This window comes from Tiliqua scincoides, chromosome 1 (genome assembly GCF_035046505.1).
Source record: "Tiliqua scincoides isolate rTilSci1 chromosome 1, rTilSci1.hap2, whole genome shotgun sequence".
NCBI lineage: Eukaryota > Metazoa > Chordata > Lepidosauria > Squamata > Scincidae > Tiliqua > Tiliqua scincoides.
In genome coordinates this window covers 280,927,907-280,995,061 of record NC_089821.1, presented here as the reverse complement: position 1 = coordinate 280,995,061, position 67,155 = coordinate 280,927,907, and the positions used below count along the sequence as shown (strand labels likewise).

The window sequence follows — 67,155 nt, the reverse complement described above, 5'->3', positions numbered from 1 at the left end:
GGAGCTGCATGCCTGAGGTTGGGATGAAGCCCGATTGTCCCCGGAAGTCTCTCCACGGTCCTTCTCTGCCTGCCTCTGCTTCTCCAGGTCGGCCACCAAGGCTTCAAGGGAGCAGATGGGTTCCCTGAGACCCTGGAGCACCTTGCACCAAGGACACACCCTTGACTTATGCCCCAGAGGCAAATAATCATACATGTGGCACTCAATGCAGAAAACTGGATAGCCCCCACCCTGCTGCTGGCTGTCTGACTGCATAGCTTTTTTGTTGTTGTTTTTATTTAGGGGTACTATAAAAAACCCTTCACTGGTTAGCAGCCCTCTTCTCAAGGGAAGAGAAAGAGCAGTGTCTGGGGCCCTGGCCTCCTCGCCCTGCTGCTGAACTCGCACTGAGGCTAAACCCACGGTGCCTTACCTGGCACTTAGTTCCCAGAGGCACTTGGGTTCCCAGAGGCCATGCGCGTCTGCAGAGAGGCTCACGCAATGGCAGGCCCTAGCTTTATACTCCTAGCTGGCTCCTCCTCCCTCCCTCCCTCCTTGCTGATTGAAAGGGGGGCTGGTCTTCCCACGTGAACTTACAAAAGCTCAGGAAGACAAAAGGCTGCTGATGGGCGTAATCTACTCTGCAGACTCCTGAATGGAGTGCTTGGATTAGCCTAATGGGGCTCTTATCAGCTCCTAAAGGTGGTGATGCTAAATTTCTAAAATGGACTATGCTAGGTTGCCTGGGTGGTTGGGAACTGGCCCTTCCTAGGTTCTTTCCCTCCTATTTATTGCTCTCTAGATCCTGTGTCCCAATTTACTGAACTGTTTAGGTTATGTTCTAATTTGGATTAAGTTTAACTTGGGTCTCAGAAGCTAAGCAGGGTCAGGCCTGGTTAGTAATTGGATGGGAGACTGCTCCAGGTGCTGTAGGTTTATACCATAGTCTTTTGAGACTGAAGGTTGCCAATCATAGTTTGGGGGATGCCCTGGAGGGTGGAACGTGTGGAGAAGCCAGCATACCTTGGCCCCTGGACTTAATTGCAGGACCACTGGGATTGATAGGCTCCTCTCTGGGATGGGGCATGACATAGAGCAAATGGGTACCAGAATGGATAGAATGGGATTAGACTGTAAGGGAGCTTCAGCAACCGGTATGGAGAAGATGAGGTAAACCAAGGGTGGATGGCCCAAGAAAGAAGGCAGGCCAAGGGGTTGATGGCACAAGAAGAAAAACAATGGACAATTGATCAGGGGGACCACTGTGACACCTAGGGGTGGAGTGTAATAGAAATGCACAAGATACCTTGAGATAGGATGTGGTGTGAGCAGTGGTCCCTTAAAAGGTTCAGGACTGGGCATTCAGCAGAGGGTGTGCTGCAAAGCTGCAGCCACTTGAAGGCAATAGGGCCCTCAGGCATAAAAGCACCTGATGAAGGGAGAATTTGGTGTGCATAGTAGAAAGAGAAAAACTGGATTGAGGAACTAATGGGAGACTGGATTGATGGACTGAGGAGTAGTCGTCTCTGGGCCTTGGATGTCAGGGTTTTCAGATCTCCCCAGGTTATGGGATGGGCCTCCTGCCTGGGTTTCTTGGCTGGCCGTCTGCGCTTGGGTTGCTCCTGCAACTCCAGTGTTGCCTGGAAGCTGGGGATCGGATTCTCTGGGGCCTGATGCCACAACATCTCTTGCAGGCTTTACACAGCGCACTGGAACCCACAGCGTTCCTGCTGGAGTAAGCACAGCAGCATAACCCCACCCCCAGGTTACTAACCTAGGGCCCTTCCATTCTGGGTCTGGCAGCTGTCTGTAGTAGACCATGGGCCTGGGGAGTGGTTTTTTGACTCCCACGTGCCTTTCATGGGGAGTGAAGCCTTCTGCATTTAGTGTTAGAAAATTCAAAGTATACAATAAAATATACAGTATCTCTTGAACATGTATTGGCCCAAACAAACGATGTCTCATGTCCCCCGTTTTTAATTGTTTAGATAAAAGAGTTTAAAGCAATCGATGGGCCCTTTTGACGATAGCTTGGCCCTGGGAGTTCCAAGGGATGCCATGTTTTAAAACAATGTTCCATGTGGTACAAAAGGACAAAAGCTCCTGTGAAGTATAGGCTGGAGCATTGTCTGTTTTTACCACAAGTGGCTTTCTCATCACTGCTATTGCATGTAAGAGGTGGGCTATTACGTGTTTGGCAGTTTCTTTTTTATAAGAGGAAGCCCACAGGTGACCTGAATAAGTATCAATACACACATGCAAATATGAATATGGCTTAAATTCAGGGACATGAGCAACATCCATCTGCCACAGTTGGTTTGCCTGCGTTCCACAGGGATTTACTGCGTGTGGAAACGATGTAGGGGCTTGAGAATAATGTGGGCAAGTGTGAACAATGGTTTGCGCTTGTGAAAGAGGGATAGAAAATTGTTTGACTAACATCTTAGCAGATTGATGAAAAGAAGTGTGACTGGCTCTATAGCCAGTCAGAAAACAAAGAGTTTACCCTATGGTCAGAAAACAAAGAGTTAACTGCTAGGGAAGGGAGGTCTTTAAGGGCGTGCTCAGCTCTGTTGTTGCCTTCAGACAAAAATCCCAGGAGGGTTGTGTGGCTATGAATGTGAGCTGCAAAGTAAGGGTGAGTTCAGTTTTGCAACAGCTTTTGCAAGGTAAGAAAAAGGCTTAATAAATGGTGGTCTATTTGCGATGTGAGATACGCCAGGGGAAGATGTTCCAACAAATTATAAACATACTGGGTGTCTACAATTAAATTAAAGGGCTGATCACTCATTACTTTAAATGCTAAAATGAAAGCTGCTAATTCAGCTCTCTGCAAATGTTTGCAAACTAGTAAAGAGGGTTTTCCATTGGCCTTCTTCCTGGTATGTAACTACCCCCCTGCATGGAGACCCATCAGTAAAAACATTGTGTGCTCTGGTGGCATGGCTACACTGGCAGGAGAGGAGTTGGGTTTGGGTTGTAAAAAAAAAATTGCAGAAGAGTCACTAGCAACAGCCCCTGGAAAAGGCATCATGTTGGGCTGGACAGTTGCTCTCTCTCTAAATAGGAGACCACTTCAAAAGGTGCTTCTTTGCCCTGGTAGCACCACCATCCCAGGATTAGAATTTTATTTATTTATTAAATTTAAAATTTATCCCCCCACAATGGGGGTGCTCCGTCTTTGGCAGATAATAACACACCTCAGATATACATGCAACTGACTAAAAAATTCCGGTTTGTGATTGCTTTAGAACACAGGCTAAATTCTCTCAGTGAGAGGGTGTCTTTGTGAACAGTGTGCTTATTGTTGGCATAAAATCAGGACTGGTTTTACAGTTGCAGGGGGAGTGATTTATCTGTGAGCATATTGCTGCACAGTAATCCTCTGCATTTAGATGTAATAGCAGGGCTGGCATCAGGATGCTGGCCAAATCCAACACTGGCCAAGGCCTCGGACCACCAGAAGGGTGATGGCTGACTCTGGAGGCCCACCTACCCAGTACTTGCAGTGGTGGCACGACTCACAGCTAAGAGAATAAGGGCGCAATCCTAACTCTGTCCTAGGCTGGTGCAAGTCCCTTGTACTGGCCCAGGAGGGTCACAAATGTGTTGCAAAGCACGTTTGTGCCTCCTCGGGAATGGGTTGGGCTGGCGCAGAGGCATGCACCAGCCCACGGAGGCTGCATCCAGCCTCTGTGCGACTTGGGAAGAGAGGGTTGTGTTGGCTGAGCTCAGCTGATGCAGGGGTCTGGGGAGGGCGGGGAGGAGGCAGGAAGGAGACAGGCATTCCAGGGCGGGGGTGGGTGGTGGTCAGTCCCAGGGGCGGCCTGGCAGGGAACAGGTGATGGGGCTGGGACTCAGCTGTTATGCCTGATCCCAACCGTTCCCCAAGCAGCGCAGAGTGGCTCCACGCTGCTTCGTTCTCCTTGGACTTGTGCCACCTCCTGAGGTGGCTCAAGTCTGAGGAGACCCATTTGGGCCATAGTGGCTTACCTGGGAGTAAGTGCAAGAGTTTCCCCTTGCCTCCGGCTGAGCCACTTCTAGCCCTAAACTTGCACTGGATACAGCACAGGCCTCCTGGCCTGCCCGTTCCAGCGCAAGGTAGGATTGCCTGCACTGTTGCCACTGCTCTCTCCTGCTCTTCCTCTGCAAATAGGGGCTTTTTTTCCAGAGGCCTTAGCAGTGACACAGACACTTCTAAAGGAAGCTCCCATTCATGGTTGGGGAAAGTGGGAAGAGACAAATACCGGGCTAATCTCTTGGTCAAGAGAGATGCACTGTCCCGCCTTGCGTGGCAGGTGCTTAACCCATTCGTGAGTGTCTCCTACAACCTGGGGCTGCTGAAAGAAGCTCTTTATTGGTGGGAAAGGGCCTGAATAGCACTCTAGTTGGGAGTGACCCAGAGTGCTTTGTGCCAGTTGTGCCAGTAGATGCCATCTTTTGAATAACAAATGGTACATTCCATTGTTGCTAATAAATATGGTGCTTGCTAGCACAGCCTCTGCAAAGCACTCTAAGCTGCTGCCACAGCCCAGGAAACCCCCCCCCCCAGTAGGGCTTGGGCCCCCCAGAAATAAGGGATGTGCCAATTCACCTTGGTGGGACTCGAGTCTAGCCCTGCCCCCTGCCATCTTTGACTTGTGCACAAGTCTTAAAGGGCAACTTTCAGGACTCGGTGGGAGCTTTTCTGGGACGCTGTTGGACTCGAGTTTCAAGTCTTTTCGATACACGAGTCAGGCGTGATTCCACAGAAAAACTGGAGCTGTTGGTGGTGTGTGTCGGAGTTCTCATTTCACACTCCCTGAATGTCCCCATCCCATCTGTAAAGAAAAGCTCTGCTGTTCTGTGAGTGAGTACAGAAAGCTGCGATCAGTTCCTTACGAAACCCAACAACCACCCCTCTCCCATTCACATCACAGCTCCTGATTCTGCCCTTCAGAGGAGCAGTGAGCAGCATGCTCTGGATGGACCAGTAAGGAGGGGGGAGGCTTCCCAGCTCAGCTAGGCGAGAGGGGACAGGCGGTGCAAGCGAGTGTGGGGACAGAAGCGGCAAGTGGGCAAGGGACAGATGCACATGCACAGGCAGTCTCAAGGCAGGCAGGCAGACTGGACTGATACCAGAAGTGATGATCATTGGCAAGGTGTGCACTCTCGCTGCGCCTGAATGCAAAGTGAACCATGAGTTTGGAAGACATTCTTCTACTGCAAGGAAATGCCTCCTCCCCTCTGCTTTGCCCGCCTCCTTAGTCCCCTCCCTGGGCTTATCCAGCCAGTTCCTGTTGCAAGAAGAACGCCTCCCCTCCCTCGTCCAAAGAAAAAAAATCTGGCAACTTGGCCAATCGATCCCAATGGATTGTCCATCTCCACTTATTCCAGAGTAAAGCTCCCAAGTCCCCAAGTCACTTCCGGTTTCCAAACATGCATAACTTGAGTGCGCACAAGTCAACAAAAACGCATGTTTGGGGAATTAAGTCCAGGGTTGTCCAAGTCTGTGTCCCATCCCTGCCAGAAAGTCACTTGGCTGAGGGTCCTGCAACCAGTGTGACAGCATGACCAGTTTGACAGTCTCCTAGATCAGGGGTCGGCAACCTTAAACACTCAAAGAGCCAATTGGACCTGTTTTCAGGAGGAAAAAAACCCTCAGGAGCCACAAAACCCTTTTGACATCTAAAATGAAAATAACCCTACATATATAGTTTTTTTTTCTTACCTTTATGCTCTTATAGGTCCCATTTTTATAATGTAGCCCCCTCTTGTAGCTTTTAGTTAGTTTTGTCATACATTCTTGTCCTGTGTTTTCAGACGCCTGGTCCTCTATGGTGTTTTGCCTGATTCCAAGGCCATTCTCTGCCTGGAGAATTATGCCCACTTTAAGCAAATGAGCTCCTTCTTTCCCCCAACAAATGACCCTGGTTCTGCCCTGCAGTCCTGCTGGACCCCACCTCCAGGGTAGCTCCCCTGTTCAGCCTGCAGAGGTCCTCTCTCCTGCCAGCAGCCTCCCACCACCACAGCAGACCCTTGGTCCTCAGCAGGTCTTGGGCACAGCAGTCACACACCAAACTCCAGTGTCTCCAGCAGTCCATTAGTCACAAAATCAGTCAGAGTAGAGTCTGGTAAAGACCAGTCTGGTAAAGACCAGAAGTGATTGTGAGGAGCTCCAGAAGGATCTCTCCAGACTGGCAGAATGGGCAGCAAAATGGCAGATGCGCTTCAATGTCAGTAAGTGTAAAGTCATGCACATTGGGGCAAAAAATCAAAACTTTAGATATAGGCTGATGGGTTCTGAGCTGTCTGTGACAGATCAGGAGAGAGATCTTGGGGTGGTGGTGGACAGGTCGATGAAAGTGTCGACCCAATGTGCGGCGGCAGTGAAGAAGGCCAATTCTATGCTTGGGATCATTAGGAAGGGTATTGAGAACAAAACGGCTAATATTATAATGCCGTTGTACAAATCGATGGTAAGGCCACACCTGGAGTATTGTGTCCAGTTCTGGTCGCCGCATCTCAAAAAAGACATAGTGGAAATGGAAAAGGTGCAAAAGAGAGCGACTAAGATGATTACGGGGCTGGGGCACCTTCCTTATGAGGAAAGGCTACGGCGTTTGGGCCTCTTCAGCCTAGAAAAGAGACGCTTGAGGGGGGACATGATTGAGACATACAAAATTATGCAGGGGATGGACAGAGTGGATAGGGAGATGCTCTTTACACTCTCACATAATACCAGAACCAGGGGGCATCCACTAAAATTGAGTGTTGGGCGGGTTAGGACAGACAAAAGAAAATATTTCTTTACTCAGCGCGTGGTCAGTCCGTGGAACTCCTTGCCACAGGATGTGGTGCTGGCGTCTAGCCTAGACGCCTTTAAAAGGGGATTGGACGAGTTTCTGGAGGAAAAATCCATTATGGGGTACAAGCCATGATGTGTATGCGCAACCTCCTGATTTTAGGAATGGGTTAAGTCAGAATGCCAGATGTAGGGGAGAGCACCAGGACGAGGTCTCTTGTTATCTGGTGTGCTCCCTGGGGCATTTGGTGGGCCGCTGTGAGATACAGGAAGCTGGACTAGATGGGCCTATGGCCTGATCCAGTGGGGCTGTTCTTATGTTCTTATGTTCTTAGAGTATCCAGGGCAGAGTCCAAAGTCAATAAACCAAGTCACAGTCCAAGGTCAGATTCCAAAGTAAGTCAGAGTATCCAAGTCAATAAGCCCAGTCAGTCTCCTCTCCTACCTTCAACCTGCACTCCTTCTACAACCCCCCTTCCTGCCTCAGGTGCTCTTTATATCCCTGAGGGCCCTGAGGGCCCTATTGCCTTCAAGTGGCTGCAGCTGTGCAGCACATTCTGCTGAATGCCCAGGCCTTACCCTTATGCCACTGCTGACATCACATCTACCTCCTCACCAGATCTTCCAGGATTCCAATACAAATGGCAGTTATGACATCTGGCTTATCTTACATGGATACTAAAGAACTCCCCCCACCTTCCAGAGGCACCCTGCTGGAAGGAAAAAAGGACACAGACTCCAGAGGTGGGGAAGAGAAGAAGCCAGAGCTGGGGGGGGGGGAAGGTGGGGGGGGGCAGCCACAGGCCAGCTTCTGCCCTGCCTGCCTGCCCTCCCTCACTTAGGCTGCAACCCTCTCCACACTATCCTGGGAGTAAGCCCTATTGACTACAATGGGACTTCTGAGCAGACAAGTTGGTTGGAGCTCTCAGGTTGCAGTCCTCTCCACACTTTCCTGGGAGGAAGCCTCACTGACTACTTGTGAGTAGACCTGCATAGGAGGGGGCTGAGGCTGCAGCCCTCCACACCCTCCTGGGAGGAAGCCCCACTGACTACAGCAGGGCTTACTTGTGAGTAGACCTGCACAGGAGGAGGCTGAGACTACAGCCCTCCACACCTTCCTGGGAGGAAGCCCCACTGACTACAGCGGGGCTTACTTGTGAGTAGACCTGCACAGGAGGGGGCTGAAGCTACAGCCCTCCACACCTTCCTGGGAGTAGCCCAGGGACTACATCGGGGCTTGCTTGTGAACAGACCTGCTGGGCGTGTGCTTCCACTCACCCATCCTTGCGCTTGGCCTTGAGCAGGCTCCAAGGCTGCAATCCCAGGCACCCTTTCCAGGGAGTAAGCCTCATCTGATGTAATGGGGCTTACAACTGAGTAGACAGACATGGGAGCAGGATCCAAGGCTGCCATCCCAGGCACCCTTTCCTGGGAGTAAGCTTCATCCACTGTAATGGGGCTTACAACTGAGTAGACACACATAGGAGCGGGCTCCAAGGCTGCAATCCCAGGCACCCTTTCCTCAGAGTAAGCTTCATCCGCTGTAATTGGGCTTACAACTGAGTAGACACACATAGGAGCAGGCTCCAAAGCTGCCATCCCAGGCACCCTCTCATGGGAGTAAGCTTCATCCACTGTAATGGGGCTTACAACTGAGTAGACACGCATAGGAGCGGGCTCCAAGGCTGCAATCCCAGGCACCCTTTCCTCAGAGTAAGCTTCATCCGCTGTAATTGGGCTTACAACTGAGTAGACACACATAGGAGCAGGCTCCAAAGCTGCCATCCCAGGCACCCTTTCCTGGGAGTAAGCTTCATCCACTGTAATGGGGCTTACAACTGAGTAGACACGCATAGGAGCGGGCTCCAAGGCTGCAATCCCAGGCACCCTTTCCTCAGAGTAAGCTTCATCCGCTGTAATGGGGCTTACTACTGAATAGACACATAGGATGTCTCCTCTGTTGTGGAGGAAAAGCCTCTCCTTGCACTGAGTGGGGACCTGCTCAGGGAAAGGCAGGCTGCAAGGGCTCCCAATGGCTGAGGAGGAGGGCATCCTGCTGGAGAGTTGGGGAAGGGAAAAACAGGGAGCTTAAGCCTGCAGAGCAGGCAAAATTGAAAAGGGAAACCAATGTGGGGCAGGTGGGGGTGAAGGGAGAGGAGGGCAGTGAGCTCAGGGAAGCAGCCTGCCCTCCCAACACAGGTGCCTCCTGTCACCCCCTTTGCCACTTTCACCCAGAGGAGCGCAGCAGATGGCTGAAAGAGCCGCCTGAGACCGCTTGGCAACAAGGCTGCTCTTCTGTGATTAGACTTGCTGAGAGGGTGTGGTTTTGTGGGTTCCTTCTCCAATCTTTGCTGACAATGAGTGATCTGGGAGGAACTTACAGGAATTCAAGCTGAAAGAAAAAACGAAAGTTAAACAGATGGGTGACTCTTATGCTGAAAGGAGAAACTAAAGTTAAAAAAAGCTTCTGGTTTCATCAGGTCATGCTGTGTTTGGTGCTCAGATAATTAACTTCTTATGTCGCAACTTCATATGGGAACAGGAACTTTGCAGATGATTCTGTGAGTAGTATTCCTTCTTTTTAGGAATGGGTTAAGTCAGAATGCCAGATGTAGGGGAGAGCACCAGGACGAGGTCTCTTGTTATCTGGTGTGCTCCCTGGGGCATTTGGTGGGCCGCTGTGAGATACAGGAAGCTGGACTAGATGGGCCTATGGCCTGATCCAGTGGGGCTGTTCTTATGTTCTTATGTTCTTATGTTCTTAGTTCATGATGTAAACCCTTCAGAAAGCTGGTATCCATTGATACTACAAATATCAGGGCTTTTTTTTCTAATGGAACATGGGGGGGGGGACAGAGTTCCGGCACCTTTTTGCAGGGGCCCCTCCCCTTCGGAGGCATTCCAGAAGGGGGGAGCAAAACAGAGGCATTTGCTGGGTGGGTGCTGGGCGGGCACCTGGCCCCTGCCTGACCACACAATGACCCCCTCCTGCCCCCATCTCCAAGCTCTCGCCTGAGCCCAGCCTGCTTCCCCTCCCCCAGCGCTCTGCTTCCCTGCGCAGCTTCCAAGCCGGTGGAGGGCGCGGGGGACACTCGCTGACCCTGAGGAGGACGACGACAGCCAGCCAGCCAGGGAGACAGGCTGCGGCACCCACAGGACGCTCAGGTACTGGCTTGGCGGCAGCGACGGAGGAGGAGGGGAAGGAAGCTGGCTGGTGCAGCCCCCCGTGCCAATCTGCAGCACGAGCCTAGGTGTGTCTACTCAGAAGCAAGTCTCATTGTGCTCAGTGGGGCTTGCTCCTGGGAAAGGGTGCATAGCCTTGCAGCCTGAGAGCCCAAGCCTATGCATGTCTACTCAGAAGTAAGGTCCATTGTGTTCAATGGGGCTTACTCCCAGGAAAGTGTCATAGCCTTGCAGCCTGAGTAGACAGGCAGAGGACGGGATCTGAGGCTGCAGTCCTCTCCACACCTTCCTGGGAGGAAGCCCCACTGCCTCTACTGGGACTGACTTCTGAGTAGACAGGCAGAGGAAGGTCTCTGAGGCTGCAGTTCTCTCCACACTTTCCTGGGAGTGAGCCCCACTGCCTCTACTGGGACTGACTTCTGAGTAGACAGGCACAGGATTGGGCCCTGAGGCTGCCATCCTATCCACAGTAAGCCCCATTCACTAAAGTGGACTTCTGAGTAGACATGCATAGGATTGGGCTCTTAGGCTGCAATCCTAGGCACTTTCCTGGGAGTAAGCTCCATTGACTAGAACAAGACTTACTTCAGAGTAGACATACCTAGGATTGGGCTCTTAATCCTGGCAGAGATATATATCTGCACCTGTTTTCACATGCTAAGGGCAGGTGAAAAGGGATTCTACATGTGTACAACATGCTGTCCAGCCTTGCCAGAGATCCTCCTCATCCTTCCCCCACAAGCATGCCCTCCACCAGCCAGCGTTTGCAGCTCCTCTCCAGCAATACACAGCAGCTACTCAGGGCAGCAGAGAACATACAACTGCATGCCAAGCGCCTTCCCAAAGACACAGAGTATTCTGATACCTGAATTAAACCATATTTAATAGCTTGTTTGCAAACGTAGCTGTTTCTGTGTGCACCTAAGGACCCCTCTCGTGTAAGAATTCCTTTTTTATTCTTACTCCCACAGTTGCTTAGAATAATTTTACTACATGGAACTCATGTAAGCCATTTTTTGGAATCCTCTCCTCGAAGTAGTGCCACACTACATACTACACGCTACAAGTGCACCTGTACAGTATTTTTCCCCATGTGTAGAAAAAGTAGCTAGGGGGAAGGGGATGTGGAGATTGACAGCCCAATCCTATGCATGTCTACTCAGAAGTAAGTTCATCTTTAGGGGGGAAGCACAAAAATTTTTTTATTTCTCCAATAAAAAATGGTTTACAAACAAACAAATAAATAAAAGATTGACAAGTTGTGAGTTCCTGCACTTTTTTTTTTTTACACAAAAAAAGCACTGACAAATATTAAAGGTAAAAGGGATCCTTTGATCTAGCATGTGGGCTGCTTGACCTCCAGGTGGCTCTGTCTTCACCCAGCATACCCCATTCAGCAGCACCTTTTCCAATAGTTCCCATGGACAGTTGGTGCTGATCAGTGGTGTTCCTGGGGGTCCGGGTGCCCAGGGCACCCCCCCCCCCAGTTTTCAGGCCCCTGACCCGGAAGTAATTGTGGTGACATCATCATCACCGCAATTACTTCTGTGTGGCTACCTCCTCCGTTCCCACTTTGAAAACAAGGAGGAACGAAGGAGGCAGCAGAGGCCCTGATGAAGCCTTCCGTGCTGCTTGTAAGTGGCACGGAGGTCTCCTTTGGAGCGGTTTGGGACTGCTGGAAGCTTGTCTGTCTTGGGCACTGCTTCCAGCAGCCCCAGACCTCTCCAAAGGATACCTCCACACCACTTACAAGAGGCACGGAAGGCTCTGTTGGGGCCCAGAAAGCGGTTTGCTCCCCTGCCCTCCTCCTTTATAGGAGGACAGAAAATGGGTGCCCTAGAGCGTCAGCGTGACGGGAGTGCGACTCTCATCATGCTGCCTCTGTAGGGTGCCATCTCCCCTCCACTGGAGGAAACAGGCGCTCTAGAGCGTCAGTGTGACAGGAGTACGACTCCTGTCGCGCTGCCTCTCTAGGGTGCTCCTTTCCTCTTCTTCTATAAAGGAGGAGGGTGGGGGGCAGCACAGTCTGGTGCCGAGTGACTGCTGGAGAGGCAGCTTCTTGCTGCCTCTCCACAGTGACCCTGGCCGCCCCTCCTCCCTCGGGAGGAGACTTTTTTTAAAAGGGAGAGAAGCTGGCGGAGCTGCCAGCTTCTTTCCTTTTAAAGAAAAAGGCAAATAGGCAGCGGGGGGAGAGGCTGAGGAGGTGCCCTGGAAGGTCGGCATCCGGGGCTTTTGCCCCATTTGCCAGGTACGCACTGGTGCTGATGCTGAAGGAGGAGGTAGAAAGGATTCCAGGATCTGGGACAAAGCATCTACCCATTTCTGGCTGATCTCCAGAGACAGAGAGCCCAATCCTATCAAAATTTCTAGTGCTGATGTAGCCCTGCCAACGGGTTGTGCTGCGTCCTGAAGCAGAGGAGGAGTCACTGAGGCCTCCTCAAGGTAAGGGAACGTTTGCTCCCTTACCCTGGAGCTGCATTGTGTCTGCTTTGGTACTGGAAAGTTGGATAGGACTGGGCCCTAAATCACCACCACACTTAATACTAAGCTAGCTTTTTCTTTTTCTGGTTTTGTTTTCACATAGATTTTATGTTTGCAGTGTCCTATTGAGTTTATCTGGTCTCCTTCATTTCCCCAAACCATGCCTCATTATCCACTAGGGGTTCTAGAACCCCTAGTGGATAAAAAAAAATCAGTGGACATCAAATCAGTGGAAAAATAGCTTTAAAGACCCATTTCCAGGTTTCTTGCTCCTCCATTGCTCCTAATGGAATAATTTCATTTCATTAGATTGCATTACTCACCCCATCTAGTGGTAAATAGAAAATAGAAGAACGCTTCTTAGAAGAACATAATAGAATAGGTAGTGGTAAATAGAAAATAGTGGTAAATAGAAAGATCCATCTGAAATGTTGTGGTTCTTGAAAGATAGAACCTTTCTTCAATTGTAAAAATCCCTGTGGGGGTTTAGAACAGCCTGCCTTTGTAAACCGACTTCAATAAAGTCTGAGGAGAAATCTGACGACCAAGAAAGGTGGTATAGAAATACCTGTACTATTATTATTATTATTATTATTATTATTATTATTATTATTATTATTATTATTATTATTATTATTAAATGTGGTATAGCATCTATACTGATGCATTCTGGGGCAAGAATAGAGGAGCAAGAAACTCTGGAGTAGGTCTTTAAAGCTATCTTTAACCCCAGTAAGCTTGCAACTGGTGCAATTTAACAGCATGAAGGTAGAAAATGGCATTTTGGTGCTTTTCTTTGTTACAGGGCTTTTAAATGTGGACCCCAGTATCAGTGGTGAGTCAAATCTGTGGATACCAAACCGGTGAATACTGAGGCACCACCTGTATTACTACTTTTGGATTGAGTCCCCTCAATCCAGTCCCCTGCCTGAGTCCCCTGCAGGCAGGACTGTTAACCCAGTAGAAAAAAAACACTGTACACCACTCTGAGCCCATGTGATAGAGCAGCAATTTTCAACCTTTTTCAGCTCACGACACACTGATAAGGAATTAAAACAGTTGAGGCACACCACCAGTCTTTAAATTGCATTAAATTATTACATTACAATTAATAAGTACAATTAATTTAATTAATTGGGATTTTAGGGGTCCCTGCTATGCCAATCCCAGCTGCTAACTAAAGATGGGGATAGAAGGGCAGGAAAGGGGGGGGGGAAGAAGGGAAAGAGTTCTAGAAGCAAGATAGTTACCTGTCCTGTAGCCCTAATGGGGAGCTGTGGCCAATGGCCCAGTAGGTCAAGGGAGCTGGAAACATTTGGGAACCACTGCTACACGGTTAAAACATTGATCAATATTGCTGCACCAATGAGTCCCCTTGCCTGTGAACCTTGAGTTCCCTGACACAGGCCAGGAGAGGTAAGTAAAGAAAATTTGCACTTACGTCTCCCTAGGCTGCCCTGTCCCCAGTGGGTCTCCTCTATTCTAGTTCCTTGGCTAATGTATGTCTGAAGACCCTTCTGGGGGTAGGTCTGAGCTGGGAAGGGGGATAGGATATGGTATGTGCTGCTGACAAGATCCACCCCCCCCCCATCTTGCTCCTGACCTGGCTTGATCCCTGCTCTGATTCGCTCCCACCTCCAACTTACCAGTGATTGAGGAGGTTCTGTGGCCTGTTGCCACCAGCGTGGGGCTTACCCACCACTGCACTCCTGGTAGCTAGTCACAGAATAATGGAGTGGCTGCAGCAACCTTGGCATTACACTGGTGGACTTCGAGTGTCAGGAAACCAGATGTCCAAAGTTCACACCATCCATTTGAGGGACCTGGATTCCTAGTGAAGTAGTCCATGATGCATTGCTGAACTAGTTGACGTGTGCAGGCAGAGTTGGCTTGAATGGTGTTGCCTGGCATAACTGTATACACAGTTCATGGATTGTATAAATGCGAGGGTATCATGCAGGAGGACAATATAAGAAAATAATTCAAGGGAAAAAAATCACTTCTAACACCTGAGCCTGAGGAAAATCCAGAGCAGGCAATGCTGTGCAGTTGGGGGTTGTTGAAGTACTGCACTTTTGCGGGGAGACCAGCTCACATAGATTTTTTGAAACTACAGTTACTCCTGTTCTTAAAGCAAGCTCTGTCCTCTAAATGTAGGCTGTGGTGTCTCAAATTAAACAGCCAGCCCCTCCCCCAGCAAATCTTAGATGGGGTGAAACAGAGCTCTAGGTGGGGAGTTGTATCACCGGCCCTGAACACAGCTCTGCTTTCCTTCCCTGGTCTTTATAAAATCCCAGATGACTTATTTTTTCTTAATAGAGTGGGGTATAAATTGCATGAATAAATAAGCCAATGTAAAGAGCCAGGGCAAATCATATTGCTAGTTCATGAGGAGACATGGAACTGGAGGTCCATAATATCTGTATCTCTTCTCCAGCTAGATACAGACAATGGCCACGAGCAATCCTGCTGGAACAGAAGAGATGGAGGTGGAACAAGACCCCAGAGGTATAGTATCAAGAGTTCTGGAATGGTTCTGCCAGGGCTTCCGGCCTTTATGCTCAAGGGAGCTGGATCAGCTGCCAGTGGCTGGACTAGGAGCTCTTTTCCAGCCTGCCTCAAGCAGCAAGAGACTTAGCCTGGGTGGGAGGAAGTACAGAAAGGATCCAGCTCCTTTGTGTGGATGAGACTTTTAAGAGCATTTGTTTCCCCTCAAGGCAGCACTGAGCACCTGGAGGGCATGGGAAGGTGAGAACCCTCCACTATTTATAGGGGTGCCTCATAGGTACACCCCAGGATCCCTTACAATCTCACATATGGGCCTGTGTGACTCAAGATGTTCTGAACTACCGTGTTTCCCTGAAAATAAGACGCTGTCTTATATTAAATTGGCTCAAATAAACATACTAGGTCTTATTTTGGGGGTAAGGTCTTATTTTTTTTTTAATGTACAACAATCCACAGTCATTCATGTACAAAAGTATACCGTACAAAAATATCCCCTCAGCACCCAGGAGGATCCCTGCCTGCCTGCCTACTCAGAAGTCAGTCCCTTTATAGTTAATGGGACTTACTCCCTGGAAGGTGTGGAGAGGGTGTTCCCTAAGTGCCCAGGAGGATCCCTGCCTGCCTGTCTACTCAGAGTGCAGCATTCCTGTTGTCATGTTGTCAAACAGTCATGTTGTCCACCCGCCCCAACCGAGGACCCCTCCCGCCCCCCCGCCCCGTCCTGGCCCTGATCGCAACTAGGTCTTATTTTCGGAGTAGGTCATATTTCAGCAATTCTCATAAAACACACTAGGTCTTATTTTCGGGGTAGGTCTTATTTTCAGGGAAACACGGTATCTAATACTAATAACCATGCATATGTGAATATGTCAGAGGAATATTTTAATCTAAGCAGTTATGAACAGTAAAGAAGGGAACATTTATATACACTTACAGTGCAATTATGTATATACTTGTTCAGAAGCAAGTCCAACTGTCTTCCGTGGGGCTTACTCTCAGTTACTGTGTGTATAGCAGCGATTTGCAACCTTTGCTATCTCACAGCACACTGACAAGGCACTAACATTTTCAGGGTATACCACCAGTTTTTTTTGACAATTGACAAGGCACACCGCACTACTGATGGGTGGCTCACATCCCCTAATGGCCCTACTAATAGGGGTGTCGTTAGGGGGCAGACTGCGCTGGGTGACTCCCTATGATAATTATATATCAACTAATATATCATATTATATCATATATAATATGAAATTATATATCAACTAATAACATGTCCTTCAAGCATAACAATAACTTGGTTCCTCTTACTGTAAATGAATCAGTGCAACAAAAAGGATTGTGTTTGCACCTCTCTCTCTCACACACAAAAAATGTGCTGGGAACAGTCTGGTTTGATGGTGATTTGCTCTCTTTTATGTGCTCTTTCCTGTGTTGGTTATTTTGTATGGTTTTTAAAATCATATTTTATTTGTTGCCTTTTTATCGCCACCTTGAGCATCTTAGATTTTAAGAGGAAAGGCGGAAAATAAATCAATAATACTGGTGGATGGGTGAAGACACAGACATTTGTGAGGTCGCATTTTCTGCCTGGCCCTGCTGCCTCCTGGTTGCCGCCACTCCTTTGCAGAATTCCTGTGTTGTCCACAGGCTCACCGAAGTTGGGGACTTCTGGCTTAGTAGCAGAGCAAATGCTTTGAATGCAGATGGCCTCGTGTTCTATACCCGGCACCTGCAGTTGAAGGATTTCAGTCAGCGGTGCTGAGAGAACCAAGAGAGCAGCTGCCAGCCCATATGAATGGTGCTGGGTGAGATGGACCGGTGATCTGCTTCAGTACAAGGCAGTGACATGTGGTCATTCACAGGGACTCTGTTCGAAAGGGGCTGTGGTTCAGGTTCCAGGTAGAATCCCTGGTCCTTTTCTTCCTTCCAAAGGGCCTGGTAGCAGGCCTGGGACAGCCACAGGCATATGGCTGTCTGGGCTGGGTGGACCAATGGTCTGACTTGGTGTCCAGGCATCTTCACAAATGCAAAGAAACTGATCTTGCGTCTCTGTTGTCGGTAAGTTCTTGTTAACTGGAACAATGTTCTAACTTTGACAAGGTGCTGAGGGAGAAGACCCACGCCCTGCTTGTGAGAGGCCTCGCAAGCGCCGGAGGTTAGATGACAAGTACAAGGCTTTTAACGAGGATGAGAAAGTGCTCCTGAAGAAATGTGAGTGTGATGGGAAAGGTGACTGCAGCCTAAGGGGTGAAGGGCAGGGCAAGAATAGAGCTTGTGCTGGAGGGTCTTGAGGGTAACATGGTAACATTCCTAGGGGAGCAGTGTGTGTTTCTCAGGTGGTCCAAACCTGCCTGGTAAGAACATGATTAAAATAGGAACCTGAATAAATTAGGATCAGCCCTGAATGAGGAAGTTGCAGCTAGGAAATTTCCAGAGTCTATCAACTGCTATTGAAAGATGATGGTCGGAATCAGTGGAGACCACCTAGGCAGAGGTGCCTTATTGCCCAGATTGGGTGGGGGCCTGGGGCTAACAGGTCAACTTTATTATCACTCAGATCCCATGCTGTGTTATCTCTGGTGCTTCCTCTCAGGAATGCTGCTGGTCTTAATTTGGAATAGCTTGCTCTGAGGGCACAAGATTAAAGAAATGGAACAGAAACTCATTTAAGGAGCGACATGCAGTCAATGGCTGTTAAAACTAATATGATGAGAAATCTTTAATGATGTGCTCAAAAGCATCTGCTGGAAGAGGAAGAAAGTCTTTCTTGTCCCTTTTCTGTGCCACCTGCTCCTTGGGAGATGTTCTACTGCATAATGGGACAGCTGGTCAGAAAAGAAAGAGCCATTGGCTGCCACTTTCTGGTATTGTGCTCTTGCAGTACAAATACTCTGTGGATTAAGTACCACAGGCAAAATTATGCAGATCAGACAAGTTGGAGTTTTGTTTTTGCTCAGTGTATTATTTTCAAAATCCTGATTTTAAAATCATTTGGAATTTGTTTGGCAAGGACAGGAAGAAATCCAGAGATGGGTATTGAAAAAGAGGATACTATAGAGCAGCTGGACTAGATGGGCCTATGGCCTGATCCAGTGGGGCTGTTCTTATGTTCTTATGTAAAGTGGGGCGTTGCAACACCCCAACTAGGGAAGCTCTGTTGCTGCCCCCTTAAGGGGTGGGGTGACAGTGACGACATGATTGCCAGGATTTTGTTGCCACTGGCGGGGAAAAAAATTTTTTTTAGACTTTTTTATACAGGGGTAGGTTGTTGTGGCTCTCTGGAGGGTCCAGGGAGCCAGTGGCCCCTTCCCCAGGACTCCTCGCACCTCCAAACTGCTCTAAACTGCGCTCCCAACCCACTTCTGGTTTCATGCTGAACATAACAGCCCAGTTGGATCAGGGCAAAGGCCCATCTGGTTCAGCTTCCTGTATCTTGCAGCAGCCCACCAGATGCCTTAGGGAGCACACAAAACTACAAGAGACCTTCATCGTGGTGCACTCCCTTGCATCTGGCATTCTGAGGTAGCCTACTTCTCAAAAGCAGGAGGTTGCCCTTGCCCATCGCAGCTCGCAACCTGTGATGAACTTTTCCTTTAGAAATCTGTCCAATTCCCTTTTAAAGGCATCTAGTCCAGATGCCATCACCACATCCATTGGCAAGGAGTTCCACAGACTAATTACACACTGGCTAAAGTAATATTTTCTTTTGTCTGCCCAAATTCTCCCAACACTCAATTTTAGTGGATGTCTCCTACGTGTTGTGTGTGAGAGAAAAGAACATCCCTCTATCCACTCTATCCATCCCCTGCATAATTTTGTATGTCTCAATCTTGTCCCCCTTCAGGCACCTTTTTTCTAGACTGAAGAGCCCCAAATGCCACAGCCTTCTCCCCATAAAGGAGGTTCCCCAACCCAATAATCATTTTGGTTGCTCTCTTCTGTACCTTTTCTATTTCCACCATATCTTTTTTTGAGATGTGGCAACCAGAACTGGATGCAATACTCCAGGTGTGGCCTTACCATCGATTTGTATAACGGCATTATAATATTGGCCGTATTATTCTCAATACCTTTTTTTAATGATCTCAGGCATGGAATTAGCCTTCTTCACTGCTGTACACTGTTACTTTAATCGATCTGTCTGCCAGCACCCCAAGATCTTTCTCTGATCTGTCACAGACAGCTCTGAATCCATTAGTCTATTTGTGAAGTTTTGATTTTTTTGCCCCAGTGTACATTACATTTCATTTACTTTCATTGAAACGTCTCTGCCATTTTGCTGCCCATTCTGCCAGTTTGGAGAGATCCCTTCTGCTCTTCACCACTTGGAAAAGTTTAGCGTTGTCTGCAAACTTGGCCACATCGCTGCTTAACCCTGTCTCTAGATGAAAAGTGGAAGTGGGTTGGGAGTGGAGTTTAGAGCAGTTTGGAGGTGCAGAGAGACCTGCAGAGGGGTCCGCGGGCTCCCTGGACCCTCTGGATTTCCATAATGAACCCCTGGTAAGTCTAAAAACTCCTTATGTCTCTGGCAGCTGCGCAATCCTGGCAATCACATCGTCATCCACCCCCCTCCATAAGGACTTATAGCAGCCCAACTCTACCTGTGAACTTTCTGGGGTGGGGGGGGGAGAGTGGGAGGAGGGTGGCCCCTGGGGCGGATGGGGAGTGGAAGGCGGGGCTGGGACCTGGCAGTTATGCCAGATCCCAACCCTGTTCCTCAAGCAGTGTGGAACAGCTTCAAGCTGCTCCACTCTCCTCAGACTTGTGCCACCACAGGAGGTGGTACAAGTCCAAGGAGACCCATAGGGGCTGCAGTGGCTTATCCAGGGGTAAGGGGCTGAGCCACTTTGTTGCCCTATCTCTTGCTGGATACAGCACAAGCCTCCTGGCTTGCCTGTTCCAGTGCAAGATAGGATTGCGCTGCACTTTTTGTGCTGACTGGCAGAGTGGTGGGAGAAGGATGGGATGGGGACAGGGAGGGAGTGTATTGGGGCAGGGGGTGGGCCCCTTTATAACATATGCTACAGGCCCCACACTAGCTTAATCCGGCCCTACTTGAACTACCAGATTCCATTCTATGACTGTATAACAAATAATTTTGAGTCTTTCACTCTTCGTTGCAATAACTTGAGTTATCCAGAGAGATAGGCTGCCTGCCTTAGCCATAGCAGTCATAACCAGGCTTCACCAGCACATTTTGATTCACAGCCTAGCCCAAGCTTAGGACTGGGTGTTTCTAAATTCTCTTTATGTCAAACTGTGTTCTTTAGACGATGACCTGGAAACCAAGACAAGGAAGATTATTGAGGCAACATATGGGAAATTTACTGCTTTGACCCAGGGCACAATGCCAGAAGGAATTAACTATCTTAAGTGAGTTTTTGACCTTCCTTTTATATCTGTCAACATGTCTTCCTTCCATATGTCTTTCTACTATACCTGTCAACATGGTCTTCATTTACCCCTTTTGTCTTCAGGTGCTTCAAGCTATAGATGTGTGCCTTTGAACATCTCCCAAGTATGAGATGTTCCACATGGCCTCCTGGTTTATCATTAGACTGCCAGGTTCTTGGGATGGGCCAGACCATGGGGGCCAATATCAGATGCTTCCAAGAAATAACTTTCTATGAAGGCCACACCTTAAAAAGTATGGCTAGAAGGAGTATGATGTTGTAATTGAGAGGATCATTTGGTTTAAGAAGGTGTCCCAGAGGACCAAGTCCTTTTCATGAGCACCTCACTGAAGCACAAGGCAGACAAAAGAGTGTTTCAGAGGTGGAATAAGTGGTTGGAAGGTGAGCTTACTGCTTGCTGCGTGTAGGTTAATCTCCTCTTTGTTCCTGGATTGTGGTAAGCAAGTTTCTCGGTGACTTGTATTATTTCAAAAACAGATTCTGAAGTGACCAGAGATGATCTCAGAATGAAAATCAACATGTCTACATATCAAGGGCAGTGATGCCTCTATCATACCATCTTTCATTCTCTTAAGTAGTGTTGTCACCAGATTGCTGGAAGCCTTGGCACCCCCTTACCCACCTCCTGATAGAACACTGGGCATTACTGCTGCTACTGAGGGGTCAAGTCGGCCAAGTGTGCCCTCCAATGAGTTGGCCTTTCTGCCAGAGGTATCACTAGTTGCCCCAGAAACCTGGGCGGTGACATCACTTCTGGGTTCTCCTAGAAGAGAAGGTGATGGCAATGGCAGTGGCAGTAGCTTTGCAAGCTCACTGCCACCCTGTTCCCTCTTGTTGAGCCTCCAAAGAAGAAGGAATGGAATGGCAACCAGATTGCAAAACTGCCAAAACAGGAGGAGAAGGCAGCAGCAGTGGCCTGTGTACCTGCGATCATGGCTGGTGCTGCTGTTGCTGCTTCGCCCACCACTGCCATCTTGTCTGGGTCTCATGGTGCACCCCCTTCTGGCCTGGCACTGGGGGTGGGCCCCCCACTTGCTACACTAGTGCATGTGTCAGATCTGTGTCAGATCTGGCTGATCCCCATCACCGCCCTCAGCTCTCTTGAACTATTGTTGGTCTCCAGACCTCATTCTCCACACAACGGACATTAGAAGATGATACTGTTAACTTGTGGATGGAGCTTTTGAGGTGTTGGGATTGTTGAAAGAGAAGTTCCTCCTACTTCTGTCTCTGTCCCTCTTTCACAGGAAGCGACTGGACACCTTGAAGGAAAAGACTTCCCTGGACTCAATTTGCATTGGGTTCCTTGGACCTACAGGGGCAGGGAAGAGTTCTCTGATCAATGCCATTTTGGGGAAGGAGTTGTTCCTGCCAGTCTCATGTAGCAGTACTTGCACTTCCTGCACTGTGCATGTGACGAGAAGCACAAGTGACTTTTATGAAGCCAAAGTTCACTTGCTCTCAGACCAGGTAAGTGTATGTTCCTTCCTTGCAATAGAAGAATTATTCTTCCTGGAAGAATCCCTGTTTCCTTCTATTACAAGAAATACCTGGCCAAGGCAGAAATACTGGGAAGAGAATTGGGGTCTGACATACATGACCACACACTTCTTCTGAGACACCCTCATTTCTGTGCCTCATTCTCAGATCACCTTTCTTGGGCTGGCATTTGGGGCCACATAGGTGAAAAATGATTCCTAAGGCAAACAGCCCCTCCTCACATGACCCTTTGGTTTGCAAAATCCCAAGAGTGTACTGATGACACCCTGCTCCAAATCTCCCGATGACCTCTCCTAGTGGTTTCATATTCATGCTGAATAGCATGGGGGGCAGGATCAAACCTGAGGTACTCCACAAGTAGGAGGCCAGAGTTCTGAACAAGAATCCCCCAGCACCACCATTTGGGCACAGTTGGACAAGAAGGAGAGGAACCACTGCAGTACCATGCCACCGAGACCCGACCAGTGGTCCATGGTGTCACTCCCTATGACTAGCCTTCAGTGCAGGTCATCCACCAAGGCAACAAGTTCCAAAGCCTGGTCTGAAACCAGAAAGGGTTCAGAAAATCCATCTCTTCCAGGACTGCCTGGAGCTGGGATGTCACAACCCTCTCAATCACTTTTTCCCCAAAGGAGAGGTTGAATATTGACTTATAGTTGTCTAAAATAGTAAAACCCAGAGAGGGCTTTTTTAAGAGGGGTGAATTGCCAAGGCAATTGCCAAGGCACTAGGCAGCACCCCCTCAGTGATGTATTCACAACCCTCTCAACTCACTTAGCCGAACCTCCCTGGGCTGATTGCATGAGCCATGCTGGGTAAGGATTGGGTGGGCAAGAAGCTGGTCTCACATTCCAGGAATCCTTTCCACATCCTCAGGCTGTATGAGCTGAAAAGAATCCCAGATTACTGGAGAAGCAGTTGCCCAGCGTAGCTCCACAGACTTTGTCAATGTGGAATCTAAGTTGAGGCAGATGTGAGCAATTTTATCCACAAAATGTCTAGCAAACTTGTCACAACAGATCACAGAGCAGTCCTGTGGGGCTAGATGTAAAAGCCTTGCACCACACCTGCAGTGCAATCCTACCTTGCACTGGAACAGGTGGGCCAGGAGACCTGCACTGTATCCAGCGCAAGACTGGGGCCAGAAGTGGCTCAGCCGGAGGCAAGGGGAAACTCTTGCCTTTACCCTGGGTAAGTCACCACAGCCCCAATGGGTCCCCTTGAACTTGCGCCACCTCCAGTGGTGGCATACATTCGTAGTGCTCAGGGAATAGGGTTGGGATCTGGCATAAGAGCCAAATTCCAGCCCCGCCTTCCGCTCCCTGCCCGCCCACTCTGGGACTGCCCTCCGCCTGCCCTCCCCTGCCTCGGAATGCCTCCCTCCCACCTCCTCCCCACCATCCCCAGTCCCCTGCGACGGCTGAGCTCAGCTGATGCAACTCTCCCCAAGTCAGCACAGAGGCTGGATGCAGCGCACATCCCTGCACTGGCGCAGGCGACTCTTGAGGAGGCGCAAACATGCATTATGGCACATTTGTGACCCTCCTGGGCTGGTGGAAGGGACTTGTGCTGGCCTAGGGCACGGTCAGGATTGCACCCAAAATAATTCTGCTGGACAACCATCTGTGGATGCAATGGTAGCAGAGAAAAAAATCTCTTTGCTGCCATCACTGCCATGGAGTAGGCACTATAATAAGCTCTAACCCGTGTTCAGTTGGAGTCTTCCTCCACTGTCACTCAGGATGTCTGCCCTGTCATTTCATAGGCTGTAGCACCTCAGTAAACTAAGGAGTGCTTTTGGTTCTATGACCTCCCAGTACCACCAACTGGGGACAGTCCAACATTACCACCAAGACCATCCTGGCCAGCTCAAACAGGGCAGCAAGGCAGATGGAGCACTAATAGAATTCAACGTCATGCCAAGACCCTCAAACCTGGCACTGTGCTGGACAGGGTACCTGGAGAGGGAGATGGTTTTTTGGTAGACCAGCACTACCCCAAGTCTCTGACCCTGCAGACTTAGCTGCTGAAGCACACAGAAACCTGGCAGACCCAGCTGGGACTCACTCCTACAGCTTCTTCCAATCAGGTTTCTGTGATACAAGCCGCAGGTTAATCCTGGATCAGGTGAATCTTATTATTCACTGACCTGTCGTCAATCAACAGCAACTTCAGATCTGCAGGGTAAGTGTTAGAACCACCATGCCCTCTTCGCATAACCCTGACACATTTTTGTCAAGGCCTATTATCACCCACAACCTAACGCAACCACAGCTTACTTGCCCGCTAACACTCAAATAACAAAACACATGCAGCAAAGTGGTTGGAACTATGCTCTAATACAGGGGTGTCAAACCCGTTTCATATCAAGGACCAAATAACATTCATGATGCCTGCTGAGGGCCGGAAGTGTTGTCATCAGGTAGGAAATGATGCCATTAAACAAATCATAACCAAAAATAAGCACTTTTTCTCACTTAGGAACCCATTAGCTGCAAATGACAGAAGAGAAAACACACAAATCTTGATCATATTTCAAGATATTGGAGAGCCCAATTTTCAATTGGGCTGCCCTTTCAGAAGTAACGCCTCAGCACTGCTGAGCAGCTGAGGGCCTGAGGGCCAGATAAAAAGCTTCTGCGGACCGCATCCATCCCCCGGGCCTTATGTTTGACACTCCTGCTCTAACCTTTCAAAAATGCAAGCTCTTACCTGGTATTTCTGTGCCATAGTCTCCCCTTGTACTCTGCCTCTAAGCATAACGTTGTTGTTGTTCAGTCATTCAGTCATATCTGACTCTTTGTGACTTCTAAAAATAATGGAAAAGATGGCAAGGGTGGTGCAGTAGGCTTTAGGGTGACCAGTTCTCACCAGGTTACCCCATGCCAAAGGGTGACTACCCTATCTCAAAGGAAGATGATCAGTCTTACCCACATAAGCCCCAAGCTTCTCTCCAAGAAGCTGTAGAACCTGTGTGGCCAATGTCAAGCTGCACCTTCTCCCACATCTCACTGGTGACGGTAGTTGCAGACAACATGTGATGCTGTATGTCATTGCATTCAGCGTCCCCTTGCCCTGCTGGCTTCTGCTTCATGAGGTGTCTGTATGTGTAAACAATGAACACAAGGCTAATGCACCACACATCTTCACCTATCCTGTACTAGGAAGCAGGGGGAACCATTTGTGTCCTAGAACATGTAGTTAGGTCCTACGAGTTCCCTGAGAGAGTGAATTTAGGGTGAGAGAGGCAAAAGGGGGCTTCTCTGCTTTCTCCTGGTTATGTTTTGCTTTACCTTTGACTTGAGATCCTGCTTCTCCTTGTCTGTATCTCCTTATGCTTTCCTGAGCGTTCACCTTCAGTGGGGGGCGGCAGTCCTTGGAGCGTGCAAATCCCCCATAGCTGCACAACATCTTTTACGGGGCTTCAAATTGTGAAAATACGGTTTATTTCTTGCTGTTCTTTTTTGCTTCCAGATTATAATTATAGGCCCAAATCACCTTCTTTTGAGGAGTTTGGGGGCGGGGGGCACATAGTCTACTACAAACTGGTTCTTTCCCCCAAATTTTCACTGACAGGAATGGAAAGATGAGGTGAAGAAATGTGTGGCGATTTTGAGCAGAATTGAAGATGAGGATAATGATGATAATGAAGTTGACACATATGACGACAGTGTTCAAGAAGCCAGCTCTACACTCTGTGGAATTTATGGGGATGGAGCAGAAAAGAAGGCTTATGAAGATTTGTTGAAGATGAAGATGAAGGTGACTCTTCCTCCCAGAAGAATAATTAAAATCAAAGAAAAGGAGGTAAGAAAATTCTCCCATCATTTCTTGCTTTTTGCCTTCCTGTGTCATGCTATTTGGGGAAATGGCAGCAAACAATTCAGAGAACGCATGAAAAGTGGATGAATCACAGCAACACATTGTCCAGTCTGTTCAGGATACGATGAAACACATGGCAATTAAAAGGCAAATTTTGCCAAATTGTCCAGCTAACAACCCAATCCTAATTGGCTAAACCACTGGCAGAACCTGCCTTGCACCAGCAAAGACTGCCGTGCGGTAGTCATAGAACAGTCTCTGAAGTGCAGCTGTAGCAGTCCCTTGTATGGTGATGGATCTGCTTAATGCCTGCTGACCAGGTAAGCAGGCAGGGGAGGTGGGACAGAAGCCCAGGGAGGGGGAGGGATGGGGGAGTGGGCTCTCTTGCTCATCTCTGAAAGAAGATGATCACCGGACAAAGAATGATCACTGGACAAAGGTGGACGGTTTGATTTGTTCCTTTGGATGAGATAGGGTAGAAGGAAGAGCCAAGGGGGTTCTTGCCTTACAGTTGGCTAGAGAAGCGCAGGGATGGGGAGGTGGCAGGGAAGCCAGGGGGAGGGGGGAGAGGCGGTTTGTAGCAATCACGCCTGCCAACTGCATGGCTCTTGTGAGCTCTGTTGTTATGTGGGAGGAGGAAGCTTCAATGAATGACCAGCTGCAAGGGCACTATTTCTGAGTACAGCTGCAAAGGATTGGGTCATCCTGGCAAGCCTCACAGCTGCTGCACATAACCCTCCTCCCTCTTGCAGCTTCTATCTGTGCTCTGGCACAGTCCATTCCACTCCCTCCCTTCTTGTTTACTGATGAGATGGAGATGTCAGGGGAGTGTTTAAAGAGAACTCACATACACACACACCAGCAGCAGCTCCATTTTTTCCACAGCTGGCTTTTTAAAGGGAATTATGTTTCCTAGTTTCAGCAGGGCAAAGAGCCACTGCAGACACCACATCCTATCTGCTTGCAATATCTTCTGCATTTCCACTGCAGTGACTTGACTGCTATGGCAATCAAGCCATGCTGAATTTACCCATCCCTGTTAGATAGTGCGTAAAGTTCAGACAGTGTTTCTGCAATCCTTGTGATTAAAGTAATGTCAAAAGTGGCCTTCAAATTGTGTCTTGCTGACAGATTGCCCATGGCAAGAGGTGAGCTTTCTTACTGGGTTGAAGAAATGTCACTGAGCTTCTCTACTGGCCCAATACAAGATGGGAGAATAAAGCAAAGCAGTATCCCTCTCCCCCCACAAGAAACAAGCCCACCAGCCACTTCTACAGGGACCATAGCAACACTACCAGCCAGGGATGGGCACTCTACTTGAGTCACATTAAGTGGCTGTTTTTGATGACTTGAGTTGATTCGAGTCATGGATGTCGCTAGCCCCAATGTAACTCTGGGCCAGAGATTCAAAAAAAGAGAGTAGACTCTAAATGACTGGAGTTCCTATCTCTTTAGTGTACCAGCTTTCAGAAGAAGGCAGCAGCAGATGTGGTGGGAGGGTAGGTTTGTTCCAGGAGGCAGGGGTCGGGAGGTGGTGGTTGAGGTGAGGAGGAAGGCTCAATTTTTTTTTTTTTGCTTTACAAGGTTGTGGGAGGAAGCAGAAGGTGGGTCAGTGAGGACACAGGGGGAAGGGGCTCTTCAAGATATATAGGAATGGCTTAATTTTTTTTTCTGGATGGGGGGGAGAGAAGGAGGTGTCCAAAGGATGGAGGGAGGGGGCTTTTGCAATAGGAACAAACAGCTGGAGTTTTTTTTTCCTATATAAGCCATGGAGGAGCAAAAGGAGGCAGGAAGGTTTTTCTCAGGGAAGTCCTTGACTCATGACTTAACTCGTTTCTCAAAATGACTCTGACTTGGGACTTGAAAGACTTGAAATTTTTCTAAAGTTGAGTTGTGATGCTGCACTCTATGACTCATGAGTTGAGTCGCAGGGTTGCTAACTTGTGACTCAACTTGCAACTCGGGCTCAGTAATTTCAGGACATCCCTGTGTGAAAGTAAGGATCAGGCCCACACTCTAGACACCCTGCCATCACCCTGTTTTACAGCCCCAGTTCCAGACTCCCATCAGTCTAGGGCAGTGGTTCTCACACATTTAGCACCGGGACCCACCGGGACAGAATGAGAATCTGTCGGGACCCACCGGAAGTAATGTCATGACAGAAAGTGACACCAACAAGCAGGAAAATTTTTAACTATCCTAGACTGCAATACTACTCACACTTACCAAAGAGTAAGTTTCCTTTACTATCATTGTTGAAAGAGTATACATAGTAGTTTGTTAAAAGTACAGGTCTATAACATTTCCCCAAATGCAGTCACATATCATGGTAGCATTAAGTCTAATATATAAACAATAAAATATTGAAATGAATGGGGAACCACCTGAAATTGGCTCACGACCCACCTAGTGGGTCCCGACCCACAGTTTGAGAAACACTGGTCTAAGGGGGTTTCCATGCCCAATTTAGGTTCTTAGATAGACTAGGCATTTAAGGGGTTTGAATCTCAGCTTAAGTGTCAAGCCTACAGTTCTTAGTTGTGGTTCTCCCATTCCTTGCCATATCAAGTGGGCACAACATACCTTAAGACAGCAAGGCACAGTTCTTAGCTAATTAAACCAAATTACTGAGTACCAAATCTTGGTAGGACTGCCAACACCGTGAATATACCAGTGCCTCAGCTCAGAAACTCTGAGGCCATATGGGCTTACATCAGCCCTCTCAGGCCCTTGGCTACCTCTGACTCAGGGACCCAGGCTTCAAGGCTCTGGTCTGTAACTGAGGCTTTTCTTGGTAGCTCAACCAAGCAGCTAAGCTGGACAGCTGACTCCCATTCCCAGGACTCAAGACCAAACTCAGGCCTGTAAAATATATTTTGGTTTATTGAAGAAATTTAAGGTTACATAACATATCAAGGCAGCAATTGCAAAAGATACAGACTTCCAGAAACACATCAGTTCTAAAATAACAAAACAAGCTTTCTGACTACACTTGCCAGATGAGATCTATATCTCACCTGGGTTCTCTGATTACTTCGTAGCAGCCAGGCTGACATCCAAGCCTCACTGCCCAAGGGAAGCACATGACACCCTCTGAGGATCTCTTGTTATCCCCTTATGTTAATTACACCTGCAATAGACAACTAGGATACAGGATGGTCTGAAATGTCTAGAAGGGCTAGCTAACAGCCCACTATCAGTCACTGCTCTACCCCTCCCAACCAGAAACTGCACAGCTGTGGGGAATCTTCCTTGATGAGTGCGTCTTTGAGCCAGCAAGAAGTGCTCCTTTCTTTGATTGGCTACCTGTCCTCCTGGCCACTGAGAAGCAGAAAACACATTCCTTTCTCACACTAATTACCACTTTTCCCACCAGCTGCAAAGAAGCAGTTGCAACTCTAAGATGGATTCAGATTTGGGCCTAGATTTTACCTCTTCATTGCACCCTGCTACCAGCAGGCATCAGTCATGGCACTGCTTGCTGGCAGTTTCCCCATCAACCAGGAAACAATGAATTGAACACTTGTGTTGATATAGAGCCATTCCTTTCACAGGGCCTCAGTCGTCCCGTCCCCCCCCCCCCCCCATGCAGAGCAAGCCAGGTACCATGACCCAAGCACCATCTGTTGTGTGAACCCCCGTGGTACAGGCAGCAACTATTTGTTCTTATTAATGTGTTGGTTGGTTCATTTATCACAATGCTTATTTTTCTTATGTCCCTGTAAGCCTCCCGATCACCAATGAGTCTCCTTGGACCTCCACCAGCTCTTTGGCTGGTACAAGTTCAAGGAGAGAAAGGGGGCATGTCAGGAGGTGAGGAAGGGGATAGCATCCTGGGACAGGTCACATGTGCTAGATCACATCCCCTTGCTCTGTGACACACATCCTCCGCTCCCTGGTTTCTGGCCTGTTCTGCACACCCCCTGCCTCTTCCACTCACCCTGCCAGCTGACCTGTGCTCCTGTGGGGAGGCGGGAGTTAGAGTGGGTCATTGCCTCTGCAGCCATTTCAGATGGCAGTTATGAAATGGTTGCCTGCTGTTCACAACACAGTAAGGCCTTTGCAATGTAACTGTCATTATGATGTCACAACCCGTCCAATAGGATTGGGCCTTATCCTGCCACAATAGTTCTCTGGATTTCCCTTTGCAATTTCTCACTGAGTCCCCCATGAGTGCATGTTACATGTGTATCAGAGCCCACCCTGTAACAGATGTCTCTTTGTTCATGGAAGGCAATGACCAAAAAAACCTCTCACTTGATATCTAATAAGAAAATATTTCCTTACTCAGCGTGTGGTTGGTCTGTGGAACTCCTTGCCGCAGGATGTGGTGACGGCATCTGGCCTGGATGCCTTTAAAAGGGGATTGGACAAGTTTATGGAGGAAAAATCTATTACAGGTTACAAGCCATGATGTGTATGTGCAACCTCCTGATTTTAGAAATGGGCTATGTCAGATGCAAGGGAGGGCACCAGGATGCAGGCCTCTTGTTATCAGGTGTGCTCCCTGGGGCATTTGGTGGGCCGCTGTGAGATACAGGAAGCTGGACTAGATGGGCCTATGGCCTGATCCAGTGGGGCAGTTCTTCTGTTCTTCTGTTCTTATGGGCTGGTAAGTTGGTAATAAACCTAGCAGTTGGAAGTCCGAAACTCTGAGGTTGGCAACTCTTAGAGAAAAGGGAGCTTTGGATTGAGATTCCTTTAGGACAAATTGATTTATTCTATATGTCAATGTTTGTGTTGCAGGGCAAAGAACTATCTAGAAAACTGGGTTCTTATGTTCGTGTTCAGAATGAAGGCTCTGATGTTCTCTGGCCACTAGTCAGTTATGTAGAAGTAACTGTTCCAGGATCGAACATGCTTCCAGATGGCATCACACTTGTGGACATTCCTGGGACGGGAGACTTTAACAGCAAAAGAGATGAAATGTGGAAAGAGGTGATGAGTTTTTCCTCCTCTAATAGAGCAGTAAAGAAAATATTACAATTTTGGGTACTGGAATCTACTTTAAGGCTTTAATGGAATAGAATCTGACAAATTAGAAAACTTAGGGGGAACAGACTCTGCTGCAGAGTCATTGCAAATACCAGATGTCCAACATAATATGCTGTCACCCTCTTGTCCAAAATGATGAGGGTGAACTTGACTTGGAAAAAGAAATCAGGAACCCATCCAAAGGAGAAGGTGTTGTAGTAATTACCTGCACCTAGATTGGGTAAATTCATGTTTAGAGAGAAAAGTTCTAGGTACACTAGACTGCCCTTGAATAGTTGGTCTTGGAACCAGCCAGAGGGGAGGCTCAATGGTGCCCTGGGCCAGTGTAAGATATAAGTGTTGTTGAAACATTATGGAACAGCAACCATAGTGCTCTGTAGTTCATTATATATGTAACTGGAATGTTTTCAAGGAGGTCCCGTACAGACAATCTGGACTTCTAGAAAGGGGACTTGTAAAAAGGAAGCTTGGAGGGAAAGTCAAAAAGTCTCTTCAGTGTGCATGGAACTTGTTTAAAATCACAATAGTAGGAGCTCAATGAGAAGGGAATTGCTGACAGCGCAATCCTAATCTGTGCTGGAACAGGTAGGCTGACTGGCCTGCACTGTATCCAGCATAGGTTAGCTGTGGGCAAGGGGGCAACTTGGAGTAAGGAAACTTAAGTCCCCTTACCCCTAAAGCCCAAGCCAGCGCTATGGGGCTACAGATTTGCGCCAGCAAGAACGCTGGCGCAAATCCAAGTGGCCTGCGTAAGGCTGACTGGGTGGCAGATGTGAGTTAGGATCCAACCTTAGTGGTAGATCCTGGTTCCATCCCCCTCCCTGGGCTGGTCCGCCCACCAGCCTGCCCTCCCTCCTCCCTCTCCAAACTCCTGAGCCTGCCTAGGGAGGCCTGTGCAAATGTAACCTGCCTGTGTTGGAGGCAGAATTTGGAGGCTGGTGTGTGGAGACCAGATTTGGCCTTCGTGGGCCGGTGCACGTCCTTGTGCTGCCCAGGCTTGCCCTGGCCCAATGGTTTGTAAAACTCATGGGTTGGGCATGCTCAACGAGCCCAACAAGTGCCTAGGATTGTGCTCTAAGTAGAAAAGACACCAGCAGGTCCAGGAGGCAGCCAGCATGACTCATGAGTGAAAGAAGCTATAAAAGGCAGGAGGGAAAGTGGAAGGAAAATTAGGAGAAGAAAAAGGAACACAAACTCTGGCAAAAGAAATGCAAGCTGACATTAAGTGATGTGAAAAAAAATGAATACTGTAATAATAATAACTTTATTTTTACCCCGCCTTTCTCCCCGAAGGGACTCAAGGCGGCTTACAACATATTAAAAACATAATTTAAAAACAAATAAAAACATATTAACACATCATAAAAAACAGCAGTCAGAGTAAAAAATAGGTAAAAAGAGCGTAGAGCAGCAGCAAGTCATAAAAGAATCAGGCCTGTAAAAAAATATTAAAAGATGTTAAAAAGATGTTAAAAGGCCAAGAACTCAGAAGGCTTGTTTAAACAGAAGGGTCTTCAGGCCTCGCTGAAAGGTCTCAAGAGAGGGAGCCATTCTTAAGTCAAGGGGAAGGGAGTTCCATAGCATTGGTGCCACTACTGAGAAGGCCCTATTTCTTGCAGCCGCCCCACGTACCTCCCTAGGCGGCGGCACTTTTTACAAGGCCTTCTCTGATGACCTAAGAGGACGAGCCGGATTGTACGGGAGTAGGCGATCTCTGAGATACCCTGGCCCAGAGCAGTATAGGGCTTTAAAGGTCAAAACCAGCACCTTGAATTGGGCCCGGAAACGAATGAGCAGCCAATGCAGCCGCTGGAGAAGTGGACTGACAGAGTCGAACCGCCTACCTCCAGTAACCACACGGGCCGCTGCATTCTGCACTAGTTGCAGTTTCTGAACCGTCTTCAAGGGCAGCCCCACATAGAGCGAGTTACAGTAATCTAATCTCGATGTCACCGAGGCATGGATCACCGTGGCCAGGTCTGCACGATCCAAGTACGGCTGCAGCTGGCGCACCAGCCGAAGCTGAGCGAAGGCCCCCCTAGCCACAGCCGCCACCTGGGAATCCAGGAGCAGCTGCGAGTCCAGGTGGACCCCCAAGCTGCGGACCTGCTCCTTCAGAGGGAGTGCAACTCCATTCAGCGCAAGCTGATAGTCCAGCACCTGCATCGAGGATTTCCGAACCAGGAGAGCCTCTGTCTTATCCGGATTTAATTTCAGCTTGTTAGCCCCCATCCAGATCCTCACTGCCTCCAGACAGCGCTCCAGGCCCTCAACCGCCACCCTGGAGTCTGGAGCAAAGGAGAGATAGAGCTGGGTGTCATCGGCATATTGATGGCACCCCACTCCAAAGCCCCGGATGACCTCTCCCAGCGGTTTCATGTAGATGTTAAATAGCATGGGGGACAGAATTGAGCCCTGTGGCACCCCGCATCTCAAGGGCCAGGGTGTCGAACAGGCATCCCCCAGCACCACCATCTGGGTCCAACCCTCCAAGTAGGAGCGGAACCACTGCAAAACAGTGCCTCCAGCTCCCAACTCGGCCAATCGGCCCAGAAGGATACCATGGTTGATGGTATCGAAAGCCGCTGAGAGGTCCAGCAGGACCAACAGGGACGCACTCCCCCTGTCCAGTCCCCGGCGTAGGTCATCCACCAAGGCGACCAAGGCGGTTTCCGTCCCAAAGCCCGGTCTGAAGCCAGATTGAAAAGGATCCAGATAATCCGCTTCATCCAAGACCCTCTGGACTTGGGACGCCACCACCCACTCAATTACCTTGCCCAGAAACGGGATGTTGGAGACTGGCCGGTAGTTATCCAACACAGTGGAATCCAGGGAGGGCTTCTTCAGGAGGGGGCGAGCCACTGCCCGTTTCAAAGCGAGTGGTAACGTCCCCTCCATCAAGGAAGAGTTGACCACCCTCCCTGTCCACTCAGCCAGCCCACCCCGGGCAGCTCTTATCAACCAAGCTGGGCAAGGGTCGAGCAGGCAGGCAGATGGCCTCACACTCCAAAGGAGTCTGTCCACATCCTCAGGCTGTACAAGCTGAAAAGAATCCCACAACACAGGACAAGCAGTTGCCAAGGGGACATTGTCAGACATTGTCAATGTGGCATCCAAGTTGTGACGAATACGATCGATTTTATCTGCAAAATGTTGCGCAAACACGTCACAGCGGCTGACCGTGTATTCCTCCTGGTCTACTGGGGGGGCCTGATGGAGGAGGCCCTGCACCACATGGAACAGCTCTGCCGGACGGTTGTCAGCAGACGCAATGGTAGCAGAGAATACTGTATTGCTATAAATGTCAAGGCAAACCATCAAAACATCTTTAATACATTTGAAAACGATCCAGGAGTGTCACCGACCCAGGAGTGTTGCAAATGGCTGGGCCGGCTCAAGGCTGGGCTGACACAAAGATGTGCACTGGCCCATGGAGGCCAAATCCGACCTCCACGCCAACACAGACGGGTAAGACAGGAAACCTGCCAGTGAGGCAGTTGGACTGTTGAAAGACTAGAGCAGGTGTCTCAAACTGTGGGTCGGACACTCTAGGTGGGTCGTGAGCCAATTACAGGTGGGTCCCCCTTCATTTCAATATTTTATTGTTTATATATTAGACTTGATGCTCCCATGGTATGTGACTACATTTGGGGAAATGTTACAGACCTGTAGTTTTAACAAGCCACTGTGTATATTCTTTTAACAATGACAGTAAATGGGGCATTCTCCTGAGTAAGTGTGGGTAGGACTGCAGCCTAGATTGTTAAAACATTTCTTGCTTGATGATGTCACTTCCAGTCATGACATCACTTCCAGTGGGTCCTGACAGATTTTCATTCTAAAAAGTGGGTCACACATGTTAAATGTGTGAGAACCACTGGACTAGAGAATAAAGCCAAATTCTTACTAAACACTCACTGTCACTGCAGCACTACCAACAAAGCATGCACTGCATCTTATTGTGGGGGGGGGCAGTCACGGAGGTCTCCTCATAGTAACAGAACTTTTGTTTCTTATCCTGGGGCAAGGCTTTTCTGCCTGGATGGGTCTCCTCAGATCTGTGTCAGCTATTTTGCTGATGCAGAACTGAGGAGAGTAAGGAAGAGGGAAGAAGAGAGAGAATGGGGAAAGGATCCTGGCACACCTCTGCACCTGGCCTCTTGGATCATTGTCTACCTGCGGTCACCTGGGACCTGGCCTTGACCTGACTGTGCTCTTGGCTCAAATCCTGCCAGGCTGTGCCACAGACCATAGACAGATTGGATGTATGTGGGCTCATTGCCTGTCAAACTAAATTTCCTTTTTTTTTTTTTTTTTTTTAACAACAGAGCGTTGCTGCATGTTCAGTCCTCTGGATTATCAGTGACATTGAGCGTGCTCAAGGAGAAAAGGTCCAAGGGCTGTTACTGGATGAAAGCATCAAGGCTTGTGTTGGTGGGAAGTGCACTGACATTGCTCTGGTGGCCACCAAATCAGATAACTTGAACCTTAGAGCATACAATAGGTACTACAGAATACTGTTTTATATACTGCTTTACAAAAGTAGGAAAAGAACCACACATCTGAATTTCAGACTGTCCAAATTGTGGTTCGGTTATTCATTATTGAAAATGGTGAAGTTACGTTTGTGTGACTTTCACTTCAATATTGTTTTGAGTACAGTGCACACAAGCTTGACTCTCTTTGCAATATCATAACTTCAGTCTGGCATCTAGCTTCAGACTCTTCTGAAAGTCAGACTGAGATCTAGCTAATCCATGCTCTCTCTCCTCGGATCTTCCCTGAACTGGCATTTTTTAAATGGCCTACAGGGTGGAGGAGGTAGCCCTGCTACCTGGATTATTCTCGAGGTTCTTGAGAGTATAAAAACTCTTTTAACATGCATGGCTTATATATGCTTGTCCAAGTAACTCTCTCTCTCTTCTTTTCCAGTACAAGAGGAAATAGAGAGGTAAGTATTAATTCTGAAAATGTGTGAAGTGCTTTCCATTAAACAATCAGCAAAAGCAGGAATCAGGTTCTGTGAGCATTTCCTGTTCTCACTTTTAAGGAGTGAAACATTTGAAGCTGTAAAGAGAGCAGAACGGAGTTGGATGGAGAACCCTTCATGGTTCTGTCCTAAACACAAAGGCTGCTGCTCAGCAGTCCTTCATGCCTGGAGAGCAGAGCTTGTGCAGCCTCCCAGGCAGGCTTGCTGCTTTTCAGGCATTCACTCCATCAGCTTCCCCCTCCCCCATCCATGCTGTCAGGTTGTGGAAGAATGTGAGATGCTGGAGTGAAAAAATAAAAATGAACCTTTGGACACATAAGCTTGTTCATATGATGCTGCAATTCTGTATGTATGTACTTGGGAAGATAGTAGAACTCAATGGGGTTTCCTTGTGAGTAAACATGCATAGGATTATACTGCAGGTGTTTTTCCTATGTCATTTTTTCCATTAACTATTTTCTAAGTTTGGAATCTTGGCAATATGTACGATTCTTCTGGCTTTTCCAAACACAGCCTCCAATTCAGAACAAACATGATGCCATTTTAGAGAGGAATGAAGATTTGAAAGCGAAGAAGGAGAAAAGCATTAAGGAGAAGTTGAAGGTAATGCACACCATACTCTCATTTTCTGTTGCTGATATTTGGAACGAGGGCACCTCCATAGTGCCACCCCTCTGTCTTTGTTATCCTCAAAGCCCCATTTCTGTTGTCTTAGAGCAGTGGTGCCCAAACTTTTTGGCAGGAGGGCCACATCATCTTTCTGACACTGTCAGGAGCCGGGGGGGGGGGGGGGGAAGGATTAATTTACATTCCAAATTTGAATAAATTTACATAAATGAATATATTATCGATGGAACTTATATGACTGAATGAAGGTCTTGAAATAGCTCAAGGCCTATAGAAGGCCTTGCACAAAGCAAAGCTGGCCTTTCCTTCGCTACTGTTGCTGCATCACAGATGCAAAACAGCAATCAGTGAAGGGAGCCTTGGTTCCACAGCTCACATGAGAGGTCAAACAATCACCCTCATGCTGAGAGCAGTTGTGTTGGACCTGCACGGGCTCTAGTAAGTCTCTAGAGGGCCAGAGGCTCATTGGAGTCTAGGGCCTCCCTACGGGCCGGATTGGGAGTCCCTGAGGGTTGCTAGAGGCCGCCAGGCTGGGGTTTAGGCACCCCTGATTTAGAGGTTAGGTCGACTGAGGTTAAGCTTAGAGTTCTAATCCATGACTGAAAATACATCTGAGTGTATTTGTTCACATTCAACAATAAACAAGCCTGTAACATGTGCACATGGGGAGAACTGACAATATGTGCAGGGGCCAAGTTCAGTGACTTTTGGCACAACTCAATAGAGTGGCATGCAAAATGGAAAAAGCAAAGATACAGGTACTAGACAGTATGGCTTTATTGTGGGGATAGATGCACATAATGGCAGGAGATTCAAAACAATGCTCTCAGTGCAGCACACACCCATAAGAGCCAAGCCCTAAGTATTAGCAATTTCTATGAGAGAAAGAGGAACTCCTTACAAGGAAGAGGGGGTGCATTATGGTGCAAAATGGAGGCAGGAGGAGAGAAGGGGAAACAGGACATTTGCATCTTAGAAAAATCAGGGAGATTACTCAGGGGGACTGAAGAACTGGGATTGTATAGTAAGAGGGGAGAAGGAAGAAAGGTGAAAGACCAGAAGGGGGAATGAGTGAGCGAGCAAGAGAGAGAGAATCAAAAAGATTAAAAAAACCATGAGTGGCAAGAGAATCAAAACCATGGTGTGAGACAGAGGCTTGGGTCTATATTACCTGCACAAGAACAGTGGGTATGAATACATGTGTTTGCCCATACCAGTAGGCATTGCTGTCACCTATTCAGTTCCTAGTTTCAAAGCTTGTGGGTTGTTGTCTCATGTTTTGATTAAACATCTAATTAGTTGCTCATCCAGCATTGTCAAATGACTCCCTTCCTGAGTGGCTGTAACCAGTTGCTTCTCTTGTTTGGAGTATATATAAAAATGCTATATATATATATATATATATATATAAAAGCTATACAAACTGCAAAGTGAAGAGCTAAGGACAAACTGGAGAGAAACTGTGACCAAGCAAGAGAGTAAGACATACCCAATAACCCACAGAAGAAAACTTGCTAGCAGTTCAGAAGCTAACAGAGCAATCCTAATGCTACTCTGAGCCAGCACAAGTCCCTTGTGCCAGCTCCCAAGTGTTGTAAAAAGCATGTATATGACCACTTGGGAGCAGGCTAAGCCAGCGCACAGATGTGCACTGGCTTAGCGGCGCTGCACCTGCACCGGGACAGGGTGAGTTTGTGCTGGCCCAGGGAGGCAGCACAGGAGGTGGGGGTGGGCAACCGGAGGGAGGATCAGAAGCGGGGAAGAGGCATTTTAGGGTGGGGGGTGGCCCGGAGGGCGGATCAGGCCTGGGAAGGGGGGTGGGACCAACTGCTGTGGCACAGGCTGGATCCTAACCCTGTCCCCTGCCTGAGCAGCATTACACGGCCACTCAGATTTGTGCCCGTGAAATCATGGGCGCAGATCCAAGTAGCCCCATAGGGCTGCCTGGAGTGTTTCTTGGGGTAAGGGAAATGACATCCCCTTACTCTGAGTTGCACTCCAGCCTGCACCAATGCAAGTTAGGATTGTGCCCTAAATGTCCAATTCAATCATTGACCACTGGTGCCCATGCAGCCATGCTGATGGAGCACACACTGCATCCAATGGTGTGTGTGTGTGTGTGTGTGTGTGGGGTGGGGGGTGGGGTGGCGTGATCAGACAGCCAGCAGGAAGTAAGTAAATTGTTTTTTACTTAATCGCTGGTGTGCTGCCCAGTTGCATATGGATTTCCTCAGACCTATACCAGTCATTTTGCTGGCATATGCCTGAGGATAGAAAAGGGCAGGGTGGTCTGGGAAAGAGTGGATAGGATCTGATGTACACTGGTGCTGCTGAGATCCAGCCCTTCCTTCTCCTTCCCCTGCCCTCCCCCTTCTCACCAAAATGCCCCCTGCCCTCCCTTTATCTGCTGCTAAGTTGCTGGTGCTGATGGAGGCTTCAAGAGCTGCTGCTGTGAGCGCCACACTGCTGCCCTTTTGCCACAGTGGTCCAGAAGCACACAATGACAGCCCAGCTTTTGCACTGCTGAAAAAGGGCCATCAGCACAAGGCCCCAATCCCTAAGTCTGCAATAACTAAACAATGAAAATGATCAGCTGTGGAAGTTTAAAGTGGAAATGCTTCTTTCCAAAGAAGATCTCTGGGATATGTTGACCCGAGAAAGGTCAAGTCATAACCCTGCAGAACTGGACGGAAAGTTTTTATTGCTCAGCCTCAGAGATGGATCATCACCTGAAAGAGAAACACATAGGTGGGTTTGTCCACTTCTGTCCAGCAAGATTGTTGTGCCATTGCAAGTTATCCAACAGACAGCCAAGTAACAGATGCCTGTGAGGTCTGGCTACTCCACTTGTTCCACTATCTGTCAAGGATTTTCCAAAACCACAAGGGCTGGTCTGGAACAAACAGGTCAGCAACTTCACTGGGCAGTAGCTGGTTTACACTGGTCACTTCAGACAGTCTATAGATTTCCTTGAAGATCTGCACAATGTCATCACCTGTGGAACAACCAAAACACACACACACAGTGGGAGGGGAAGACTTGAAGCATCAGTCACAGCTGTTCCTTGGCTTGAGATTCCTACTCAGTGTTTGTGAGGGAGTGTGGTGTCACCAGAGCATATATGTCCTGTAGGGGGTGAGAGCATAATGGCTTGGAACATGACCTTTCCCTCAGAGGGGGATGCAGTAGAACTCTGCGGAGGACCACTGCTCAACACCTTGTGGCAACGGTGTATTCCTGAAAAGCAATAGGGATTCTGATGAATGTTTGGCCAATGGTAGCAACAGTTGGAGCCCCGGTATTCACCAAAAGAGAACAGACACTCCCTGCTCTTTACTGTTGCAAAAGGAAAGAGTGGCTAGGCAGCATAGTTGACAACAGAGACCTGTGATAAACAAGGGATGGTTGGGGAGTAGAGACATGACAGAGATGCAGCATCAATGTGTGATTACATGGGATTTTTTTGTGCTCCTCTTGCTTACCTGCATGGGGCTTACCTGCATTGTCCTTGCTTCCTTCTTTGGGGTGGTGAAGTGGTGGTCTCACTTGAGTGTTGTGTGTGGAGTCCTCCTGGGGCAGAGGTCTTGCAATAAGAATTCTGAGAAGACAAGAGTTAAGAACGTATCTTTCCATACATGTGTGAAGGACAGGAGGTTGTTTGGTGGTGTGAGTGTATCTAGTTTAGATTGCTCTGACCAGTTAAGTAGGTAAATTTCAACTCCCAGATCTTAAATGCTGCCTCCCTCCATCACCAGCATCAGCATCAACTACCAAGAACAACAATTGGAAAAGGTGTTGAAGAGTAAGCAGGACATAGCTGGGGTGGGCAGGGGCAGAATTTAGTCCTAGGTGTGACAGCATCCTTCAGCTCTGCCCAGGAGGTGAGCAGATGTCAACTCACAGGGCCTTGAATGCTGCTAATATTGTTCCTCCTCCTCTTGTACTAATACTTTGCTGCTTATGTTACCTTGTAAGGTGCCAAGTAGATTGGTGGTGGTATAGTAGTAATCACTAAAGTAGCAGGGGAAATGCCATTTCACAAAACCAAACCAAACACTTAATAGCAGAACATACTCCTCTTTGTAATTGCCAGTCTTGAGGAGCAGCTTGTCACAAGGGGGGATGCCTGGATGGAGAAAAAAAGTGCTTATTCTTTGAACTTTTACAGGAGCAGCTGTAGCAGGATAACTGTAGTAGAATCTTTGTAAGAATGTTCCCACTGTGTGTCTTTCAGAGAAGGCTGCCACCTGATTCAGAAATTATCAACAAACCCAATCTGGTTTATACAGTCAGTGCCAATGAATTCTGTGAGCCAGAGCATCTCAATCAAGAAGAAACAGGTAATGGGAGAACAATACCAACTTAGGGTCCAATCCTATCCAACTTTCTAGCACTGGTGCAGCCACACTGCAGCCCTGAGGTAAGGGAACAAGTGTTCGCGTACCTTGACGAGGCCTCTGTGACTGTCTTCCCACCACAGGCTGCAGTTCACTTCTCATTGGCACCGCTGCACCCGCACTGGAAAATTGGATAGGATTGGGCCCTTAGAGGGCTCTGTCCCATGTGTATCCCACCACCTTGAGCATAAGAAAGGTGGTATATACATCTTCTAAATAAATACATAAATGTGTCCCCATTCATGAGGGATTTCCAGAAAGTAGAGAAGAATCCTGTGGAATGAAACCTAGAAGCTTGGGATCATTAGAAAAGGTATTGAGAACAAAACGGCTAATATTATTATGCCATTGTACAAATCAATGGTAAGGCCACACCTGGAGTATTGTGTGGAGTTCTGGTCGCCGCATCTCAAAAAAGACATAGTAGAAATGGAAATGGTGCAAAAGAGAGCGACTAAGATGATTACGGGGCTAGGGCACCTTCCTTATGAGGAAAGCTTTGGCGTTTGGGCCTCTTCAGCCTAGAAAAGAGGTGCCTGAGGGGGGACATGATTGAGACATACAAAATTATGCAGGGGATGGACAGAGTGGATAGAGAGATGCTCTTTACACTCTCACATAACACCAGAACCAGGGGACATCCACTAAAATTGAGTGTTGGGAGAGTTAGGACAGACAAAAGAAAATACTTCTTTACTTGGCATGTGGTTGGTCTGTGGAACTTCTTGCCACAGTATGTGGTGATGGCGTCTGGCCTGGACGTCTTTAAAACGGGATTGGACAAGTTTCCAGTATGGGTTACAAGCCATGATGTGTACGTGCAACCTCCTGATTTTAGAAATGGGCTATGTCAGAATGCCAGATGCAAGGGAGGGCACCAGGATGCAGGTCTCTTGTTATCTGGTGTGCTCCCTTGGGCATTTGGTGGGCTGCTGTGAGATACAGGAAGCTGGACTAGATGGGCCTTTGGCCTGATCCAGCGGGGCTGTTCTTATGAGGCCTCACATGAAACCTGCTCACTAGGGAGCTTCAAAATTCACTTTTTACACCAGGTTCCTTCTTAAACTTACTCCTCTGGGCTGCACCTCAGAGCTTTATAACCTGCAAGCAGCCCTCTGTGGCCTGTTCCAGATCTTCCAAGGTAGAGGGTGCCCTCACAGCAGGGCATATTTCCAGAGCTAGTTTCATGTCCCAGAGCATGTCTCTGGCTTTGGTGTCATTTGAGCTCTTCTTTGACTAACTCTGCTTGGATCTGTTACCACTGGTGCTCAAAGTATTTATCTGAGGAATTAATTGAAGAGCACAGAGTTGGCTCCAGCAGGTTTGGGGTAGCTAAATGCTCTCCATTCTTTACCTTCCCAAAAGGAGCTGTCAGTGAAACAAGTGGTCTTTTAGGCCAGGTGCAAAGACCAGAGTCAGTGAAATGAATTCAAAAGACAGGCAAGGGAGTGTCTTTAGACTTCAGAACTAAAAAGGGATTTATTAAAGGAACATGCAACAGCAAAGATACACATTCAGTGTAGCAGTCTACAAACCCTAACAGGTGTGCGTGCACGTGTGAAATAGGTTGTAGTGTGAGCATGTCTGTGCTTGTAATGTGTGCACCAGTAAGAAAGGAAAGGGAATGGTTTTCAGGGAAGGAGGTTTAGGAAAAACCTGCACTTTTATTCAAAACCTGCACTTTTATTCCTGTGCCTATGGCAGGAGAAAGCGGATGAGAGATACTGTGAATTTGTAAAGGGTAAGAAAGTTTCACAGCACATTTATTTACTCCCTCTCTCTCTGCAATTATCCATTAGCCTCATCCCTGCTCTCTCTCTCTGCAATCCTGCAGTCCTCCATCCCCCACAATCTCCCTTTCTGCCCCTCCACTCCTGCGTCATCCCCCAGGGGCTAGGGATAAGAACAGGCCCTCAGTTTGGCTGTACTTGTCGTACACCGGTTAGATGGGACTTGTCAGCCTGGGAAGGCAGCTCATCTGAGAGAAGGAAAACTCTGATCCCAAACCTCCACTGCCTTGTGGCTACATCCAGTTATGGAAAAGGCTTCAGGAGTCAACCTCAAGGCAAAATCAGGAGCCGGAGTCCCTGAGGCAGTTCATGGCTGAACACAGTCGCGTTCTGGCAACTCCTGCGACGCCGCTGGAACCAACCGTATTGGCTTCTGCCTTTCCATTGGACCATTCCAGCGACGTGGAGAGGGGGGATTTGCTGCATGGGTAACACCCTATCCTCCATACCTTCTTTACCCAGGCTTCGCGCACTAGAGAGGACACTCCAACTTTGCCATACGGCGTTGGCACAACACGGGAAGCAGCAGTTTACCGGTTATAAGTCTTTGCTCGATTGGCGTAGAGCGTGACGCCAGGGGCTGTTTCCAACGGTGGGAGAGATCATTGCATCTCATTGGGCAGCTACCGCCCGCCTTAAGCTGGGCAGTCCCCAGCCAGTAAGGTGTTGCCTTGCCATGGTCCGTTAACCTCATGGCGTGCATGGGGTTTAGGGTGAAAACCGACAAGCAGATCGACAACTCTGCACCATGCAACAGAAAACCGAAAACTTCTGCCCTAAAGCTGGGCACCTGGAACGTAAGGACAATGACACCTCGCTTCTGTGATGACCTGCAAGAAATAGACGACGCACGCAAAACAGCTGTCATCAACATGGAGCTGAGCAGACTGCAGATGGACATCGTCGCCCTTCAAGAGACAAGGCTGCCAGATTCCGGATCTGTCAAGGAGAGAAATTTCTCATTTTTCTGGCAGGGAAAACCACCAAATGAAACCAGGGAACATGGCGTTGGCTTTGCGGTCAGAAATACCCTGCTGAAATCCATCATCCCACCTACTGTGGGAAGTGCAAGAATTTTGTCCCTGCAGCTCTAGTCATCAGCAGGACCTGTCACTCTCATCAGTGCTTATGTACCGACTCTGCCGTCTCCAGCAGAAGCCAAAGACAAATTCTACAATGACCTGGCTACCACTATCAAGAAGATCCCTGTAAAAGAGCCATTGTTCATCCTCGGCGATTTCAATGCTAGAGTTGGTGCTGATCACAGTTCGTGGCCCACTTGCTTAGGTCAGTTCGGCACTGGGAAGATGAACGAAAATGGCCAACGCCTGCTAGAATTTTGCTGTCATCATGGTCTCTGTGTCAGCAATACGTTCTTCAACACGAAGCCCCAACATAGAGTCTCTTGGAGACACCCAAGATCAAAGCACTGGCACCAGCTCGACCTGATTCTCTCCGGACGCTCCAGCCTTCCCAGCGTCAAGATCACATGCAGTTATCAGGGTGCTGCCTGCGACACTGACCACTCCCCGGTGTGCAGCGGAGTGAAACTGCTAACAAAGCGACTGTATCACACAAAAAAGGAAGGAAGACATCGCACTGATACCAGCAAGATCCGGGATCAGAGAAAAGTGGAGGAATTTGCACGAGCACTTGAGGAATCTCTTCAGGCCCGGCCGACGCAAACGCATTCAACAGATGGGAACATTTCAAGAATACTGTTTACAACACCGCCTTGTCCATATTGGGCAAGAAGACCAACAAGGCGGCAGACTGGTTTGAAGCCCACTCTGAGGAGTTGACACCAGTCATTGAGGAAAAGAGGAGAGCTCAAGCAGCATACAAGGCCTGTCCCAGTGAGCGCAACCTGCAGGTCCTCCGAGCTGCTCGCAGCAAAGTCCAGCAGACTGCCAGGAGATGTGCTAATGACTACTGGCTCCAGCTCTGTTCCCAGATACAGATAGCAGCTGACACGGGCAACATCAAGGGGATGTATGATGGTATCAAGCAGGCCCTAGGTCCAACACAGAAGAAAATTGCCCCTCTGAAGTCTGCCACAGGCGAGGTCATCCAGGATCGGGCGCAGCAGATGGAACGCTGGATGCAGCACTACTCTGAGCTATATTCCAGATAAAATGTAGTCACCGAAGAAGCACTGAACAACATTGAGTGCCTGCCTGTGTTGGAGGAGCTTGACAGTGAACTAACCCTAGAAGAACTTCACGTGGCCCTGGACTCCCTTGCCTTTGGCAAGGCACCTGGAAAAGACAGCATCTCTGCTGAAGTCCTAAATTGCTGCAGAGAGATCATCATCACTGAGCTGCATGAAATCCTCTGTCTCTGCTGGAGAAAAGGTGGAGTACCTCAGGACATGAGGGATGCAAACATCATCACGCTGTACGAGAACAAAGGTGACAGGGGTGACTGCAACAACTACCGCAGCATCTCTCTCCTTAGCATTGTAGGAAAGCTGTTTGCCAGAGTTGCACTAAAGAGGCTCCAGGTACTTGCAGAGAGCGTCTATCCAGAATCGCAGTGCGGATTCCGAGCCAACAGGTCCACCACTGATATGGTATTCTCCCTTAGACAACTGCAGGAGAAATGCAGGGAACAACGACAGCCACTCTTTATAGCCTTCATAGATCTCACAAAGGCTTTCGACCTGGTCAGCAGGGACGGCCTCTTCAAGATTCTCCCCAAGATTGGATGTTCATCTAGGCTCCTCAGCATCATCAGATCTTTCCACAAGGACATGAAAGGCACTGTTGTCTTTGATGGCTCCACATCAGACCCCTTTGACATCCGAAGCGGAGTGAAGCAGGGCTGTGTTCTTGCGCCAACCTTGTTTGGGATTTTCTTCGCTGTCCTGCTGAAGCATGCCTCTGGATCTGCAACAGACGGCTTCTATCTCTGGACCAGATCAGACGGAAAGCTCTTCAACCTTTCCAGACTGAGAACAAAGTCCAAAGTGCAGCTGAAATGTCTGCGTGACTTCCTCTTTGCCGACGATGCAGCTGTCACTACCCACTCTGCCAAAGATCTCCAGCAGCTCATGGATCGTTTTAGCAAGGCCTGCCAAGATTTTGGACTGACGATCAGCCTGAAGAAAACACGGGTCATGGTTCAGGATGTGGACTCACCTCCCTGCATTACAATCTCTGCGCATGAACTGGAGGTTGTCCATGACTTTGTGTACCTTGGCTCAACGATCTCCGACACTCTTTCTCTCGATACCGAGCTAAACAAACGCATTGGTAAAGCAGCTACCATGTTTTCCAGACTCACAAAGAAAGTCTGGTCCAACAAGAAGCTGACAGAACATACCAAGATTCAGGTCTACAGAGCTTGCGTCCTGAGTACCCTTTTGAACTGCAGCGAGTCATGGACTCTTCGCTCACAACAGGAGAGGAAACTGAACACATTCCACATGTACTGCCTCCGACGCATCCTCAGCATCACCTGGCAGGACAAAGTTCCAAACAACACAGTCCTGGAACGAGCTGGAATCCCTAGGATGTATGCACTGCTAAAACAGAGACGCCTGCGTTGGCTCAGTCATGTCGTGAGAATGGATGATGGCCAGATCCCAAAGGATCTCCTCTATGGAGAAATCATGCAAGGAAAGCGCCCTACAGGAAGACCACAGCTGCAATACAAGGATCTGCAAGAGGGATCTGAAGGCCTTAGGAGTGGACCTCAACAGGTGGGAAACCCTGGCTTCTGAGCGGCCCGCTTGGAGGAAGGCTGTGCAGCATGGCCTTTCCCAGTTTGAAGAAACACTTGGCCAACAGACCGAGGCAAAGAAGGAAGGCCCACAGCCAGGGAGACAGACCAGGGACACACTATACTTGCTCCCAGTGTGGAAGGGATTATCACTCCCGAATCGGCCTTTTCAGCCACACTAGATGCTGTTCCAGAATCACCATCCAGAGCGCGATACCATAGTATTTCGAGACTGAATGTTGCCAACAACATTTATTTATTTAAAAGATTTCTACCCTGCCTTTCCTCTGCTGAATGGAGATGCCCAAGGCAGCTTACAATTTATAGAATTAAAAAAAATACAAAGTACAGTAGAGTAAAAAATAGAAAATACAACAAAAGAAAAAGAAAATACAATGGAAAAAAGAAGAATAAAAAATGGAATGTAAAAAAGAAGAATGGAAATGGAAAAAAGAAGAATACAAAAAGCAAATACAATACAAAAGAACTGCTATAGAGACACATGATGAAGACATCCCAGAAGCAAAACAAAACAGAAATGTTTTAAGCCCTTGCCAAAATGCCACGAGGGAGGGGTAGATCTTAATTCCCCCGGTAGGGAGTTCCATAACTGTGGCACCACTACTGAGAAGGCTTGCCCCTGTGCCGCCATCCCCCTAACTACCTGAATTATAGCTACCTGATGCTGGTGTGGTATGAAGGAGAGCATTGCAGGGGTCCAGTGGGCTCCAAGTAGGTTGTGGACTGGCTTGATGCAATGCTCAGTGTACCCCTTCCTGCTCTCCACTGATTTACTGGGTCAGCAGCTGGATGGGAGTGGGGAGATTGGGAGCTATCCAGAAATTATTTAGAAGATTATTTCTTGCCTTCTCATGGTTTATTTTCAACTAGATTTTTGCTTGTTTGTTTTTCCTCAGAGATACCAAAGCTGAGAGAATACATTAGGGAGATCTACTTGAAGGAGAAGAAGAAGGTGGTGTCTGAATATGTGGCAGATGCTTACGGCATTCACCAGCTTGCTGAGAATTTTGGATCTGAAGAACGTCTTGTGGTATGACGTAGATTAGAACAAATTCTGTTGCCAAAACCTGTGGACTCTGTGGTTGGATGAAGAGCCCAGTCTTGAACTTGGTCAGCACTGGTGCACATTTAGGGCACCTGGCGAGTAAGGAGTGCTGAGCTAGACCCATGCCAGTCAGGCGCTGGGTTTAGTGCCAGCAGAAAGAGGATGTGCCGCTGCCGGGAGTGAGTGCAACTGCCAGGTGGTGGTGTGGCCTCTGGGGTGTGGGCGAGGGTGGAACAAGGGCAGAGGGAGGGCGGGATGGGAGGAATCAGGGTTGGAACTTTGCTTCGACTTATCCTGAACTCCATGTTGGGCCAGAAGGACCAACATGGCGTCTCTCAAGTCTGCTCTGGCAAAATAGCCGGTGCAGACTTAAGATGTCCTATTGTGGGCCTGGGGGAAGGGAATGAAAGTACCCTTCCCCTGAGGAGACCTCTGAGGAGACCTCCGACTTCTTCCTGGCACCTGCTGGATAGAACAGCTCTGCTTTGGTACCACTACTCCAGCGTGCACCAGGAAGCCTAGGATTGGGGTGTGAGTAACTAAGAGACTTGCAATCAATGATTTGGCTGGTTTGTTCAAGTCAGAATGTAAAATTGGCTACACAATGCAATATCCTTGGCCTCTCTGCCCCTTCAGTTCCTAACTCAGGTGCCTCTACTATCTGTCTTTTCTCCCTGCCAGACAGAGGGGAATTCTCATGGGGAGAGTTGCACCCCCATTACTGTCTTCCATTCTGGTGCCTGGGTGACATGCTTTCTGTTGTCCTCCTAGGAGCAGCATTTTCAGGAGAGTGGTGTGGAAGCATTTGTGAACAGTGAAGTTGACACTTTGATGCAGAACCTTGAAAGATGTTTTGGTGAGCTAGAACAACCGCTCTGTGATGGTGTGGAATATGCCAAAAGATCCTGCAAGAGCAGGGTCAACAAGTTTCTCACAGTAAGGAAAAATCCTCAATGTGTTTGTATTTGTCAGACTGACAACCTGATTCTAATCACACCCTCTGGAAGTTTTCCAAACGAGGCAGAGAAATGAACTGGACAAAAGATTTGTAAGAATAATTCAGTTCTCAGATTTCAATTGCTTGTGCATTGGAGTCCTTTAGCATTGGCTTTTTTTTCATTGGAAGGAGAATTAAAAGAGAAGTTCCACATAGCACAGTGTTATTCAGCAGCATCCATCCTCTTGGCCATAATCCTTCTGTAATGTCTACTCCCAACAGTGTCCCATTCAGCAAAGATCCTTTCTTGTATGAATAAAACACTTCCTCTGAATTTCAGGCAGTTTTATTGCTCTCCTGGTCAGTGCAGCTGGGGATCAGTGCTCAGTTGCCCCTTAATTGCCTCTATTTAGTCAGATTTTGTTCCTTGCCTGTGTTGGATATGTTTGATGGCCCAGTCCTATCCAGCAGCAGAATGTACTTTCTGGCAGCAGAAATGTAGTGATGCTGGCAGGTGACATTCTACCAGTGAATGCAACTAGGCTGCTAGCTTCCAAGAAAAGAAAACAAGGCCGCTAGCGCAATGGCTGGTGACCATGAGTGAAGTCTGGCAGAGAGGCTTCTGTGTGCCAGTGCTGGAGAGTTGGCGGTGGGGGGGGGCGAGCGAGAGGAATAGGCATTTCTGGGCAGGGGAAGGGGTGGAACTGGGGGCAGGGAGGAGGCGGAAGAGGCGGATCCAGTGGCAGTGGCTTAAACCTGATCCTCTTTGGCAAACCTCCCTACATGTTAGTAGTGGGAGAGGTGAAACTCAGTGTGACTTACAGAGGGGTAAGGAAAATTATTTTTCCTTTTCCCTTCCAAGACTTCTGTTTGACCTCCACCACCACAGCATGTAGCACAGACTGTGTTGGCACAACCGCCTGCTGTGCTTGGGAAAAGCATAGAATTGGGCTGTTGTGATATTATAAGGTTGAATATCTTCCTACATCATGTCATTCCAGTAAAGCCTGGCCGCTCTAACCCTGGCCTGGGGGCCGGATCTGGGGTTCAGGCAGATCAGTCTGCATGGTGAATGGACCTTACGGTTCTCCCCAGGCACCATGTGAAGTTCTCCTCATTTGAAGGACAGGGATCCTGTGGGTAGTCGTGTCTGACCAGGTGCCCTGTTGTGTGGCCTTCTGGGATGCCAAGCAGCAGATTCAGCTGCCTAGAGCATCCCTGTTCCCCAGACGAGGAGGACTTCATGCGATACCTGGGCAGAATGCTCGGATGTGGTCTGGACAGGGACTGCATTGCCAGCACACAGCAGTCACGACTTTGAGCGCTGCTGCAATAAATAATAAAAATACTCCGTTTTGAACAAAAGCATCTCCTTTTGTCTCTCTCAAACACTTATATTTGTCAGTTTTTTAACTGAGTTCACCATATACCAAGTTCTGAAATGTGATCTGATCTTGAAGAAGGATGTCTCTCTTTTCCTCAGCCTGTAGCTCATGGCTGTCATAGTTGCTGTCAGAGGAAGTGTCTATTGTTTCCATGTCTTCCAAGAAAACAAAATAACCATATTGATGGGTCTACAGATACCCAATCACCTCCTTTATCATACCCACTGGAGGTCCACAAAGGTGCTAGCTTAGGAGACTTCCAATAAATGTGCAAGGCATCAGCCCTCTGATTTCCACATCTCCAGCAGATTAACTACGGAATAAATCTGACTAAGCCTGTGTGGAGTCATATCACATCTAAACAGAAATTTGAACGCACTCTTAAGGAGAGTGGCATCTTTTGAATTTTTTCATTTTGTCTGTGCTCACAGCTATCTTAGATCAAAGCCACAGTTAGGCTAGCCACTGCTTAGGGAAACCCTGAACTGCCTCTAAAGGGGTGGATGAGAGTGAACAATCTGAGACTGAATCCCTAGCTGTGGGTAGGAAGCACTGATGCTCTGGGAGGAGAAATTCAGTCTGTTCTAGACAGTCACACTCTTCTTGAAAGAATAACTATGTTTCTTGGGAGTCTTCCTGGATCTGAAACTGTCCCTGATTACCCAGGAGGCTAATTTACTGGCTTCAGCATTACCTGGAGAAATTGAAACTAGCATCAGCATATGATCACAGATGACTCGACCATATGATCCATGCACTGGTCTTATCCAGGCTAGGCTATTGCAATGCACTGTATGTGGGGATACCCTTTTAAATGGTATGGAATCTTCACTGGGATCAGAATATCACCACCAGATTACTGGGAGGTGAGAGCATGTTGTATCTGTTGTGCATCAATTATACTGCTTATGAATTTGCTTCTGGGCCCAATTTCAACTCCTGGCCTTGGCTGTCAATGCCCATAACCATTTAGAATCAAGTTGTATGAAAGACCTTCAACTTTCTTCTACAGAGGCCCTGCCCTCTGGCACTCCATTGACAGGTATTCATTTGATGGGCACAAGAGACAGGGCCTGTTAGGTGGATACTCCATAGTTATTCAACTTCTTTTCTAGAGATCTGTACAGGGTCCTTAATTGCCTCTCTTTTAAGAAAACTCTAAAAACCATTTTATTTTGCAAAGCTTTCTTTGTAGGCTCACCTACTGGTTTATTTGAACTCACTCTTTTCAATTATTCAGAAAGAAAATGGGTACCGAGGTTTCCACAAGACCCTGAAAGCTGTGTGCTTGAAAAATGGTGTGTATGTCTCCAAGACATTTGCACGCATTGATTTCAATGAAGATCTTGCCACGCCTATCTATGACAAAATTAGTGGACATTTTGGCAACGTATTCAGGTGAGAGAAACTCTCTCCAGTCAGCTATGGTGCTTCTCATGTTGAACTTTTCTTGATCTTTCTTGAATGGGTCACCTTACACTTGGAGCCCTTCCTTCAGGGATTTTACCAAGCTCCAGTGTAGTCTGCCTTCCATTCTTCTAGGGAGGTTTCCCATTAAGAAAGCATCCGGAACTCTTGTTAAATCTCAGGCAGATGGCCAGGCTTTGTCCTGGGGAAGAAGGTCCATTCCAGTGGCGTAGCTAATGATTGTGTAGCCCGGTGCCAAGCTCAAAAGGTTGACCCAGAAGTGATGTCACAACTGGAAGTGACGTCATGCCCAAGCTTTTTAAAAAGTGAAAATTGGGAGGAACCCACCTCCTACTCCCAGCAGCTTGCCACCCACTTGCTCTGCTGCCTCCCCCCAGTCAGTGGCATAGCTAAGGCATCTATCTGCTACCTGGGGTCAAAGAAGATTTGTAGCCCTCCCCAGACAAAATCAATTATAATTAAGTAAATAAATAAAAAGTGTGCCCCTGATTGGTTCAAAACACTGTGCTGGGGTGAAGAGGGGTGAAGAGGGATGGTTATATTTAGCAAGAGGGACACCACTTGAAAAGGTGCCTTTTTACCCAGTGAGCAGGGGTAACTGCATTAAGATACATGAAAATGTGAGTGGACTCATATTAAAACCTTATTGGTTTCATGCTGTATCATGATAACATGTCATTGCATCATGTCAATAACATATCATTGGCTCTTAGAACAATCAGTCTCATAGGTCAAAGAAAATCCACTTGTTTCATAAGGTAGTTGTGTTTTCATTTTCTGGTTAATTGGCCATAACTTTTGATAGAATACAGATATTCCAATGCAGTTTGCTTCATTGCATTCAGCATTAAATCACCTTTCCAATGATTTATAATATTATGGTATTATTCATACATACCAAGATTTTCACAATTAGGTCACTACTGTCAAGCTCAGTATGTTGCCCCCCTAAAGCTTGATGCCCAGTGCAACTACTACTCCCTGCACCTCCTTAGCTACGCCACTGGTCCATTCAAAAGTCAAATTCCAGTTTCATAACACCATTTATAAAATGCTTTGTAGTGTAAGATCCTGAAATGGTAAACAATTGAAATGTTAGAAACATAAAACCAGGAACTCCAGTAAAAAAGGAAAAGATTCACAACTTTAAAAAGAGCAGCTGAACAGAAAGCAGCCAGTAAGCAAAAGCTTGTTATAACCAGAAGGAGCCAGCAAAATCAATAGCAAACCAGGCAAAATTATAATGTCTTAAGACCTTGTTGGAAGACAGGGTGTGTTGGGAGGGAGCTCCACAAGTGCAGCATGACGGCTGAGAAGGATCTGCCTCTGATAACTCCCAACTGTATTTGCATAAGTGGCAGGCTGGAGAGCAGCAGAGCTATCAACATTTATTCTGTCATTCAAACAGGACCAAACGTCCCACGAGACAAAGTCTGTGGCTACACCTGCAGGCATTTAAAAATGAGGTGAAAAAGAAGATAGATGAAATTGGAAAGAGACACAAGTTACCAGAAAGCAAGACTGACACATGCACTCGTGAAGTAAGTCCAAATGGAAAGGAACAAGCAAGGCTTTTAAGGAGGGAAAGGAATTAAGAAGGGAAGGAGAAGAAAACAAGAAAAGGACAAGATGGCTGCCATATTTACTCTAGTTCAGCTTCCTGTAGGTCAGATGCCTTAAAAGCACTCAAGACTACAAGATATCCATCCCAGTAAAGATATCCAACAAGATATCCACCAAGACAACAAGATATCCATCCCACTGTTGCCACTCCCCTGCACCTAGCATTTAGAAATAGGCTTCCTCTAATACCCAGAGGTTGCATATAGTCATCATGGCTTGTAACCTGTGATGGACTTTTCATCCAGAAATCTGTCCAATCTCTTTTTACAGGCATCTGGGCCAGATGCCATCACCATATCCTGTGGCTCAAATTTCTCCCAACACTCAATTTTAGTGGATGTTCCCTGGTTCTGGTGTTGTGTGAGAGGGAAAAGATTCATTATCCATTCTATCCACACCCTGCATAGTTTTATATTTCTCAATCATGTCCTCCCCCCAGCACCTTCTTTCTAGAAGAGCCCCAAATACTGTAGCCCAGGAGTGTCAAACAAATGCCAAATGATTTGGCATTTTGGGGCCAAATGCAGCCCCTGGAAGCAATTTATCTGGCCCCGTTATAATTGGGCTCTCTCATATCTTCAAAATATCAACAAGATTTGCATATTTCCTCTTCTGTTATTTGCAGCTAATGAGTTTGTATGTGAGAACAAAGTACGTATTTCTGGCCATCATCTGCTTAATGATGTCAGTTCCTGCTTAATGATGTCACTTCTGGCCCTCCGTGGGCACCAAGAATGATAACTTTGGCCCTCTGTATGAGTTTGACATCCCTGCTATAGTCTTTCCTTATAAGGGAGGTGCTCCAGCCCAGTAATCATTTTGGTCACACTCTCCTATACCTTTTCCAGTTCCAGTATATTGTTTTTGAGATGTGGTAACCACAACTGGACACAGTATTCCTGATTTGGTTTTACCATCAATTTATACAATAGCATAATAATATTGGCAGTTTTATTCTCAATCCCTTTTAAAAATTATCCTGAGCCTGGAATTGGCCTTCACAGCTGCTGCACACTGGGTTGACACTTTCATTGAGCTGTCCACCTTCATCCCAAGATCTTCAGAATCAGCTCCCTAAGCATCACCTGTCCAGTATCTCTCTCTCTCTCCTTCTAGGTTAAGTTATAGCTTTAAGTTACAACTTTAAACTTAACTTTAAACTTAAGTTTAATGTAGACTTAAATTAGATTAAAGTTAGACAAATGAGAGATTACACATATCTTGGCACTTTCAGTGAGGCACATGGTTCCAGGAGGCACACTCACTGCTCATAGAGAGTCCTACTGAATTAGGGTGACCAAATACAATGGAGGACAGAGTGCCTACACCTTCAACCATTGTATAGAAGAGGGAATTTTGGCAGGTCCAGGTCAACATGAAAGGGTTTAAAAAGATGCACTTACCAAAATTCCCTCTTCTATACAACAGTTAATGGTATAGGCACTCTGTCTTCCATTATATCTGGTCACCCTGTACTGAATGCTATGGAATTTACTTCTGGGTAGACATGCATAGGATTGTGCATATATTTTGACTTCTTATCTTCCTAGTCTATGTTCATGGGTAACTCAATGGTTTTCATGTTTGATCACTCACAGACATCACTGCAATTTAGTTTTAACCTTGGAACCACTAAATTCTGTGCTTTCCTGGAGCACAGATGGCCCCCTCATTCTTCAGCCTAGGGTGGTTGCCTGAACGGCCCCTCCTGACCAAGGAATTTAAGTCAGATAGAGGTTGAAAGAGAAGATGTTTCAGACCTCATTGATAAATTAAAGATCAATAAGTCACCGGGCCCTGATGGCATCCACCCAAGAGTTATAAAGGAATTAAAGAATGAAGTTGCTGATCTCTTGACTAAATAAATAAATAAATAATGAGCTATTTATATACTGCCTTTCTGGTCATCGGATTACTCCTCTGACTTTATTCAAGGCGGTTTACATAGACAGGCATCTCTAAATCCCTCGAGGGGATTTTTACAATGATAAAGGTTCTCTCTTTCAAGAACCATCAACATTTCAGAATGGATCTTCCTGGTTTGGTCTCACTTCTGGCCTCCAGTTCTCCCACGCAGGCTGGCAAGCAGCTCCATCTCTCACATGGAGGGCAGGAGTAAGAGCAGGTGGAATCACTCAGCTTGGCTTGTCAGCTGCTTCAAGGTCTTGCAATTCTCAGCCATTCAGGGAGCTGCCAGTGTCCTCGAACTGACGACCTTCTGATGTTATCTTTGGCCTAACGGAGGCTCTACCCTCTAGACCAGACCTCCTGCCCTTTTCCCTCAAAATATGCAACTTGTCCCTCAAAAGGGCCACGGTGCCAGAGGATTGGAGGATAGCAAATGTCATACCAATCTTTAAAAAGGGAAAGAGGGGGGACCTGGGAAACTATAGGCCGGTCAGCCTAACATCTATACCGGGTAAGATGGTGGAATGCCTCAACAAAGATAGGATCTCAAAACACATAGACAAACAGGCCTTGCTGAGGGAGAATCAGCATGGCTTCTGAAAGGGTAAGACTTGCCTCACAAACCTTTTAGAATTCTTCGAAAAGGTCAACAGGCATGTGGATGCAGGAGAACCTGTGGACATTATATATCTGGACTTTCAGAAGGCGTTCGACACGGTCCCTCACCAAAGGCTACTGAATAAACTCCACAGTCAGGGAATTAGAGGGCAGGTCCTCTCCTGGATTGAGACCTGGTTGAAGACCAGGAAACAGAGAGTGGGTGTCAATGGGCAATTTTCACAATGGAGAGAGGTGAAAAGCGTTGTGCCCCAGGGATCTGTCCTGGGACCTGTGCTTTTCAACCCCTTCATAAATGACCTGGAGACAGGGATGAGCAGTGAGGTTGCAAAGTTTGCAGACAACACCAAACTTTTCCATGCACTGAAGACCAGAAGTGATTGTGAGGAGCTCCAGAAGGATCTCTCCAGACTGGCAAAATGGCAGATGCGTTTCAATGTAAGTAAGTGTAAAGTCATGCACATTGGGGCAAAAAAAATTGAAACTTCACATATAGGCTAATGGGTTCTGAGCTGTCTGTGACAGATCAGGAGCAAGATCTTGGGGTGGTGGTGGACAGGTCGATGAAAGTATCGACCCAATGTAAAGCAGTAAAGCAGTGTCGGCAGTAAAGAAGGCCAATTCTATGGTTGGGATCATTAGAAAAGGTATTGAGAACAAAATGGCTAATATTATAATGCCGTTGTACAAATCAATGGTAAGGCCACACCTGGAGTATTGGATCCAGTTCTGGTCGCCACATCTCAAAAAAGGCATAGTGGAAATGGAAAAGGTGTAAAAGAGAGCGACTAAGATGATTACTGGGCTGGGGCACCTTCCTTATGAGGAAAGGCTATGGCGTTTGGGCCTCTTCAGCCTAGAAAAGAGATGTCTGAGGGGGTACATGATTGAGACATCCAAAATTATGCTTGGGAAGGATAAAGTGGATAGAGAGATGCTCTTTACACTCTCACATAACACCAGAACCCGGGGGACATCCACTAAATTTGTTGGAAAGGTTAGGACAGACAAAAGAAAATATTTCTTTACTCAGCGTGTGGTCGGTCTGTGGAACTCCTTGCTGCAGGATGTGGTGACGGCATCTGGCCTAGATGCCTTTAAAAAAGGGATTGGACAAGTTTCTGGAGGAAAAATCCATTACGGGTTACAAGCCATGATGTTTATGTGCAACCTCCTGATTTTAGAAATGGGCTATGTCAGAAGACCAGATGCAAGGGAGGGCACCAGGATGAGGTCTCTTGTTATCTGGTTTGCTCCCTTGGGCATTTGGTGGGCCGCTGTGAGATACAGGAAGCTGGACTAGATAGGCCTTTGGCCTGATCCAGTGGGGCTGTTCTTATATTCTTATGTTCTTATGTGGTTACAGTGGACAGTTCCACTGCCCCCTTCAGCTGCTGCTAACCCATTAAATCCAAGGAGAGAGCAGGAATGGATGAGCTGAATGCTATCCACTTGGTACTGGTCCCCTTGGTCAGGTCAGAGTGAGGAACATTTGATGGTATCACGTGCTCCTGCACAGTCAGTTTAGGAAGGTAATTTCTGCAATAAAGCTCTTTTCAAGAAAATCACAGAACTTTAAATTGATCCCCACAGATGGAGGTTATGCTGACGAAGCTTAAAAAGAAAATTCTCCGCAGGAAGAAAGCCATCTACGATACTCTTCCACTCTCCATCCAAAATGATTTGAAGCCCCATTATGAAGGTAGGAAATTTTCCAGTAGGACAGTTTATTTAGATTAATTCATTAATTTAAATAATTTTCATGCTACTTTTTTTATTATAATCGCATTATAGTATTGGCAGTTTTATTCTCATTCCCTTTTTAAATGATCCTGAGCATGGAATTGGCCTTCTTCACAACTGTTGACAGTTTCATTGAGCATTTCATTCATCAACACTCCAAGTTCTTCTTCCTCATCTGTCACAGACAGCTCAGAACCCATTAGTGTATATGTGAAGTTTTACTTTCTAGCCCCAACATGCCTTACTTTTCGATTACTTACATCTGCCATTTTGCTGCTCATTCCCCCAGTTTGGAGAGATCCTTCTTCACAATCCTTTCTTCTCTTCACTACATGGAAAAGTTTAGCATCATTCACAAATTTAGCTACATAGAATTTGCCTTCTTCACCACTTCTGTGTACTGGATCGACACTCTCATTGAACTGTGCACTACCACCCCAAGATCCCTCTCCTGATCTGTCACAGACAGCTCAGAACCCATTAGCCTATATGTGGAGTTGTGATTTTTTGTCCCAATATGCATGACTTTACACTTACTTACATTGAAACACATCTGCCACTTTGCTGCCCATTCTCCCAGTTTGGAGAGATCCTTCTGGAGCTCCTCACAATCTCTTCTGGTCTTCACCACTCAAAAAGTTTGGTGTTGTCTGCAAACCTGGCCACCTCGCTGCTTAACCCTGTCCCCAGGTCATTTATGACCTGCATCGTGATCTCCTGGTTGAGGAAAACCTTCCTCTTGTCTGGGTTTAATTTCAATCTTGGCCTCATCCAGAATTGAACTGCTTCTAGACAGTGCCCCTGACTCCTTGGAAACTGTTGGAAAGGACAGATGGAGTTGGTGTCATCCACATATTGGTGACACCCCACTCCAAATCCCTGGATGACCTCCCCTGGTATCTTAATGCAGATATTAAACAGCATGGGGGACAGAATGGGTCTCTGTGGCCTCACAAGTCAGTGACAGGGTGCTCAACAGGTGCCCTCTAGTCTTACTATTTGTTCCTTATCCATAAAGAAGGAAGGAGTGAAACTAATGCAAAACACTGCCTCCATTCCCCCATGCCCAAAAGCAGCCAGCTGGTCCAGGAGACACCATGGTTGCAGAGAAGTTCAGCTGGATCAACAGGGATGCACTCCCTCATCTAGTCCTCAGTGCAGATCAGGAAGAGGCAAATTACCACCCTCTTTAAGGATTTTGGCAGGACGCCCTCCCTGAGAGATGCATTCACTGCCCTCCCCATCTATTCAGCCAGGCGTTCCAGGGTTAATTGTAATAGCCATGTTGGGCAAGGACTGAAAGAAGAAGCAACCGGCCTCACACTCCAGAGAACGCTGTCTGCACCCTCAGGCCTTATGAACTGAAAATAATCCCAAATGATTGAATAGGCAGGTGCCCGAGGGACATCTATAGACCCTGGTAATGCAGAGTCCAAGTTCAGATGGATCTGAGTGATTTCTTTGCAAAATGCTTTGCAGAAGCAGTCAGAGGACGCAATCCTAACTAGTAGTTAGGCTGTAAAGCACTTTCGCGCCACCCTGGATGCAGTTAGGCCGGTGCAAGGAATTTGCGCCAGCCTAACCGTGCTGTCATGGGCCCCGGGGATGGTGAGTTTGTGCCAGCTGAGCTCAGCCGGTGCAGAGGTCTGGGAGGGGTGTGTGGAGGGCAGAGAGGAGATGTTTCGGGGCAGGGGGAGGGTGGGCGGCAGGCGGTCCCGGGGGCAGGCAGGGAGCAGGAGGCAGGGCCTGGATTCAGCTGTTATGCAGGATCCTAACCCCGTTCCCGGGCAGCCTGGGCCAGCACTGGGCTGCTCAGATTTGTGCTACCTCTGGAGGTGGCGCAGACCTGAGTAGCCCCATTTGGGGCTGCAGTGGCTCTCCCCGGGGTAAGGGGAAATGATCCTCAAGGAACACCAGTGGTTTTGCTGCTGCCTCAACCCCATTGGGGCTTCTGCATCTGTGAAATATCAGGCATATAGTTTCAGCCAACAGCTTTTTATGGTATGTGGTGCATCTTTCAATGCTTTCGTTACACAACTGAATCCCAGTGTTTCTTTTGGAAATAACAACAAAGAAAAAAAGTCAAACTTTTTGAAAGAAAAGATTGACATGATGAGGCTTCACTTCAGCTTTATGTCACAGACGGGGAGAAGGACATTTGAACTGGCCTGTTATGCCCAGGTTGTGTGGCATCTGTCTCCAGCAGCAGGCACCAAATACCCTGGCGAGCTCATCAGCAGGCACAGTGGGGATGGCCAGTGTTGAAACGTGTTCCACCTTAACCCTTTCTCTTCAACTTTCTCATTTGGCTCCTCTTGTTTCCACAGTGGCCTCCAACGTTAGGGGGGCCAGATCCTGTGATCAGATGAAGATGATCCTCAGGGAGAATATTGAGAGGGAGGTGAGGAATAACATGTTTGAGAAGGCCAAATTAAAGATGAAGAGCCACCTCTTGAAACTGAAGGTAAGCTGGGGAGCTGCTTATCTCTGTGGAGAACATGAGGAACACCTGCTGGGTCAAAGCAGAACTGGGTCTAGCCCAGCTCTCTCTCTCTCTCTGTCAGGAATGTTGAACATTTTCCTGCTTGATGATGTCACTTCCAACCATGACATCACTTCCGGTGGGCCCCGACAGACTGTCTTTCTAAAAAGTGGGTCCTGGTGCTAAAAGATTTGAGAAGCATTGCCTTTTGCTACCCAAGAACTACTGCGCCAGCTGGCAGCCCAGTACCAGTAACTGCCCTTCTTTTTCCTTTCCAGCCTTTCTCCATCTTCGCCCACTTCCCTTCCCTGAGAACATGGAGAAACTTTTGCTCCAGTATCCACTCAGTGGGTGCCCTTGAGCAGAAAGCCACTGCACCAGTTCCTGTTAGGCAGCCATCCTTCTGGGAACCGCTGTGCAGTGCACCCTCTTCTCCTGGAGAGCAACCTCAGCTGCCTCGTCCTGCTTTCCTCCCTGGAGCCAGCTGTGGCTACAGCCTAGAGCAGCCATTTTCAACCACTGTGCTGTGGCACACTGGTGTGCTGCGAGTGGGCCATAGGGGTGCCACAGAAATTTGGGGGAACGTCATTTATTAATAGGGCCAATAATAGGGCCATGGGAGATGTGAGCTTCCACTTGCAGCATGGTATGCCTTGTCAATTGTCAAAAACCTGGTGGTGTGCCTTGACCATTTTAGTGCCTTTTCAGTGTGCCATGAGATGAAAAAGGTTGAAAATCACTGGCCTAGAGCTTGGGTTTTCTTTCAAGCCTGTTCCACCTTTGTACTACTCTTTATAACCCAGAGATATATTGGTCTGGGCAACCCAGCCTTCAGCCCCTACATCAAACTTCCATGTGCATACATTATGCATGCTCTGAAAAGCACACCAGTAACCACTGGTCCCTTGAGGACAATACGGTCTACCATGGCTGTGGTGTTCCAGTGTTCTCAGGTGGTGACCTGGTGATCCTTTTACCTGGGGATTGAACTGGCCGTGTCTGTACAGTTGGTATTCTTCACAATGGGTCAGTAACAGTTTTGAATGTGACCTACTCTGTGTTTCGCAGGAAGAGATTGTGACTACGCTGAAGAAAGAAGTTTCCATTGTGCTCAAGCTGGCCTTATTGCAGCAGGAACAGCTGGCTGTGATGTTGCCAGGTAAATATTAGAGAAGCATGAGATCAATATTTTAACTAAATGAGCCACAGCTGCAAAACACACCAAGAGGCATAACAGATTTGTGCTTCCTGACGTAAACACGTGTCTTGACCAGTTATGTGGAAGGGTATATTTTGAAGCTTCCAATCGTCTGCCACTGAACTCAAATCACAGACTCTTTGATCTTGACTAAATGCCAGCCAGATACCTTAAGGAGCACACAAGACAACAAAATACTTGTATCCTGTTGCCACTCTCTTGAGTGGTGACTGCTCCATTCTGAGAGGCTGTTTACATTGCTTTGTGCCAAAGTTCATGTCAGATATGAATGCATGTTTTAGACCAGCAGTCTCCAAACGGGAGACCACTGCGCACTGAAAACAGCCTCTCTGGCGCAACCGAAGCTGTTCCGCAGGGGAGCCTGCTATCATCACCTCCTATCGCCCTCAATGTTCGCAATTGAACATTAAACTCCGCCCAGCTGTGTCTACCAGGAAATACAGGTGCAGGGTCTGCTGGGTGGCAGCAGCTGGGTGGAGTGATCACTGGGGAAGATTGACAATAGCCTTCTCATCACTCCTCTGCTTCACATTGCTCCTTTGCAAAGAAGGCGGAGTCTAAATACACGTAAAGTGTAGGTTGGCCTTTAGTACCAAAGATGAGTTCCCTGTTTTCATTTCATGAATGCTGGAGGGCTTCATGCCAACTTTGTAAATCAGCATGATATTGACCATGGCCTTCATGCAAAGCTAAGGGAGCTGCTATGCAGTAACAGAGCTTTGTCTGTTGATATTTACTTATTTATTGGATTTATAAACACCTTATCCAAAGCTAATAAAACAAAAGTGATGGACAGCAATACAAAAAGCAGGTTAAAACATCTAATACAACAAGAATAAAACCACTAAAGCAACACAAAGAAATCTGTACACAGTAAAACAGGGTCACTACCCAAATCATCCCTTCTCAAAAGCCACGTGAAATAAATGTGTGTTTAAACCCTGCTGGAAACCATATACAAGTTGAGTCTCATGAGGGTTCTGTTCCCAGAACTCATCTGAATGGCAAAAATAGCACTATACCAGATCAATTCAAAAAACAAAGTGCTTTTCCTCAGGTGATTTAAAAATAGCCTTGCTGACCTTTGTGATGTTAAGATAGAGTCATTAAGAAGACAATCCAACAATCAGTCTCTCTCCAGACCCTTAGACAGGATTATCTTTCTTTCACATGTTCAGGGGAAGAGAGGAGGTCGCTTGGAGAGAGAATGCTTGATGGATTGTCAGCTGGCTGCCCTCTCTCTGACTATTATAAAGGACTGTTTTCCTTTAATTTAAAGGGGCCTTCTCATCATGTTGAGATAAAAATCTCTACAACAGTAAGAAAAGCATTTTAAAGGGGTGCATTTTTCCCCTTCTCCTGGGATCAGCACATTCCTTCTCATTTGCAGGGGCCATTCGTGTTTTGAATCAAATCCGTGTATAAAAATCCATATATAACAAGGTTCGACCTCTAGTGAGGGGCTGCTCTCAGGTCTTCTGGAAGTTTATTCCACAGACATGGTGCCACCACAGGAAAGGCCATGCACTTTGCTGCCATCCCCTTGGCTTCAGATGGCAACAGTACTCTAAGCAGGGTCCTATCTGATGATCGTAGGGGATGAGCAGGATATATCTGATCACATGAATTTTTAAAATCTTCTTTTGTTCCAGATATTGAGAAAGAGTGCAGAGGAATGAAGCACCTCTATGATGAGACATTGAGAACTACTCAGTAACAAAGAAAGGACGAGGAACATGGAGCTTCTTGCAGCACAATCCTATGCATGTCTGCTCAGAAGTTAATCACATTGTTGTCAGTTGGGCTTACTCACAGGAAAGTGTGCATAAGATTGCAGCCTTAAAGTTTTTGTTTTTGCTCTATAAAGTTTTGCTTTAGATCAGGGGTGTCCAAACATTTTGGCAGGAGGGCCACATCATCTCTCTGACACTGTCGGGGGCAGGGAAAGAAAATAATTAATTTACATTTAGAATTTGAATACATTTACATAAATGAATTATTAGAGATTGAACTTATATGAATGAATGAAGGTCTTGCAGTAGCTCAAGGCCTATAAAAGGCCTTGCACAAAGCAAGGCCGGCCTTTCCTTCACTGCCACTGCTATATCACAGATGTGAAACAGCAAGTAGTGGAGGGAGTCCTTGTCCCACAGCTCAGGTGAGAGGTTGAACAGTCATGTTGGGCCAGTGTGGGCTCCAGCAAGTCTCTGGAGGACCAGAGGCTCATTGGAGACTGGGGGCTCCCCAAGGGCCGGATTGAGAGCCCCTGAGGGTTTCAAGTGGCCCTCAGGCTGGGGTTTGGGCACCCCTGCTTTAGATTGTGCCCTGGAATTTTTGGAGGCTTTAGTATAGATCAGGGGTGTCCAAAGATTTTGGCAGGAGGGCCACATCAGCCCTCTGACACTGTGTCGGGGGCTGGGGGGGAAAGAATTAATTTACATTTAAAATTTGAATAAATTTACATAAGTTTACATAAATGAATATATTAAAGATGAGCTTATATGAATGAATGAAGGTCTTGCAATAGCTCAATGCCTATAAAAGGCCTTGCACCAAGCAAGGCTGGCCTTTCCTTTGCTGCCACTGCTGCATTACAGATGTGAAAAAGCAAGCAGTGGAGGGAGCTCTCATCCCACAGCTCACACGAGAGGTCAAACAGTCGCACTCATGCTGAGAGCAGTTGCATTGGGCCAGTGTGGGCTTCAACAAATCTCCCGAGGGCCAGAGGCTCATTGGAGACTGGGGGCTCCCTGAGGGCCACATTGAGAGGCCTCGAGGGCCACAAGTGGCCCTTGGGCTGGGGTTTGGGCACCCCTGGTATAGATAGTGGCCTGTGCTCTTGGTGGGAACAGTTAATGTGAAAGGGGCTTACCAGGTTGTTTTGCAAGCTTTTCTTAAATACAGATTTAGTTCATGGGCTCTTTTCATCATGAATTGAGGTTTCACAACAGATGTCAAAGGCAATCATTATAACAAGTCATGAGTAAAGGGTGACTGAAGCAGAACTAGGGAAACTGCGGGCCCCCAGGGAGCAGGCACAACTGCTCCAGGTTCTGAGAGCCTCAGCAGCTGTCTGTACACTCTGCTCATCATGCATTGAGTACCTGCCTGCTTGCTTAATGAAATGGGGGAATGGGGATCCAGCAGAACAGAGAGAGAGAGAGAGAGAGAGAGAGAGAGAGAAACGGTTTCTGTCTCCTCTTAGAGAAGCTTCATGAAAGAGGCCCTGTTACACTTCTGAATGACCGCTTTGCCTTCACTAGGTCTGTGTGATAGGCAGGTTTAATTACTAGCCCTATGCAGGGAGTCAACAAAACAGCTAAATGTGCCTTATAGTCATGCCATTTCTATATGAATATAATGTGTATGCTTCTGCTGGCTGTTTTATTTGAGAAACTCAGTAAACCATGGAAAAAGTCATCAGCTGTGTGTGGCCTCACATTCTATATGGGGACTTAGCTTCTGGTCTGCTTCAGGTTGTCTCACGGAGTGGAGTCTCTCCTCAAAGGTCCAGCGGGAAGCAAATGTGTTCTTGATTATAGTTGGCATCCTTCAGTCTCGGAAGACCACGGTGTCACGCTCTGAATGGTGGCTCTGGAACAGAGTGTCCTCTCCAGTGTGTGAAGCCTGGGTAAAGTAGATATGGAGGATAGACCGTTTCCCATGCAGCAAATCCCCCCTCTCCACGTCGCTGAAATGGTCCAATGGAAAGGCAGAGGCCAATACGGTTGGTTCCAGCGGCGTCGCAGGAGTTGCCAGAACGTGACTGTGTTCAGCCATGAACTGCCTCAGGGACTCCGGCTCTGGATTTTGCCTCGAGGTTGACTCCTGAAGCCTTTTCCTTAACTGGATGTAGCCACAAGGCAGTGGAGGTTTGATTATAGTATTGTGTTTGAAATGGATTTCTTTTTAATGATTTTGTTTTTTATACAACTATGGCCAAATTTTGTTGATAGATAGTATGAAATAAATTGGGCAGGTAGAAAAACAGCCCCCCCCCCAACACTTCCCCTTGGAAGGGAAAGAGAAAGTTGAGTGGTTGTTGCAGGTCTGTTCTCTGATTTCAGTCTTATAAGTGTTCAGTTCTAACAGTGGAGATATATTAATTCTTTAATTTGGTTTGTTCATGGCCAACAGTAATCACTTCTGAGAAGCCTGGGACCTAAGAACCTCTGGGCCTGGGACCAGGAACCTCTGGGACCTGAGTCTACCCCACCTCCCCAATGAGAGAAATTGTGATCTTCTGGGGGTTGTGTGGTGCGGGAGGGAGCAACACTGTAGAACCTCAAACACCCCCCCCCCCTGCTTGCTGTTTCTGCAGTAGTGATTGCATTTAGAGGCTGCAAATTGAATGTAGAATTCAGAGTTACACCTTGAGAGTTACACTTGCTTCTGGTTAGTATATTCTTTAGGTAATGCTCCATGATGTGTGCAAGAGTTAAGAGATGCCAATCGCATGCCATGTTACTCACATAATCTTCTGCATCCTGTTGTTATCTGCTAATGCCACCTTGGGTGCCCTTAGGGGAGAAAGGTAGTTTACAAATAAAATAAATAAATAAATGCCCACAGCCAACATTTGGCTTTGGTATCCTAACGGAGTGTGAAGAGATTCACTTGGGGGTCATTTTGGCAATCACTGCAGTACTGACTCAGGGTCTGTCAGCAACACCTAGGAACACCAGGCATCTCATGCCAGCTGGACGGTGATGCTTAGAAGTTCAGCAGCTGCTCAAGGCGATCCATTCATCACAACTGGGCAACTGCTTTGGACAGAGGGCAAAAGAGGAGCCTCCTTGCCCAGGAAAACTGCATATACCTGCTCTGAATTGGGGCTGCTTGAACCCACCTCCCCAGTACAGTAAGATCATAGTATTCATCCTCTTGACTTTAATTGCTTTGCTCTATCTGCCATTTCCAATTATCACCAGATTTCAAATTTTGTTAAATTTTGTGCACGTACTTACTTCTTTCGTCTGATTTTCACCCAACCTCCCACGACGTTCATTGACAGTCTTATGTTTCTTTTTCTTTTGTTTCTGCTTATTTAGGTTTCACGTGCATTTGCATGTGTTTTTTACTGGACAAAATAAAGTTGCAAGCTCAGTAAGGCTATGCTTTGACATTCAGGCTGCAATCCTAAACACACTTTCCTGGGAGTAAGACTCATTGAACACAATGGGACTTACTTCTGAGTAGACATGCATAGGATTGTGCTGCCATTCGTTTTTTACTTTTGTCTATACTCTGGCCCCTAACCAGACGAAAGTCCAGGTTAAAGTTTTAGAGTTCTGAGAATGCTGCAATTCCGTTAACCAGCAGGTGGCGGTGTTGCAGCATGGTTGTGGGCTGATTGCTAAGGCAGCCATGCTCTGTGGGATCCCAGATGCCTCTGCTAGCCTGTGATCTTATTCCCAATTTATTTTCCTCCAACAAGCAGAGCACAGATCCAAAGAAGAGCAGAAAATCAGGGCTGCTGGGAAGGAGGAACAAACTAGCCATCATTCCCCCTCACCCAAAATTGTGAGCTTAGAAAGAAATCCTAAAAAACTTGCAGGAACTCCGTAGCCACCAGAAGCATCATGTTACTGGCCTAAGAGCATGAAGAGGAAGCAAACTTTCTTCATGTTGCACCTTCCTTCTGTGGAACATGAGGCAGCCATACAGGGTTCTCAGTGGTCTTCCAGCCAGGCTTTGATCAGACCTAGGTCAGCTCCAGCAAAGCAACTGCAAAGAATGATTTAATGTACCAGCACCTAAATGGTGTACAGTTACACATGGACAGGGTTGATAGAGCCTCTCCTATACAGCCTGATCCTGTGCAGTGTTAGGCATGCCTGAGCCCACTGATTTCAAGACTAACTCTGAATAGGTTTGTGTGAAGCTTATTATAAGCCAGAAGGGCTGGATTCAGAGTCTAGGTGTTATCTCATTCCACTAAGACAACCCACTCAGAACCTGGACAAAAATCTCCTCACTCACATATCAGAACTGCAAGAAAAGCAAAATAACATAAGAACATGAGATCGGCTCTGCTGGATCAGGCATCCTGTTTCAGCAATGGCTAACCAGATGCCTCTGTCCTGTCATTACGCCACTGCAACTGCTATTCAGAGGTGCACTGGCCTATTTACTTGGAGGCAGTGCATGGCCATTGTGACTAGAGCCACCGGTAGACTTTCTCCAGTCCCCCTTGTCACAGATTCATTGTGCACTCTGTGAAGAAGTGACTTCTTTGGTCCATCCTAACCAGTTTCATCGGGTGATCCCTGATTCTAGTGTTGTGTGAGAGAGAAGAACTCTCCCTTCTCACTACACCATCCATACTGTTAAGTCTCAATCACGTTCCCCCTTAACCACCTTTTTTCCAAGCTAAAAAGCCCCAAATGTAGAAGATGCTCCAGACCTCTGATTCGCAATTTGTCCAGTGCCACAATATCTTTTCTGAGGTGTGGTGACCAGAATTGTACTCAATATTTCAAATGTTGCCACACCACAGCTTTGTGTAAGGGCATTATAATATTAGCATTTTTAATTCCCTTCCTCATGGCCC

General features: G+C 47.5%; 1 protein-coding gene across 5 annotated transcripts; it reads left to right on the top strand.

Moving 5' to 3' along the window:
- Window positions 1–9,215: 9,215 nt before the first annotated feature.
- NUGGC (nuclear GTPase, germinal center associated) lies at window positions 9,216–64,022 on the top strand. Of its 5 annotated transcripts, none has more exons than XM_066626734.1 (20): window positions 9,216–9,324; window positions 9,825–9,928; window positions 14,865–14,935; window positions 17,036–17,146; window positions 20,206–20,308; window positions 21,597–21,819; window positions 25,426–25,656; window positions 30,418–30,609; window positions 34,995–35,170; window positions 35,599–35,617; window positions 36,170–36,259; window positions 40,518–40,623; window positions 47,111–47,244; window positions 48,031–48,195; window positions 50,822–50,979; window positions 52,418–52,550; window positions 56,752–56,860; window positions 59,229–59,365; window positions 60,452–60,542; window positions 62,255–64,022. In XM_066626734.1, the coding sequence occupies exons 3-20, from the start codon at window positions 14,878–14,880 to the stop codon at window positions 62,317–62,319; spliced, it is 2,301 nt and encodes a 766-aa protein (XP_066482831.1). In that variant the 5' UTR covers window positions 9,216–9,324; window positions 9,825–9,928; window positions 14,865–14,877; the 3' UTR covers window positions 62,320–64,022. The 5 variants fall into 5 exon arrangements, with proteins under 5 accessions (XP_066482831.1, XP_066482830.1, XP_066482832.1 ...); XM_066626733.1 differs by having other exon boundaries at window positions 9,805–9,928; XM_066626735.1 differs by lacking the exon at window positions 9,825–9,928 and having other exon boundaries at window positions 14,869–14,935.
- Window positions 64,023–67,155: the final 3,133 nt, after the last annotated feature.

Excerpts from the sequence above, each read along its gene's own strand:
- NUGGC (XM_066626735.1), top strand. The coding sequence starts at position 14,878 with ATGGCCACGAGCAATCCTGCTGGAACAGAAGAGATGGAGGTGGAACAA. Across the intron at positions 21,820-25,425 it reads TTCACTTGCTCTCAGACCAG|GAATGGAAAGATGAGGTGAA; the intron begins GTAAGTGTATGT and ends TTTCACTGACAG. Across the intron at positions 30,610-34,994 it reads GAGATGAAATGTGGAAAGAG|AGCGTTGCTGCATGTTCAGT; the intron begins GTGATGAGTTTT and ends TTTTAACAACAG.